Raw genomic sequence first — 72,089 nt, 5'->3', positions numbered from 1 at the left:
AAGGAAATACACATAATCTGAATGCAGCTGCCTTTTGCTGAGGACATTCAAAATAGGTGTTTGCTTATTTTTACAGGTTTATAAACACACGGAAAACAAAATTCCTTCTAACAGATTCAGAAGTGCAAATAGGTATGTGGTAAGGGTTTGAGTGACTAAGACATAGATCTCCATGTAGGGGAGATGGTCTGATGTCTGATTTCACTATTTGTTTATTAAAAAGCAGTTGGGAGTTATAGACCTTATCTCTCTACCCCTTCATACCTTGTATTAGATCAGTCAATGTCCCATATGGTTCCAATCCTCTCTTCTCATGCAACGGCAGCTCTATATGTATCCCACCAAGCATGTTATTTTCTAGATGTGACTATACCACTGGATACCACCCAAATTCCTTCCATTTCCAAAGTATCATATGATATTTTCCTGAAGTTCTGGGCATCAGGTGATTTACATCACAGAACACAAATGATTGAAAGAAATATTAAATGCCTGGAGTCCCTCCACTCTCCCTCTCACTGAATACTTCATCCGGGCTGCTACTCCAAGGAGAGCTGTGGCCCATTACCATGTTGTTTGGCTTCTTCTCCCTCTACCTGTTCTTTTCTCCCCACACTATCTTCTCGTACACTCAGCCTTTCCAGGGAAGATTAAAATTCTTCATACTTCATTATGCATAGCAATTTAATTCTCTCTTTCTCACTGTTTGCCCTTCCTGATTATGCCATGAAGGCACATTCTCATTCATATATGGGAGCTAAAAAAGTGGATCTCCTGGAGGTAGAGTATAGAATGCTAGATATCTGTGGTTGAGAAGAGCAGGGGGAAGAGAAGAAAAAGAAAAGTTTCTTAATGGGTACAAAAACATTGTTAGATAGAAGAAATATATTTTATTATTTGACAGTACAGTATGGAGACTACAGTTAAAAATAATTCATTGCATATTTCAAACTGGTTAGAATAAAAGAATTGGAATGTGCTCAACATAAAGAAATAATAAATTCTTAAGTTGATGGATATCCCAATTACCCTCATTGGATTATTACACATTGTACACATGTATCAAAATATCACATGTATCCCATAAATATGTATATTACATGCCAAATTTTTAAAAAGTTTTCATTCTAGAACGAAATATTTGCTTTGCTAAACAAAGAAAGTTGTCTGCACTCAGGAATTCTGCAGTAAGAATTGACTGCATACTTAGATGATTCATTGTTCCCTTTGAACCTCACATTTCTGATAGAACTTTCAACTCATATTTCTATAAGTTAGGCAGGACATATACACTGTTGGTGGGAATGTGAATTACTTCAGCCACTATAGAAGTAGTTTGCTATTGTGAATAGTGCCGCAATAAACATACATGTGCATGTGTCTTTATAGCAGCATGATTTATAATCCTTTGGGTATATACCCAGTAATGGGATGGCTGGGTCATATGGTACTTCTAGTTCTAGATCCTTGAGGAATTGCCATACTGTTTTCCACAATGGTTGAACTAGTTTACAATCCTTATTGCAGCACTATTCACAATAGCAAAGACTTGGAATCAACCCAAATGTCCATCAGTGACAGACTGGATTAAGGAAATGTGGCACATATACACCACGGAATACTATGCAGCCATAAAAAAGGAATGAGTTTGTGTCCTTTGTAAGGACATGGATGCAGCTGGAAACCATCATTCTCAGCAAACTATCGCAAGAACAGAAAACCAAACACCGCATGTTCTCACTCATAGGTGGGAACTGAACAATGAGCTCACTTGGACTCGGGAAGGGGAACATCACACACCGGGGCCTACTATGGGGAGGGGGGAGGGGGGAGGGATGGCATTGGGAGTTATACTTGATGTAAATGATGAGTTGATGGGTACAGCACACCAACATGGCACAAGTATACATATGTAACAAACCTGCATGTTGTGCACATGTACTCCAGAACTTAAAGTATAATAATAATAATAAAATAAAATATATTTAAAAAAAGAAAGTAGTTTGAAGATTTCTCAGGGAACTTAAAACAGAACTACCATTTGACCCAACATACCCATTACTGAGTATGTACCCAAAGGAAAATAAATCATTCTACCAAAAAGACACATGCACCCATATGTTCATCTCAGCACTATTCACAATAGCAAAGACATGGAATCAACTTAGGTGCCCATCAGCGATGGACTGGATAAAGTATGTGGCACATATATACCATGGAATACTAAAAGACCAAAAACATGTCCTTTGCAGTAACATGGATGAAGCTAGAGGCCATTATACTAAGCCAATTAATGTAAGAACTGAAAACCAAATACTGAATATTGTCACTTATAGGTGGAAGCTAAACACTGAGTACATGCAAACATAAAGATGGGAGCAATGAGCAATGAGGACTGCTGAAGGAGGAAGGGAGAAAGGGAAGGAGGGCTTAAGGACTGAGGGACTGCCAATTGGGTGCTGTGCTCACTGCCTTGAGTGACAGGATCATCCATACCACAAACCTCAGCATCATGCAGTGTTCCCATGTGACAGACCTGTACATGTACCCTCTGAATCTAAAATAAAAGTTGAAATTATTTTTGAAAAAGTTAGGCAGGGCTTAGCAACGTTATCCCCATTGTATGGATTCTGAGTCTCAGAGTCTCAGTGACTTACAGCTGGAAAATGATAGGTCTAGAACCAGAATGTGAGCTCTCAGAAGCCAAGTCTATTGCTTGTGTCGTACACCAGGCATGGCTCTACAGATGGTCAAAGTATTAGCAGACATGTGGAAGGGGTGTGACTGTTTGGCTGCTATTGGAGGAACATATTGTGATGAGCATGACATAATCATTGCTGAACTCCTAAGGAAGGCAATATACTGTCTAAGAAAGGGTGGCATTAAACTATTTGCATAATGGCACAAAATGCGGTTACTCAGTACAGAAAAAAAAAAAAAGGAAAAGGAAAAAAAAGTTGTGTCTTATGAATAAGCTCACAGGTTGGAATATCAGTCTATCTCTGCCACTAACCACTTTCCATTGAGACCCTGGATTGGTCTACCAGTCATGTCCTAACAGGAGACAGATGGAGAATGGGGAGTTTCAGGAAGATATTATTTTTAAAGTTACAGGAGGGTTAAGGAAAATCAACATGGGATATAAAACTCCTGAGATTAGCAACCTAGGTAAACTGCTACTACCTTTAGTGCAGTAGGAGAGAACAAGAACCCCATTAGATCTGACAAGGATGAGTGAGAGGAAAAAATATCCAACTTCTCTTTCTTCCTACCCTATGATCTCATTCCAATGACTCCTTTTGGCCAAACTTAACTGGAAGTCAGATGGTATAGAAGTTCACTGATGCAGTCTATAGATACCAGCTTCCCGTGATATGGGATGGGAAGGAGAAGGGTGGAATGTAGATCTGGAGAGAAAAACAGAAACAACGTATAATTATTAATAATAATTTTATAAGATAGAGAGAATTAAAATGTCCATCTTTTTAAAAAATGTAATTGTATGGGAGATAATGACTGCAAAGGGCTTACATAACCTTTCAATACATATAATTTGCAAAGCAGTTCTCTGACAAAGGAGGACACGGGCATTAATATGAAAATTTTCTGTGTCCATATGGCATCATTATTTTGGGGGTGTTTTAAGACAATTTATCTATAATTGCACAACCTCTGTGGACTAGGGTTAGGGAGTAGTAGGCTCAGTTACCCAGACATTGAGGGTGGTAGAGGGCAGAAGCATTTCTTCATTACATTGGTAGTTCTTAGCTCTAGAGAATGAAGAAATGCTGTCTCAGTAGCAATAACTATGGCTTACAGAAACATGTGTGAGGCTTGATTTTCTTATCAGAGCTTCTAAAATCAATGAAACAGTTTAGTAATCACATTCAAGCAAAAATGAGGCACTCGAGTCATATAATAGTGTCTGGGAAGCCATATTCTTGTCCCCCGCTTTGCCAGGCTGTGAGGACCAATAGTAAAGGGACGATCTCTATTTTTACAGCTGGAGGCACTGATTGCTTTTCAGTTTCACACAGATGGGAACATATTTTTAGCTTAAAAGAAGGAATTCTCTGAGGTTTTGAATTTTGTTTTTCTGGATTTGTAAAGATAAAGGATTTGTGACATAGAGTTTTAATTATAGGTCTAAAGAACATTTAAAATAGCTCTCATCTAACTCCACCAGCTGCCTATTAATGTCCCAAGCTCACTAGATTGATATGATCACTGTTTGTATTTAAGAATGATGGGAAAATTGAAGGGACAGAGAAGAGAAGAGAGAGTGCTAGAGAGTACAGAAATAATACATTAACAATTTTGATAAAATTTAGAATTGATTCTTTTAGATTTAAGGGTTTATATGGGGAGAAAGAGCAGAGGGATTGATGCCATTCAAAGGAAACACAGCAAAATATTCACTTCTAGGAGACACTATTCCTTCACTAACACACTCAACAAATATTTACTGAGCAACTGCTATGTGTCAAGCACTGTTCCAGATGCCAGAAATACAGAAAACAACAGACAAGATAAGTGTGCTCATCATGGGCAAGTGACATTTGAAGGATAGGCAGGAGCCAGCTCATAGAGGGTATGGTATGTAGATATGAGTAAGAAGTTTGAATTTTATTCTATGGCTGTAGTAATGTAGCATAGAGAATCTATTCTTCTATAAATTACAGATTGCCCTAACTTAACTGGTTTTTAAAAAAGAGAAGATTTATTATCTCACATAATCAATTCCAAAGTAGGGTAACTCTAGAAATAGTTAACTTAGTATCTCAATAATGTCCTCAAATACCCAGGTATTTTATACCTGTCTGTCTTCTAATCCTTAGCATTCTGCTTTTATCTGCATGATTGCAAGATACATATTTAAGTTTTACCCTGCAAATTGTAGATATGAAATTTTTTAGATAGATAAGAATGTATTAATTAAGAGTGGATTTAATGGCAATAACTGAAATAACTTAAATATAAACAGCTTAAAGAGAGAAATGTAATCCTTTTTGTATAAAAAGAAGTATAGGTTAAGCAGTCTATGGTTATTATGGTGTTTCCTTGGTGTCGTCGGGAAGGTTCCTTCCAGCTCACTGCCCCATCATCCCGATGGCAAGAAACCCATTTTTAGAGACAAATATGGCTGCTGATGTTCTAGGTATTTTCTTCACTCCTTAAGAATAAAAATGTAATGAGGAAGGAAGAAAAGAGTTGTATCCCCTATCTTTTAAGAGGACTTCCCAGAAGTAACTCATAACATCTATTTAAATCTTTTTAGATAGAACTTAATTGTAATGCCACATTTATCACCAATGAAATCTGTGCAATATGGTTTTATGACAGGACATCAATATGTCCAGCTAAAAATTAGAAATTTACTACCAGAGAATAAGAGAGAAATGTGTATTACCGAGAAACAGGAAGTCTCTGACACCAAGAAGTATCTTCTTTTCCACATGTCTTAATTTGAATATAAAGAAACTTCCAGAAGCATCATAAAAGATAGCTTAGTTGTGTAGACTCTGAAGTTAAGAGAAAAAGTTTTGAAATAAGAAAGCATTGGTTTTAAATTCCAGCTCTGCTATGTAGAAGCTTTGTAAGCTTCTGTAAGATACGTTATCTCTCTGAGACTCAATTTGCTAATATATAAAATAGGCATTCTAAGTTCATCAAGTTTTTAGGCATATTAAATGAAATCATATATTGCAACAAACGATGATAGTAATAATAATTAGGAATGATTTCAAAGGACAGCTGAATTTCACTATTAGGATCATCCTAGTGACCAATATAGTTCAGTAATTGACTTGATCCTTTATACAAAGTGTCAATGATTCTGGATGAACTCTGTTACTAGACAGTGCACAGGGGCCTTTACTCATCGGACTCTCTATAGGCCATGTATGTGAGTATCAGAACTTGGTCTTTCGTGTCGTAGAAGATATAAATCCTTTCTTTGGTTTTATTATTTGCCATTTTCCATCAAGGAGGACTCTGGGAACTTTTAGAATTGTCTTAAGTTGGGAACTCAACTGCAAAATATAAACTATCTTAACATATGGTATGGAGTACAACTAATGCTAAAGCTCCAAAAGGAAGATGAAAATCCAAAGGAACTAAAAATACTCTTTAAAAACCTTTTTTAGTGTAGCTTCTTCTTTGTTCAACCAGCTGTTACTAACCCCACAGGGCATTTTTCACATAGGGCTATGATTTTTTTTTTCTTATGATTTAATTCTTATACCTCAAATGGAATTGTGGTGCAATATTTTTATAATTCTACTACTGAAAGAGAGAGGGATATGAAATAATTAAAAGACTGAAGAAAGATTTATGAAGAGTTGTGAATACCCAAATCAAAGTATGGTAGTAAGTCAGGGAAAGCTAGAAAGAGCCAAGAAAATCATGATATAAACATATTCTTGATGGAGAATAGCTGCAGAACTAGCAAATTAAGATGTGCACAGCCTGAAGAATATTAAATAATCTCAGCTCCCCATCTCATTAGCTTGGGATCTTGGCCTCAGCATAGTTACTTAATATCTTTGAACATCAATACCCTCATTTCTAAAACAGAAATGATAATAGCAATGACTACTGCATTGTACGATTGTGAGGGTTAACTGAGACAATGGGTTTCCTTGCACACACAGCCTACGATGTATTTAATGATTATTATTATAATTTACTTGTTAATAAAAAGTTCATATTTGTAAAAAATGCAATATAGAAAAAGATAAAGTGGAGAAAAAAATTATCTTCAGCATGTACTGTGTAAGAAAGAAATCTTGTAGTCATAGGCCCATCCTCAAATGAGTTAACTTTCTTTCGATTCCCAAAACAAACTGCCTAATATTATTCAGTTTCAAAAAAGAAGAAAATCCTGTCATATGTTGCTACATGAATGAAACTTTAAAACATTATGCAAAGTGAAACAAGCCAATCACACAAAACAAATAGTGCATTATTCCACTTATATGAAATATCTAAAGCAATTAAACTCATAGAGGCAGAAAGTAGAATGTGGTTGCCAGGGGTTAACAGGATAATAGGAAGTGGTTCAATGGGTAGAGAGTTTCAGCCATGCAAGTTATAAAAGTTCTAAAAATCTATTGCATAATAAACAGTATACATATAGTTAACAATATTGTAATGTACACTTAAAATTATTAAGAGGATAAATTTTTATATGTGCCTTTTTCCATAATAAAAATCAAGACAATTCTGACACACACTGTAACATAAATGAACCTGGAAGACATATGCTAAGTGAAATAAGTTAGTCACAGAAGGGCACATATTGTGTCATTCCACTTATATGATGTTCCTAGTGGTCAAATTCATAGAGATAGGAAGTAGAATGGTGGCTGCCAGGGGTGGAGGGAGGGAGGAATGTGGAGTTATTGTTTAATGGGTATAGAGTTTCAGTTTGGGAAGATGAAAGTTCTGGAGACAGGTGGTTGTGATGGTTGTGCAAGAATGTGAATGTACTTAATATCATTGAACTCCACATTTAAAAATGGTTAAAATGGTATATTTTATGTTACACATAGTTTACCACAGTAACAAAAGACACTGCCTTTCCTGTGTTGTAATTGACTAGTGTGTCTTCACGATTGAGTTGAACTCTTGGTGGCATGGCCAACTAAGTGCTTAAACAGCTACTGTATTCAAGGGTCCATGGAAGAATGGACCCCATTTCCCTGTGCAATGTGTGATACTCTGTGCACTATGAGAGAAATAACCTTTGCTTAGATAAAATTTGCTAAAAAAGGACTCTGCCTGATTTGACCTCTATAAGCACAAGAACCAAGGATGTTTTTCCTTCTAGAAAAATAACTAATGAGGATTCTTAAACTCAGAACTATAAGAAGGTGGCAAAAAGATTTGTTGAGCATGTGGTATGGTTAGGGTATGTTTTGAATGTCTCCACCAAAACTTACGTTGAAATTAGATCCCCAATGTGGCAGTATTGGGAGGTAGAGCCTAGTGGGAGATGTTTGGGTCGTGGGGGAGGATCCCTCATGAATGGCTTGGTGATGTTCTCTGGCTAGGTAGTGAGTTGGTTCTTGCTCTCACAAGACTGGATTAGTTCTTTCAGGAATGGATTAGTTCCTGCCAGAGTGGGTTGTTATAAAGTCAGAATGCCCCTTGGTTTTCTTCTTTTCAGACATATCTGCTTCCTTTTTGATTTTGTTCACCATGTTGTGACAAAGCACAAAAGCCCTTGCCAGAAGCCAGGGCTACACCTTGAGTTTTTCTCAGCCTGGAGAACTGTGAGCTAAATAAATCTCTTTTCTTTATAAACTACCCAGTTTCAGATACTCTTTTATAGCAACATAAAGCAGACTAAGACAGCATGTTTCAAAATATTCTTTTAGACCATAATAAGTTTGTAACATACATTTAGATATGGCATATTTTAAAGGTTATTTTGGGAGTCCTTAGACTAATTTACAATTCTTCCCCAGTAAAGAATTATTGTCAGTTTTTCAATAGAGGGGCAAAGTGGATTGTTCGTACTCAGATTTTATTCTTTTCCAGACTCTGTGCCACATTGTTCTATCCCATGAAATTTGCATAGTGTGTCACTTATTGCTTCCAGGCCATTATTTATGAGTTCTTAAACTTAGCTATCTTGAAATTAGGTACACAGTTGACTAAAGTAGAGTTAGATTGTTACTGAGACTCCTGAATAAAGTTACAAAGGACTAAATTATTAGTGAAAATGAAAATTTAAAAACAGCTATGTGTTGTAAAGGCAGATGACATAACACTCTTCTATTTCAGCATAGGCTTTAGTAGATAAATTTTTCTTGCAATTATAGACCTGTCCTCAATGGATGTAGGGTTCAAATTGATCCTTTCTCTGGGGTCAAGAAACTAAGAAATTAAAGTGTTCAAGGATAATAGGAACCCAAGAAACTTGGAATAATGAAATGCAAACCATATTTGGGGATCAAACACTCAACACAGGCCACCCACAATTTTATACAATAATTCTGATTGAAGAAGCATCCCCCTTGAAAACCAGCACAAGACAAGGATGCCATCTCTTGCCACTCCTATTTAACATAATATTGGAAGTTCTGGCCAGGGCAATCAGGCAAGAGAAAGAAATAAAGTGTATTCAAATAGGAAGGGAGGAAGACAAAATGTCTTCATTTGTAGATGATGTATGCTATATCTAGAAAACGCAATTGTCTCAGCTCAAAAGCTTCTTAAGCTGGTAAAGAACTTCGGCAAAGTCTCAGGATACAAAATCAATGTGCAGAAGTCACAGGCATTCTTTTATAACAACAGGCAAGCAGAGAGCCAAATTACGAATGAAGTCCCATTCACAATTCCTACAAAGAGAATAAAATATCTAGAAATACAGTTAACAAGGGAAGTGAAGGATCTCTTCAAGAACTACAAACCTCTGTTCAAGGAAACCAGAGAGGACACAAACAAATAGAAAAGTACTGCATGCTCATGGATAGGAAAAATCAATATCATGAAAATGGCCATACTGACCAAAGTAATTTATAGATTCAATGCTATTCTTATTAAACTACCACTGACATTCTTCATAGAATTAAAAAAAAATCATTTTAAAATTTATATGGGACCAAAAAGGAGCCTGTATAGCCAAGACAATCCTAAGCAAAAAGAACAAAGCTGGAGGCATCACCTAATAGGTGTCAAACTAACAGACTTCAAACTATTCTATAAGTCTACAGTAACCAAAACAGCATGGTGCTGGTACAAAAACAGACACATAGAACACTGGAACAGAATAGAGAACTCAGAAGTAAGATTGCACATCTGCAACCATCTGAACTTTGACAAACCTGACAAAAACAAGCAATGAGGAAAGGATTTCCTATTTAATAGATGGTGCTGACAGAACTGACTATCCATTTACAGAAAATTGAAACTGGATCCCTTCCTCACACCTTATACAAAAATTAACTCAAGATGGATTAAATACTTAAATGTAAACCCCAAAACTATAAAAACCTTAGAAGAAAATCTAGGCAATGCCATTCAGGACATAGGCGCAGGCAAAGATTTCATGATTAATAACAGCAAAAAACAAAACAAAATAAACAAAAAAAAACTATCATCACAGTGAACAGGCAACCTATAGAGTGGGACAAAATCTTTGCAATCTATCCATCTGACAAAGGTCTAATATCCAGAATCTACAAGGAACTCAAACAAATTTACAAAAAAAAGAATAAACAGCCCCATTAAAAAGTGGGCAATGGACACAAACAGATACCTCTCAAAAGAAGACATTCATGCAGCCAACAAACATGAAAAAAGCTCAACATCATTGATCATTAGAGAAATACAAATCAAAACCACAATGAGATACCATCTCAGGCCATTAGAATGAGCGTTATTAAAAGTCAAGCAACAACAGATTCTGGCAAGACTAGGGAGAAATAGGAATGCTTTTACACTGTTGGTGTGAAAGTAAATTAGTTCAGCCATTGTGGAAGATGGTGTGGCAATTCCTCAAAGGTCTAGAACCAGAAATACCATTTGACCCAACAATCCCATTACTGGGTATATACCCAAAGGAATATAAATCATTCTATTTCAAAGATACATGTGTGTATATATTCATTGCAGCACTATTCACAATAGCAAAGACATGCAATCGACTCAAATGCCCATCAATGATAGACTGGATAAAGAAAATGTGGTACATATACACCATGAAATACTATTTAGCCATAGAAAGGAATGAGATCATGTCCTTTGCAGGGATATTGATGAAGCTGGAAACCATCATCATCAGCAAACTAATGCAAGAACAGAAAACCAAACCCTGCATGTTCTCACTTATAAGTGGGAGCTGAATGATGAGATCACTTGGACCCAGGGAGGGGAATAACACACACTGGGGCCTGTTGGGGGGTAATGTGGGGGGAAGGAGAGTATTAGGAAAAATAGTTAATCCATGCTGGGCTTAATACCTACGTGACGTGTTGATAAGCGCAGCAAACCACCATGGCACACGTCTACCTATGTAATAAACCAGCACATTCTGCACATGTACTGCAGAACTAAAAATAAACATTAAAATGAACAAACAACAACAAAAAAAATTCTAATGGAGTATAAGGATATAATTGAAAATTATAAAATAAATGGTACAGTATAAAATAAGCCATCATGAGTAACTGACAATAAAAACAACAAAGAGCACAATTAAACTTAGAAATATTCCAAATAAACTAAGTTCTGCTTAAAACAGAAAAGTAGTAAAATAAAAATAAAAGATGGGGGTTTTATGCTCAGTAATGGTACAGTACTTATGACAAGATAAATTCTCCCCCAGACAATAACTGTAAACTGGAGATATGTCTTAAATATAAAGACACAGAAAATTGAGAATAAAAGGACGAAAAAAGACATATCATGCAAATAATAAGCATGAGAAGGCTAATGAATCAAAATAATGTAGACACTACAGAGTTCTACCAGAGACAAAGAGTGATATTTGGATATTTCATAGGTAAAATGTTGAATTAATAAGAAAGACATAACAATCATAAATCTTCACGCATCTAAAAGGTTTCAAAACATATGAAGCAAAAATTGACAGAATAAAAGAGAGAAATATATAAATCCATTATCATAGTTGGAGATTTTAAAAATTCTCTCAGAAATTGATAAAACAACTAGGCAGAAATAAGTAAAGACATAATATCTGAAAAATAATGTTGAATATTGACCAGAATGATCTAATTGACATTTACAGTACATTACACACAATAAATGCAAACTAGACATTCTTTTCAAGTGAACATTGTGATTTCAACAATATAGACCATTTGCTGGGCTAGTACAGTCTGCAGTGTATTCGCTCATCATAATGGAATTAAATTAGTACCAATAAGAACAAGTTATCTAGAAACCTCAATAGTTTTTCTGGCTTAAACCTGGCTACTAATTAGGATCACATGAGTGTATTAGTTATCTATGCTTGTATAAGAAAAATTACTCTAGGCTGGGTGCAGTAGCTCACGCCTGTAATCCCAGCACTGTGGGAGGCCGAGGTGGGTGGATCACTTGAGGTCAGGAGTTCGAGACCAGCCTGGTCAAGATGGTGAAACCCTGCCTCTATTAAAAATACAAAAAACTAGCTGGGCGTGGTGGCTCACACCTGTAATCCCAGCTACTGGAGAGGCTGAGAAAGGAGAATTGCTTGAACCCAGGAGGCGGAGGTTTCAGTGAACCGAGATTGTGCCATTGTACTCCAGCCTGGGTGACAGAGTGAGACTTTGTCTCAAAAAAACAAAAAACAAACAAAACAAAACAAAACCCCTAAAACTTAGCACCTCGAAACAACAGGCATTTGTTTTGCCACAGAATTTCTGAGGGCCAGGAATCTGGGAGAAGTTTAGCTAGATGATTCTGGCTCAGATCTCTCATGAAGTTGCAACCAAGATGTAGAATAGGGCTGCAATTATCCAGAATCCACTTGCAAGCTCACTGACAAGGCTGGTGATAAGATGCCTTCTAGTTCCTTATCACACGGACCTCTCATAGAGCTGCTCATGACACGGCAATTGGCTTCCTCAAAGCAAATTATCTGAGAAAGAGAACAATTAAAATGAGCACTGAAGTGTCTTTTACAACTTAAACATATTATCACTTCTGTACTACTTCATTGATTACACAGAGAGCCCTGGTACAACACGGAAGTGGAGGAGCCAAAAACGGTGCAGTACCAATAGCTGGGGTTCATTTGGGTATCAGCCTGGAGGCCAGCTACTACAACAAACTTTAAAAACATACTGAGACCCTGGTTCAATTCCAGAACAATTAGCTCAAAATTTTTGTGAACTGGGGACCAGGTATATTTTTTCCTCCTCATCTCCCAAAATAATTCTCATGTGCAGGGTTGAGAAATATTATGGCAGAGGAAATCCATGCTGAATAATCAAGGACTATCTATGCATCAAGATTTAGGTAAATGAAATGAAATGCTATTCCACAAGATCAGAAAGGAGTCATACAAGGAACATAGATTAACACATTAACTAATCAAACAGAATTTAATAAACATAGGGATTTTAAAAACATATTCATAAAAATGTCCATAACATCACTGAATATTTGCACTCCGTGAGCAGCTAGTACTTTTAAAGCTCCCTAAGTCATTTCAATGAACAGCCAAGTTTGACAACCAATTCTTTACATAATGCTTGTTACCAGGCCCACTTTCTTTCTACCCGATTTGTTGGTAGGGTACCTCTCATTCTGAAAAGATGGTATTACTTAACTGGCCATGCTGAGAAATAATAAAGCTGAGGTTAGAAGCCTCCTTTCAACCCTAGTGAGAAGAGACAGTACAGCACAGGTTCCAGGGAAGCTTTTCAAACATTTGTGACACTCAAACTGAAGGTAGATGATGATAGGAGACTGTTTTTCCTTTCAGTCTCATGCTTATCTTTGAAAAATTTCCCTTAGATCCAGATCTCAGAAGCACAAAGCAGATTGAAGTCATTTGGTTGGAGAATATTTTCAACTGCAAGATCTTCATTATATTTAAAAGTTCAGCCAATCTTCATTTTAGGCATCTCTATGTTTAGAAAGTACATAGAATGTGAATATCCTTTGCAAGAATGAATTCTCAATTGTATGAACAGGAACAAAAAGTTTTTAAAGATGTTGTTAAAAATTTTATCTCCAATGAGCCTAGAAAACACACTCAAACAAAAGAAATGAATTGACATTTGACTCTGACACTTTAAATTGTATTTGTGATCTACTGATGTAGACATGGCTATGGATATAGATGACAGAGATTTAAATGCTGCAGAGGAGATAGCATTTTATACTAGAAATATAATACTTTTTAGTATCAGAAATGTAGATTTGATTGGAGCTCTTCTGATAATTTCTTGTGCAAATATGAACACTTTATTTTAACCACCCTGGAACTCAGTTGCCAATTTCATACAACCATGGGTGAAACTTCCTCATTTCTAAGTTCTCTTTCAGGTTCTACTATTTATAGATGATGATTTAAAGGTGCTGCTCCTTGAAGGCTATGGGTGATTTCATAGTGTCAGGTTCAGTTTAAGGAGAGAAAGCTTCACAAATGAAAATGAAAACTTATGGAGCAGTAGGAATGGGATAAACCTCGTGACCCAGATGCTCCTATCACTAGCCTTTCTGTCTGTATTTTCAAAAGCAGAATTTTCAGTAAAATTTATGGAAATACAACTCCCTCTAGAAGCTAGCTAAAATATGACTGATAATGAAAGTCCAGTGTCTCTAAACAAAACCAGTATATACAAATATGAATTTATTTTTAAAAAATAAATTAAAAGAACAGAAATGATTATTTACATCACAGAAGAATCAGTTGTTCTTATAAAGTGATTCTTTTGGGAATGTTAATGACAACTGATAAGTGATTTGCCTTTTGCTAATTTTATATAGAATTTTGTATAATTTTCAAATTATGACTAAATTTTAAGACCATATCTGTCATAAGAAGTAAGATGTAGTTCTATATTTGAGACACTTATGGGCCCCACTGTGGATCTGTACATTTCCTTAGGGCATTGGAGCTTCAGGGAAGCCAATGTATAATACTTGCACAAGGGTCTGCAAGGTCAAAGGACTTGGTTTGTTATGGAGGATTTGCTAACTGTCCAAAGAAATGTGTTTCAATGCTGCAGTTCAGACGTATGAACTGACTTTAATAAGTTAATATTTACCAAGGATTAATAGCCTGATTCTTCAAACTGACATTCCAGAGACTGGCTGTTAAAAAAAAGTATTTTGGGGCCCAGGCCATTGGATGTAAATTTCTATCAGTTTCCAGGTGGCATTTCAAGGTAGAAAATTATATTTTCTCTGGTGCATGAATTAGAAAGAAATGGTCTAGCTGTCTGTTTAAATCAATTAAAAATTTCTAGAAACTAGTTAAATCATAAGTTTCCACCATCACTACTTCCTTCAAGATTGGTTGCTGTTTTTCCAAGCTGCTTTTGTGTTTACTTTTAAAGGCCTGTCCCAGTGTGGACTATACATAGGTGATGTGGCAAGAGATAAAAGATACCTTCTCCAAAATAAGGACCCTGTTCAAGGCCATTGGAAAAATTGTCACTTTTGTTAGAGGATAAAGAGGACAATGAAGAAGAATGCTGCAGATTACCTAAAGCTGATACCTTTAAGTAATTATTTTCCCCTAAATCTCAGCTGTTCTATAAAGTCCTTGAAATGTATCTTTTCTCAAAAAGAATACAATTTTTTGTATCCTCTGCTTGATGACTCTGGAACATCGATACGTATGAGAATGGCATTTCTGTGCAATGATAAAATTGTAAATTGTTTCTGCCTTTTATCCTTTCTTTTTATCCTTCTTTGATTTTACGATGATAGATATCATTTATTCTGCTATCAATGTGTCCATCATTAATTATTTTCTTTGTTATTTTCCTGGCAGATTATTCTTTCTACTTTGATACTGAAAAATGAACCAACTCAAGGAACTACTCTTATGTAGGGGAAAGATTAGAAGCAGCATTTTTATTGAAACATGCACTAGGTATAATCATGTTTATATCTAGAAGGAAACGTATCTAAATCTAAATGTTAATAGTAATTATCTATAAATTGTGAGAGAAATTTAAATTCTACTTTCTTCTTTTTAGTATTTCCCCAAATTTATATATTGACACTGTGTTTATAATAAAAAACAGATATTTTTATTTAATATCACATTCTACTGGTTTTGAATCTAAGCTTGACAGTACAAGGTAGATGTCATCTTGCTTACATTACCTATAAATGATCTTGATTAAAACACCTCCCTGAGTATCAGTTTCTTCACTTGTAAAATATCTCCTTCATAGAACTGGGAGAATTAAATACAATAAGTTGAGTGCCTGGAATATAGAGAGTGATTTAAAAAATCAGTCTCCTTTTTAGAAATTTACCGTTAGTTGAGAAAAAGAGTTAAAATATGAAAATGCCCAGGTTTAAAATAGTGACTTTGGAAAAATTACATTTGTTATTTGTTTGTTTCTTTGAGTTGATTTCTCCCAACGTTTATGTTTTGTACTGTGTTCCAGAAAGCTTGGCTTATGAATAAGTGGGATATACTGTACCCCACTGAGCTGTGATCTTTCAGGGCTAGGAGGGAACTTCAGAAATCTTTAAGCCTACAACATTTTATTTCATAGTTGAAATACTGACAGGACAATTTATATCTAACAGCAACTTTGTTTCCAGTGTGCTCTCCAAGAGTAGATCATCTCTTAACTTTTACCAGTAAATTTGGGATTATTTGCTATCATCTTCATAGGATTCCTGAACCCCTAGGCTTTAGGCTAGTGGCTAAAATGGAGAAGAAAAATCTGGGGAGAGAAAAGTCAGGAGAGATGAAAGAAGTGCTAGAAAAAGGCAATGTTAAGGCTTCAACCCAACAGCAAGTCCACGGTGACATCATTTTATCTTCTAAAATAAGTTTTAACCACGGTTGAAGAAAATATTTACCCTTGCAGATGGAAAAGCTCTTCATGCAATTTCATAAACTGTGGGACTATGTAAAACAGTTATTTCCTCACTGATACATTGGAGGTTCCTTATTTCAGGAGAATTTGCATGCCTTTTGTCTGGTCAGTGCTGAATACAATGCTGCAGAACTCCCTGGGTTACATTTTGGGAGGAGGCAGTGCTGTAAGAAAAGCAACTGTTTATCAGGAGCCTTGGTTGGGATTGTGTCCCTTAAGTTATTAGTGCTAAAGGCAGAGAGAAGCGTGATAGTTAGAAGAATAAGGCATTTCTATGCAGTCTTTTGTTTTTCAACTCAACCCCGCTCTTGCTCTTAATTTAAGTAATAAAGCCCATGGAAATATTTGTATTTCTTAGACAAACATAAGATTTTTTTTCCCCTCTTTGGCCAACCTTTCTTACAAATACACTAATTTGGGGGAAAGAGGAGTGAGAGAATTCCTTTCAGCTTATGAAGAAGTGTTCATTATTCCTTTGACAAGATTTCTAACTCTTAGGAAACAGCTCTCCTTTTAGAAAGCTGTTTCCGTCTGTTGCTGTTATCTAGAAGCAGCCACCTGGTTGGAGGGGAGAGTTTAATTGTTTCCTTAATACTGATTTAATTTTGAAAGATTCAAAATATGCAAACACAATAGTTGAGCCTATGATCTACCTGTCTCACCTTGTATATCCCATTTGGCCCTTCCTTTTAGAATTTTTCGTTCAGTTTCCATGTTATGGATTTCAGCTTGACATTTTTCTCCACCTAAAATTGTCTTATAACAGATGTATAAAAATTATAAAAGGAGATACTGTTAGAAAGACCAGGGCATAAGAACCTCAATGTGCACAGATAAACCAATTGAAGAAAATTACAAATTAAAGTAATCAATCAATATGAAGACAAGTAGTTAATAGGAGTAGTGGTTCAGTCATTCACTTGGACATTTATTTATGCCACCATTCAATATTTGAGTATGTACTACAGACAAGAATCATGCTAACACGTCTTGATAGCATGACAAGAAGCATTAGACTTTGTCTTCCCAGAGGTTATTGTCAAACACAAAAACTATTAGAGAGAATTCTTATTTTAGTTTGGAGTTTGGACATTAGTAATGGCTGTTCCTCTCCATTGCTTTGTGTACTTGGACTGGTCACTTTGTCATTCTGTGCCACAGTTTCCTCACCTGTCAAACAGAGGGCCTGAGTGTGATCTAGAATAGTTTTCCTCAAAGTGTGGTTCAGTGCCTATGTGCAGACAGTTCAATTCTGTTCATGGTAAGTTTAATGCAGAACTTAAGAGCAGGCATTGAGAAATGTTCAACTCAATTTTACAAGGTGATCCTCCATCTGTAGAGTCTCATAAACATTGTGGATTTGAGCTTTGGAGTATTTGTTTTATTATTTCATTTTTCTACTACTTTTTATTGTGCTTTACAAAAGTGTCCATTCATAATGAATTTAAAGATAAAAACTGGGCTTTTATCACAGATAAATGGTCCAAGGATAATATTTATAACGAAAGGGTGTTATGGCCAAGACTGTTCTTCTTGGAGAGTCAAAATATAAGTTAGTATATTAAAGGCGCTGAACAGTTGTACAGCAAACAAACCTGTAGAATCTAGCATTTCCCAGACATAGTGTACTATCCATAGTCTACGACATTATTTTCACCATGCCATGACATATCTACACTTCAAACCATTGAAACATTGAAGTCTATGTGATTTCATGATCAAGAATCTCTTTAAGAATCGATAAACTCTTTAGACACACACTATAACACCTGTACCTCAGGAAACATAGTTACCTGAACTTTGGGGTTTATCTGTGAAAATTAGATCGATCATTATTATGTCTTGGAGTTATATAGTTTTTATATAGTTTGTATTGCTATAACCCAAGAGATTTTCTATAACCATGCCTTAAAAAATACAGGCAGAGCATTCATAAGTTCAGGCAGAAATGCATGAATATAGCCTATTCCTAAGATAAGGAGAAGGATATTTTTCCTTGATGTTACTTGAAGCCATTTCTTCTCACGGTTTTTTCTCAAATGTTATTAAAAATCCACTCACATCTTGTCTCGCTGATTTTTTTAGAGGGGAGGCAGTGAAGCACATTTCTTTATTTCAGTTGGTACAGCTGCAATGACTAGATATTAAAGGATGCCCTTTTAGAGAAGAAAGGTCATTTTTGACACAGGAAGGAAATGAGTGTCTACAGATCGGGTACTGGCCTGATCCTACGCCTGCCCAGTCAATGCTAGCAATTAGCAGAAAGCATTTTGGCCTCCTAGTGGAGAAAAAAATAGAAAGAAAATATAAATTAAAATGTTTAATGTATTTCTTGAGACTTGATTATTTTTAACTTTTTAATCCTTCGAAGTGTTAGTCCCCTCCTCCTCCAAAATGTTATGAACTTTTGGGAATTCTTATTTGATTGTTATTCCAGTGGAAGTGAAGCAGAAAGTCACACTATCACATGGTTTCTTTATACAAATTGACTTTTGTTTGTTTGTTTTTCAAAACTATCTAAGTCTGCAACTCCAAAATGTGATTCTCTCTGCGGGGTAGAATTATGGATAACTTTAGTTTTCTTCTTTATACTTTTTCTGTATTTTTATTTTGCATAAGGGTCATAAAATATATGTAAAAAGAATCTCAGATTCTATAGATGTTTAAAAGTCAAGGAAAATGTCTTCCTAAAGGCTCAGGTGGACAGATTTTGGATATTGAAAACTTTTATTAAATTGGACCTGAAGTTTGGATTCCTTCTTAAAATTCCTTCTTCAAAGTGTGAGTCATGGTAGCATTTGTAGTAACATGACCTTGCTGACATGCCACATTTAATTAGTCTCAAATTGCGATGTTTTATTTCAGGCTAACTATGGAGACATTTCCACAGCTGAGGAAGGTGCCACTTCCTTCTGGCTCCTGATCCCAGTCTATTGGGGGCAGTTACTTTTCCTTGGTTTGAGATTTGTCTCAAATAGAGACTTCGCTCAAAATGAAATACAGCTGGGCCAACAATTAGTGACTGATCAATGTGAAAAGCCAGAGCAGATGATTCAGTGCAAATGATCCACTCAAGGGCCAGGATTGGCTTATTTATCAGGCCCCTCCAACTCCAGTCTAGATCAGGGCTGCCCGGAGTAATAAAGCGCACGTGTGAAGCACTGCCGCAACTTGCCACGCAGCGTCTTCCAGTACAAACCTGGAGGACAGACACTCCCTAACTGCCAGTAGTCACATGCCCTCCAGGTTGAAGAGGGTGGTTTCTCTTCTCTAAGGCTGGTTTTTACCACTTTAGAGTGGCCATGGACTTTTCTATCAACGTCAGGCCTTGGCTGTGAGGAGTCATATCCCATGCTTGCCCCTGCCTCTATATGACACTGAATTGGGGAATAAAACTATCCTGCTTTTGCTACTAGATTCTCAAGAACTGTGTCTGGGAAATATGAGATTTGTACCTAATAATACCCTGACATTCTGCTCTCTACAAATAAGCAGTAAAATAAAGAGCAAAAATGTGTCTAAATGCTACCTGATAATAGGGAAAGGACTTTGAGGGATTTTAATAGAAGCAGTGACTTCATCTATATGTGAACCATTCCAAGAAAATGCATTTGAAGCAGGCAACAGCACATATGCCCTGAAAGGGCTGCTTTATTTAGATTCCACATGTCACTTTTCAGAATGGAAAGGCACTCATCTCTGGAAAGTCTTTTTGGGTAAATATGAAAACTAATACAACTAATTATGTTTTGAGTCTTTTTCACATATATACACACTTTTTATTATACTCCTTCTAATAATTTATTTATAATTTTTCTCCACTAGGTAATCAACTCCTTGGGAACTGGAAGACTTTGTCATCTTTGTTTGGTTAAGATCATTGTCCTGAAGAAAGTAGGTGCTCAAATATGTGACATAACAGCCAATGCTTTTTGCTTTGTCAATAGTGACATGACAGCCTATACTTTGTGTGATTTTATGGTGCCATTTAGTATGTCACATGGATAATTTCTTCTAATCTATTTAAGTTAGGTGATATTGCTACACAGATTATACTGATAGAGATACTGAGGTGTGAAATGGTTACGTGAGCTAAGTCACATGCTGCCATATAACAGGACAGCTAGCCCACACATAAGTGGGCACATCTTATCACTAGCCTACAATTTTTTTTGTACTTATTCAAAAGAAAAAGAAAGCTTCTCTACAAACTTTTTTTTGGCAGGGGAGGAGGGTCACTTGCAATAGTAAGATTTCAGAGGTCACATGAGCAGGCTAGGGAATCAAACAATCCTGAGGTTGAATTCTAGCTTGTTGATTTGCAAACTATAAAACTTAGCTTCTCTGAGCATCAGCTCATTGAGCTTTCAAGGGATAATGAATCCTATATGCTTTTGTCTTTCTATATAGATTCTGATATAGATAATATGTATATTTTAGATAGAATAGACATAGAATCAATATTTCTGGAAGCTTTAATTTTATCTATTAATAACTCTATTTTATTTATTTACTAATAAATACATAATTAGTAATAAAAATGTTTTATTGACACTGATTAATATTTATTAATAAATAAAATGCATTTTATTTATCGATAAAATAACTCATATTTTTAGTGTGTCAACTCATTCTTTTTTCAGGACACTTGCTGAAGGAAGGCTAATCTATTCAAATTTTTAATATGATTTTATACAGGGTAACAATGAGTTTTAGATTTGTATATCAAACATGAGATTATATCCCTAAAGCTCTCCTATGAGCAGAATAAATGTTTAAATAAGTGAAATTCTTAAGTGTGCATTCGGACTTCTAAAAGAGGCTTCCTTCCCCCACTGCCTCTTTCCTAAGATCTGGCTGTATTCTCAACCCTTGCCTTTGTCAGATATGTGGCAGGTGACCTCCTTCCTCTAGAAGTCCAGGCACAGTCCATCAGTCATTTGGATGTCCTGTGCAGTCCTTCCACTCACTGCATTCCCCATTTCGGACTGTTGCCTCCCCTATTTCTGTATTTCAAAATCTAAATCTGGTAGCCCAAGTTATCTCTCAACCATTTTTTATTTCTTCTTTAAAATCAGCTGTTGAAATAGCTGAATGCTAAAAAGTTGGTCAGTTGCCAAAAACAGCATTAGGAATAGGATTTGGAGAGGTCATTAGACCACCTCTGTTAGTTATTCATTCAGACATGGTCTTGGAACCAGAAAACCACTGCATTCAGAACAGCACTTATAAAAGCAATCCATTGATCTCCATTTCTACTTTTCTCCCCTATTAATGTTGAAGCTTTTTCTGTGTGATTATGTGATGAAACTTGGTTCTTATCTCCCTGATAAATGCAATGGCGTGTTAACAGGGAAAGCTTCAACAGTCTGTTTAAGAAATAGGCCAGAATTTAATGTCATCTAAAGCTCAGATTTGTGCTTTTAGAAGCTTTTTCATAGAAGCAGGCACCGAGCAGTATCACAGAATCAACATTTGTACAGAGTTATGTCTCAGGTCTCCAGTCTAACCTTGAAATTGGTGAACAAATTATGCTCCATTGGCCTTTTCCAGCTTTAAGATGTTACTGAGGCCACTAACCGATTAGCCAGACTTACTCTTTTTTTCTGTGTCCGGGAGACCCTAGTATGGTAAATTGTCTTAAATCAAGCTCTCAATATTTTGTATCCATGAAGTCCGGTAAATTTTTATTCATTCTTTTACCTTTTGGTTTTAAACATTAAATAGTGAGGTGAGAAGTATTATCCATTTTTCTATTTTCTGAAATAGTTCAGGCAAGATTGTGCTTGTTTTGTATGTATTTAGTAGAATCCATCCACAAAGTCATCTGGGCTATTTGTTTTCACAAAGAAGATTTTCTTTCATAAGAGACTCAATTCTTTTAATGGATATATGACTACTAACATATTCTGTTTCCTCCAGTCTCTATTTTATCTACAGTTTCAAATTCAAGTTTTCTACAGCTGCCTAAGTGTTCCTCTTAGTATCTTTGCAATGTTTTTATGAACTATTGTGCTGTTCTTTTTATGATTCCTAAATTGAGCATTTATGTCTTATCTTTTTTGTTCTTGGTCAGGCTTGCCAGGAGTTTATCAATTTTTTCAGTCTAAGTTTTAAAGATACAACTTTCAGCTTTGTTTTTCCTATCGTATATCTGTTTCGTATTTCTTTAAACAGGATTTACAACTATTCCTACACTTAATTAATAAATTTCTATTATTATTATTATTTACTTACTTTAGTCTCTCTGAGCTTAATTTACTAGTTTTTCTAAATTCTCAAGATGGTGCATAGATAACTGGTTTTCAGTGTTTCTTAGTTTTGAATATATGCATCTAAGGATAAAACTGTTCCTTTGTACATGGTCTCAGTCGCATTCCACACATTTTGATATTTGGTATTTTCATTACTATCAGTTCGAACATTTTTGACCATCAGTTTTCTTCTTTGACCAAAGGGCTATTTAAATGTGTGTTGAATAATTTTCTAAAATTTTGAAGTTCTTCAATTATCTTTTGTTACCTATTTTTAGCTGAATTTTACTGTGGTCACAGAATATCTGACCAAAACCTGTGTAATTTCAATCTGAGTGGATCTACATCATATGAATTCTTTGAAATGTGTTGAGACTTACTTTATGGCCTAACATACGGTCAACCTTGGTAATACTCTATAAACTTGAAAAGTATGAACATTCTTTGTGTGGTATAAAGTTTACATGTTAATTTGATAAATTTGTTAATAAGTTGATAAATTTCTATCTTTACTGTTTTTTTCCCACTTGTGCTACCAGTTACTGAGAACAATTTTTCAAAATTACATAGTGATTGTTCTTTCATCTATTTTTTCTATCAATTTTTGTTTCATAGATATTGAGCCCAACTTATTAAGTGCAAAAATTTTTAATTTTTTAATTCCTAGTATTAGACCTTTCATTGTCAAATATCACTGTTATTTCTAATACTAGTTTATGCTTTAAAGTAAATTTATCATATCAATATAGCAACTGATAATCATTATTTTTTGAGTGGAGTATTTATTCCTCATTTATTGTGTTTGGGCTTAGTAAGCCTATTATCTTAATATTCACTTTTTATTTATCTCTTGTGCTTTAAGTTTTATTTTCTTTTCCCTATTGCTTTATTTTTGATAATTTTTTTGTTTCTATTATGCTCACTTTCTTAGCTTATATTTTTTACCATTTTTAGGTGGTTGCTATGGAGATTTTGACATATGTTCTTGATTTATTAAGGTTTCATAAAATCAGGAATTTTATCATCTTCCAGAAAATACAAGGATCATAGAACTATTTAATTCCTTTGACTCAGCTACCTACCAGCTTGTGTGCTATTATTGCATGCAATCTAATTCTAAATATTAAACCCCGCAAGATATTTTATTATTATATTTATAGTCAATATTCTTTTTGTCTTCACTACATATTTATCCATTTCTTTGGTCTTTATTTCTTCTGGCATAACCTTGCTCAAATTGGGGATAAATAGTGTTATGCTTGAATAATATGTTTAATGTTTTTAGTATGGTATTGATTATAAAAACTCCATGGTCCTGCCTGTCTAAAAATTTCTTCAAATATCTTGTATTTTAAAAGATATACTTGCTGATATAGAATTCTAGAGTGGCAGATATTTTTGTTCTCTATTTTGAAGATATTCCACTATCTTTTGACTTTCATTGTTTCTGTTCACATCACTCTTCTTCTTATTGCTTCTTTGTAGGCAATAAGTTCTATTGTTTTCCTGGCTGCTTTAAAGAGAATTTGTATGTCTTTAATTTTCTGCACTTTTCCTATACTGCAACTAGGTAAACATCTTTTGGTTATTTCTCATTTGAAAGCCTATTGAGGTTCATAGCACCTACTGAACCTGTTAACCAATAGCTTTTGTGAGTTTTGAGGTTATTCATCAATATCTCTTTAAATATTTATTCTGCCTTCCTCTATTATCTTTCTGAAGCCCCAGTTGACTCGTTGCGACAACTTCTCTCTGTGCATCATATGCCCTTTAAACTCACTTCTATATTTCCTAAACTTTTGTCTTGTTATACTTCAGGCTAGGTAATTTTTCAGTCATATTTTCCAATTTACTAACTCTTTTTTCTGAGTCCAATATTAAACACATCCTATGAGCTCTAAATTTGTTTCTGTATTTTTTTTTAGTTATATGCTATTTATTTATTATTTTAATGTTCAGTTTTCTTTTGAAATTCTCCACTTACTATTTAATTCCTTGAACATATTAAGTATAGTTCTGTGATTTTATGAAGTATACGCTTTATGATTTTAATATGTGTATTTTGGGTGGGTCTGGTTCTAACATTTATTGTCCTTTAGTTTCTGGTCAATTTTGTGTACATGTAAAACTCACTATTTTTGACTAGGTGCTGAACATTGCATGTCAAAAATTGTGGCAATAACTTGAAGTTACATATGATATTATTTTCCTTAAGAAATAATTTATTTTTCTTCTTGTAGACAACTAAGCTAGAGAAAAATTGGAGCCAAATCTGGGATTTAAATCTTTTAAAAAGGGCTTTTAGTCTATGTGAGAGTTTGTCTATCTGCTGTACATTATAAATTACAGTGGATCCCCCTTACCCACAGAGGATATGTCTCAGGACCCCCAGTGAATGCCTGAAACCATGGATAGTACTGGGCCCTATATATACTCGAATGTTTTCCTGCATATACATTCCTATGATAACGTTTAATTTATAAATTAGGTACAGTAAGATATTATCAATAACTAATCATAACATAGAGCAATTATAACAATACTCAGAATGGCGCACAATTTGAAGGTTATAAATGTTTATTTGTTTATGAATGTCTTTATTTCTGGAATTTTCCATTTACTATTTTCAGACCATGGTTAACTGTGAGTAACTAAAACTGTAGAAAGTGAAAACACAGATAAAGGGAACGTAGCCCATCAGAATCTCATTTTGAAATATGGAATATTAGCCAGGGATCTTTCTCCTTCATGAATCCTGAACTTTTTCTTTTCTCCTCTAGCTTCATAAGACTAATGAAAACTCTGCTCAGATTTTCAGGTTTTTTATTCACTACTTTTGCTTTCAGAATCAGTAATTACCCAGGAGGTAAGTGATATTGTAAGTGCCTAAATACTTTTCTTGGTTTCCCTATTTTTACAGTTCATGGCCTGAAAATTCTTACTTCCTTGGTAATTCTCCAATAACTTAAATTAGAGGTTTTGTACATTTTGGACAGAGTCTATAGTCCTAATCATCCTGCTCATCCACTGCTGGCAACAGAAATGAACAAATATACATTTTGAAGTAAAATAACAAAATGAAAATCTACAAATTCACCACCTTGCTTAAATTTTTACTAGTGCAATTGAGTCCACCTGTGTCCTCCCTACCTCTTCCAATCATCCAGAATTAACTGCAGTCCTGAATCCCTTTGCTTAAAAATTATCTTACTATTTATGTTTAAGTCCCTAAGCAATACACTGTTTGGTTTGCTTGTCTTGAACTTTATAAAAATACATACTTTTTCTAGTCTTCTGAGACTTGCCTTTTTTCCTCAATATTGTGGTTTTGAGATTTATCCATGTTATTGTGAATAGCTGTAATTCATTTATTCTTTCTTCTACACATATATTCTATTATCTATTTTGTTTTCAGTAGGCATTTGTGAGTTTTATCATCTTTTCAATTACAAACAAGTTGCTGTGGATATTCTTGTGCATGACTCATAGTGACAATAGTCAACAGATTCTCTAAGGTATACAAATACGAATGAAATGTTTGTGTAAGAGACTGTGTACATTTTCTACTTTTCTAGATAATGCCTGGTTGTTTTATATAGCTGGTATATCAATGTGCACACTCACAAACAATTGCTTATGGGTTTCCTTTGATTCATATATTCACTAATATTGATAGTGCCAAACTACTAAATATTTGCCAATATATTGCAAAATTATAGTCATTGTGGTCTTAATTTACATTTCTTAATTACTAATGAGATTCAACAACTATTTATATATTGGTTCATCATTCATGTTTATTTCTCTGTGAAATGCCTGTTCTTAATTGACCTTTTTGCCTGTTTTACTTTAAATAATTGATTTCCAGGAATTACTTATATATTTGGAATGCTACTGCTTTATCAAGTATGTGTATTGTAAATATCTTCTAGTTTGTTACTTCTTTTCACGTTGTTTTCTGATGTATTTTAATAAAAGGAAATTGTTAATATTTGGAATCAATCACCCACCAAAAATTAAAAGTCAGGCAAATTGTAACTTGAAAAAGAAAATTTCAAATGGTAACATTTAAAACAAATCTCTATTAATATTAATTAAGATGTATAGTTTTGTTATAAAAGATTTTGAAATTTTTTTGTTGCGTCTATTTGATTCTTCTCTCTTCTTTATTAGTCTTGCTAGTGGTTTATCAATTTTGTTGATCTTTTCAAAAAAACAGCTCCTGGATTCATGGATTTTGAACAGACACTTCTCAAAAGAAGACATTCATATAGCCAACAGACACATGAAAAAATCCCCATCATCACTCGCCATCAGAGAAATGTAAATCAAAACCACAACGAGATAACCATCTCACACCAGTTAGAATGGTAATCATTAAAAAATCAGGAAGCAACAGGTGCTGGAGAGGATGTGGAGAAATAGGAACACTTTTACACTGTTGGTGGGACTGTAAACTAGTTCAACCATTGTGGAAAACAGTGTGGCGATTCCTCAAGGATCTAGAATCAGAAATACCATTTGACCCAGCCATCCCATTACTGGGGATATACCCAAAGGATTATAAGTCATGCTGCTATAAAGACACGTGCACACATATTTTTACTGCGGCACTATTCACAATAGCAAAGACTTGGAATCAACCCAAATGTCCATCAGTGACAGACTAGGTTAAGAAAATGTGGCACATATACACCATGGAATACTATGCAGCCATAAAAAGGATGAGTTCGTGTCCTTTGCAGGGACGTGGATGCAGCTGGAAACCATCATTCTCAGCAAACTATCACAAGAACAGAAAACCGAATACCACATGTTCTCCCTCATAGATGGAAATTGAACAATGAGATCACTTGGTCACAGGAAGGGGAACATCACACACCGGGTCCTATTGTCGGGGGGGAGGGGAGGGATAGCATTAGGAGATATACCTAATGTAAATGACGAGTTACTGGGTGCAGCACACCAACATGGCACATGTATACATATGTAACAAACCTGCACGTTGTGCACATGTACCCTAGAACTTAAAGTATAATAATAATAATAATAAAAAGATTTTAAAATAAATTTTGTTGATTTTTAATTTTTCTATTCATGTTTCTCTTACACCAAGAAGTCACTGGTAATGTATGTGTACATCTCAAAGGTCCTTTTCTCTGGGGAGATTCAGCCTTAAATTGAGTGGCCCTTCATGCATTCAAGCAGCCATTTACTCAATAAATATGTAGTGAATGCCTACTCTGTGTTAGGCTCCAAAGATTCAGTGGTGGACAAGGCAGACATGACCCTTGCTTTCAATAAGACTTAAAGTATAGAGGAGGGAGAAAGATAAAAATAAGAAGGAATAAATTACTGAGAAAATGTCAACCAGTCTACACCAAGAATAAAACAGATGGGTGACCTGATGGAAAATAACTCAGTGTCATAGGATTGAGACCTACATAACAAGAAGTACAGATGCTTTATGGCATAGCTGATAGAGGGAAAGTCCCTAAATGACAGGTATCTAAGAAACAAAATGGTGTCTGTGTTAAGGGGAAGAATTGTACAAAGTATAGTCAGAGAGACAGGCAGGACCATGATACATACCCCTTTTTAGAATGAGGAATTTGAGAGTTGTTTTAATTGTAATGGGGAAGCACTGGAGAGTGTTAAATGACATACAGACATGATGGGATTGGAGTTTTTCAAAGATCACACTGACTGCAGTGTAATGAATATATTTGTAAGGTTAAAATTTGTAATGGGGAGGACAGTTTAAAGAAGATTTTATGGGCTGACACATATGAAACATACAAATTAATAATAATAATGAAATTAAACAACAATTAAAACATTTTGCTATTGTTGGAATTTTCCAATGCACTGGTTTATTATTGTAAAAATTGGTGAATGGCAAAGATTAAATGTTCATCATTATTTTTCTGTATAAAGTGGCTTTCAAGATAACTAAATAGTTTTTTATAGAGGAATTTCAGCCAATATATGCAAGCAGAATGACAGAACTTTTTAAATCATTTTTTAAAATTTTATACAGAAATAACAGATAGGTAGTGGTTATCAATGGCTCCTAGGACATTTTAGCAAAAAGTTGTTTTGGAATTGTATAATGAATGGAGCAACTGACATCACTGGAACCCACACATTATTCTCACTATCACTTAAAAGTGGGACAACCAGACACTAGATATGCCTGATATGACACAACAGGAAGTACACAGCACATCACCTATAAAGTGAAGCTATTTTTGTCAAAATAAAATTGGACATGAACAAAACCAAGCTTCTAAATCTAACTAACAATCTAAAGAGAAATTGTGGAGAGAGAAATACATTCAAAGAACTATAAAAATGCAACCAACCAATTGAGAATGTGGGTCACACTACAGAACAAATAAACTGGGTTCTTTAACAAATGAACAGCATGAAATAAAGGAGAATATTATAGATTAAAAGTAACCCAAGAGGCATACACAAGCTGTGGACCTTGTTTGGATTCTTATTCAAACAAAATTACTATAAAAAGACATATTTGACACAATCTGGGAAATTTGAAAGTGGTTTGAACATTAAATGATGTAAGAGAATTGTTATTTTTGTTAGGTGTATAGTGGTACTATCGTTATATTAAAAACATGAGTCACTATCCACTACTGATGTACACTGAATATTTATAGTGAAATTAAATGATCTGTGTTATTTTTTTTAAAAAAATACTTCATTGATTGGGGGAGAGAAAAGAGGGAGGTATGATGAAACAAGATTGGAAAAACGGTATGAATTATTGAAACTAGATGTGGTTTTCATGGGGATTCATTGTAATATTCTCATTAGTTTAGAGTATGTTTAAAAAGTTCTCTTGTAATGAATTAAAACACAAATAACAAAAATTACAATCATGGAGTAAGGTGAGAAGGTTAATTTAGTAGTTCAGGCAAGGGATGAGAACTGATTGCACTAGGGGAGAAATAGTTGAGGTAGAAAGCATGGATGGATTCTGAATATATGTTGGAGATAAAGTAAGGAGGGTTTGCTATCGGCTTAACTTAACTTTAATTTTTTTTTTTTTTTTAAAAGGAACCTTTATTTTTGGTTTGAGTAAACTGGGAAGGTGGTGATACTGTCTTGAATTGGAAAAAGTAGAGAGAGGTGTAGGTTGGAGTCAAAGTTCATAGTTCTGCTTTTATCATGGTAACTTTGAGATGCCTATTAGACTTTAAGTGAAAATTGCAAGTAGAGAGTTGGCTGTTCCAAAATAATTGTGGCATCATGTCAAGGCCAAAGGTAAACACTGAAAAGTAAAGCCGTATCTGATGCTTAACATCATGGGAATGAATAAGACTGAGTAGCAAAACAGCATAGATAGACAAGACAGAAATTCCAGGCGTGAGCTTAGAGAATATCAGCATTGAGAGTTCAAGCAGGTGTACTGAATTAGCAAAGGAGTCTGAGAGGAAAAGTCCTGTAAAGATTGCATCACAGAAACCAAGAGAAGAAATTCTAGAAAGGAGAGAGTGACAGGTGATATCAACTGCTCCTTCGATAGGGTAATATAGAAGTCTTTATTGCTACTGAGAAACAGGACAGGCACTGGAGATTCCAGGGAAAATCAAGCATATTTGGGATAGAAACAGCAGGAGATTAAGGGTGAAAGATTCTTGAAGACTAGATGATAGTCATACATTTTGCTTTATGGGAATAAGAGCTGCCACATCTCTAACCAGAGCTTTTATCTCAGAGACTGAATTTTGGAAAGCACAAAAGTGGATGGAAATGAAAATGAGGTCAACACCAATGTGTAAGGTTCCACTTTTCTGTCCAAGGGCTTCTTCCTTCTATTTTCATATCACATTCCCTATACCCCAGATATCTACCACCTCTGTTGTCTGCAAGGTGAGATTTGGAATAGCTATTTGCCATGTTACAAAATTGTTGGTTTCGCTAGAGTGCCACAGTGGTTTAGATCCAGTTTCTGATCATCTGATTTTACAGATATAGCAAGTGTTTGTGACTTGCAGAGATTTATCTCAGGACACCCAGATTAACGTTTCAGCACATAATTCTATTCTATTCTTTCATGAACCAGAAACAAGCTTTCTGCAAGAAATCAATGCCTCTTATAAAAGTTCTCATTACAAACAGTAATAAAACGGTCCCCTAAATACTTTTCTTTTTAGCCTAAGAAATTGAAATAAAATGTTCCACAAGAAAAAAATTGCCTTTAAGGCTTTATGGGAGATTTATGTAAGAAACATAAATCTATATCCCAAGGGGCAAGCTAAACACATCACTTAAAGAAGCCAATATTTGGGAAATGTATGAAGCAAACGTCTTAGCACATCTGCTTAAACAATTTAAAATAAAAATTTTAGGAGGCAATGAACGTTCTAATGATTATAGTTCCTCCAAAGAGTGTCACTAGAGACCGTTTATTGGAAAAAACAGATTACATGTTATTCTTGAAATGTTAGAAAAACTATGAAGTCTAGCTATGTTCATTTTACCTAAAATAGAGTAATGAACAACCTAACATCTCAGTTCTCCTAAGCCTAGTTTATAATTGGAACATGAGCTCTCCCCATGTGACTCTTCTACAAATAAAAAGAGGATCTCATTGCACTAAGGCAGTGGGAAAGCAAAAAAGAACACTCCAAATAGAAAATTATTGAAAACCTTTTGAGCTACTCCTGTCTTCACTGGCTTTTTGCAGCAGTTCCCATCAAGAGGTGGAGCTATTTCCCTATCACTTGATTCTGACTTTTGCTTTGTTACTTGTTTTAACCAATAGAATGTAATAAAGTTTAACTTCTTTTAATTTGGTCTCAAGGTCTCTCTTTTGAGAGTAGCCATAAGCCACACTCCAGGAAAACCCTGACCAGGGGGAAGTTAGGTTTGGATGTGTGTGTCAAGTGAGACACAATAAGGAAGTAAAACAAAATGCAGGAAGCAGAAGAAATTTGTTACTTATATACAGGTCCCACAGAGGTTAGGAGGGCCAACAGGAGGCTGATAGGACATCTGGAGGCAGCAGGGATCTCAACCAGTAGGTAGTGGAAAAGAGGGAGAGAGGTGAAAGAGAGGACCTGTGAGACTATGCCTTTATTAGGACCCATGGGCATTATCCCTTAAGCTTTCCCAAGAGCAGACTGTGGATTGGCTAAAGAAAACACATGCAAATAGGGGGAACTTATTTGCATGACAAGTGTTGACCGTAGGTTTTATTGTGGTTAGCAGCTGTGGACTGTGTTGGGTTTTAGGTTAGTGGGATGGGGAACAAGCAGGCCATACCACAAATAACCACACAGAAAGGGAAAGCTCTAACTAGGCCAAAAGTGACAGGATATGACTGGGTTTCAAAGAACTTACATCAGGCTAAAAATGGATGTTGAGACAGCAACACTATTAAACAAACTTATGAAGAAGTGAGAAGGTGACACTGTGCATTCTGAGCCTTGGCTACACAGGAAGCCTTACAGCTTCCATTTTTGCCCTCTTGGGATACTGCTGTCATGTGAACAAGTCCAAGCTAGCCTGATGGAGCAGGGCAGTGGAGGAAAATGGAAGTGTTCAGTCCGAAGCCCAAATACTGCAAAATACGTTGAGTAAGGCCATCTTAAACCATCCAACCCTCATTCAATTGCTGCCCCGTGGGTAAGTCCAGGTAAAATTAGTATAAGAACCTTGCAGCTGAGCCCATCCCAAATTATCGATCTACAGAATCATGAAAGTATACTAGATTATTGATTTAAGTAATAATGTTTTGAGATATTTTGTTGCTCAGCAAAGATTAACAAATACAATTGCCTAAGTGTTGCCTTGTGCCATGAATCACTTACTGACTGATGCCATAATTAGCCAATCAGAAGAAAATGTTTACTTCACATTTAAGACTTTTCATGTAAACGCTAGAATAGTTTTTATTTTTAACCACAAGGCATCAATGATGGGCAAACCTCCATCTAAAAGTAACCCATTTCTGTTGTTCATACCATCAAACCTGCTTCCCTTACACACACATAGACACACACACACACACACACACACACAAACTGTTCACTTTCATTTGGATTGCTGCATGACAGCCATTGTTACCAACCTTTATATGTTGAGGAATATTGTGAGACCAGAGTAATACCATATTTGGGAATCTGGTAGCCAGACAAAATTGAGTTTGGTTTCTCAGCTCTTCTCTAAATCTCTTTTCCTGTCAAAGCTTAATTTTTTTTCTCTTCTCTTTGATAAGTTGCCTAAAAATTTCACTGATGATAGATTTATTTAACAAGCTTCCTCTTCCAAAAATGCAAATATATGGGGGTGTGTAAAAGATCAGTCATTCAAATCATTCTGTGAATTGATTTAATCAGCTGCTTTTCTTGATACTCCTGGCTGAGTCCAACTCGAAAGGAAACCTTGGGATTTGGTGTGGAGGTGGGAGGTAGGGAGTTAGGAATTTGTGCACCTTTGGAAAGTAGCGGAGGCTGGAATGGAATGTCATACTGTTACAGTATTTTAGGACATCATGATGACACAGGCTGCCTGAGGACCTCAGGTGAAAGGCTCTGTGAGCTGGAAAAAATATGAGAAAGGCAGGAGGGTATATAAAGCAAATTCTTTATTAAATTGCTTCCTAGTACCAGCCCTTGCTCTGGGACTGAGAAAAGATTCATCGTTTAATTATTTCTCTTTTTGTCTTAAGACACTATGATTCCAGCGTCCTGGATTTGAATTAATACCACATGTGTCATTCTTTTCAGCCATGTGAAGGGAAGATAGGCTTTTGTGGGAAAACAAAACAAAACAAAAACCAATGGATATGAGTGGTTACTGTGAAACTCTCACTGCTGTAAGCTCATGAGAAAGATGTACCCGAGGCCTCCTGATGGCACACCTGTCATTAATGCAGGGTCCCATCCTCAGACTCTTATTTGGAACCCCTAAATCTAGGGGCTTTGACTGCAAACTCTCAAATAGAAGCCCTTGACCTGGTAACTTCCTTTCTCCTTTCTATTGAAGTCTACGTCCACAAGCAGGTCTAGAGCCTTTTCCTTCTCTACCCTCGGTCCTTACCCTAATCTTGCTTCCCAACATCTAACCATGATTCTCTAAGAAGGAAAGGTCTATTTCTCCCTAAATACTAGAGCAGAGCTCACGCAGACCTACCATCCTTTAGAGTTGTCCAGTAGGACACTTCTCTGATGTGTCAACTCAATGAAGGCATAAGAGGAAATTATCCAGTATAAAAGACCAAAAATAAAAGACCATGGATCATAGAGAAGAAGCAAAAAATGAAAAAACAAACAAGCAATAATCCAAAATCCAAACCAAAACCAAAAACAAAACTCCCCAAACAGGATGCTTTGGAAAAGCAGGCACATTTAGCTACTCATAGCAGACCCAGTCTTGTTTGCCCACAGCAGTCCTTGTTTATGCCTGATGTTTTGGCATCTCACCCAATTAAGCACTCACCTGAGGTTTTCCTTCTTTTTTGATTTTCTTTGCCTCTGCTTAAAAATTTTAACGACCTTTGTGCACCACATAAATCATAATTCCTAACAGTGACACTGGCTCTATGATTATTATTATCATCTTACTGATGTGGGAAACAAGGTGGGGTAAGTTGCCTACATGGCACTGCCACACAGCCCTGCTGCCCTGTTGTCCTTCTGCACTATACCATGCAGCATATTGCCGGCTTATAATCACCATTGCTTCTCATTTTAGGGTATTGACCAGACCATTTTCAAGTTTTTTACCACCTTTCCCAAATATATTACTCAAAACAAAACAAAAACTTCAGAAAATAATAATAATAAAAAAAGATATCTTTTCTGTGACGCAGTTTTCCTTGATATGGCACTATTCATCTCAGACTTACCAAACCACGTCTTAAGATATAAATCACTTGTGATTTAAGTTTTGAGGGTCTTTGGAAAGATTCAAATTGTGAATTAACTAGATTATTCTGTCCATTTGTCCCATAAAAATTCTACAAAAATCCTGATTTAAATTTACTTACTTAAAAATATTGATCTGTTTATACTTTCGAAAACTTGACAATCTTTCTTAATAAGATATTTAAATGTGCTTAACTGAAAAGGAGTAAAATGTGTTTGTTAATAGCCATGTGTCTTGGGAAACCTATGCACCAAGCATCTAAATGTAAGTCACATCACAACAGTTTAATTTTCTTTTTGTTCTTGTCAAAGAATAAGAACCAAGAGAATCTTCATTTTGAGACGTTGATTACATCCTCTATGTATAATGGTCTGAGGGTTTAAGCAATAGTGATCAAAGTTTATGCATATAATTTGGAAAGAAAATGTATGTCTCACAGTGGTTTTGACGAGGATTAGAGAAATGTATCACTTAAGGTTATATGTCATCTTATATGTTAAATTTTAAAATACAAAGTTGGATAGGATTGTCAATTTGGACTAATACCACAGGTGAGCATATCTGATCCTAAATTATCCATCAAACATAGAATCAAGTTCCATGAAAATAAAGGTAAACATTAAATCAAATTTAACTGGCACTGGAAGAAAACGCTAAATCTTCTACATTTAAATAAACCAAAAAAAGAGAATTAAGCATAGAGCATGTTTTAAAACTAGTAAGAGATCACTGGGATGTATTCTCAATAATGATTTGGTTTTTGATTTCTGGCTTTACCTTTTACATTTAAGAGAAATGTGAGCATATTTGGAGAGGTGAAAATGAAACAACTGAAAAGTTGGACTGAGGAAGGACGTAAAAGTGGTGAGAGCTTAGGGGAGACTAATAGGCAATGGTAATTTATTCAAAATAGATGTAGAATCACTATGAGTAAGACAGCCTGTTAGCAAAATGTTCCTAAACTGAGAGATTAGGTCAAAAAATTTAGTGGTGAAAAAGTGGCTAATCACTTGGCAAAAGCAAGGAGAATGTAAATACTTCTAGAAATTATAATGTTAAAGATTAGTCAATGACCAGAGTTCAGAAATTTCATTGAACTACTGTTGTTAGTTATATAGGGCAGAAAAGAGCTTCTAACAATAGATTGACAAGGTAGGAGTCAGCATCTTAATGCATCTGCAAGAAATCATCAATTTTTTAAATTTTATATTTGAATCCTATTGTAAAAGTTATTTTTACTCTTACTAAATATATTAAACAGTTTAAACTGAAGGGAGAGTATTGTAGCTACACTTACATTTTAAAAGATATACCTAGTGAGTATCCAGAAGTTCCAACTGGGTATGCTGGACTCAGTACCAGCTATTTTCTCTCACCTTTCCAGATATAGTGTGTGTAGGCCCTTCATCGGTAAAAGAAAGTACTCTCAGATACTTACTAGCAGCTGGGGTAGTTAACTCCTTCTAGTTGTGGTGACAGAAATAAGGGATGCAGACACCCCTGTCAGGCAGTTGTGGTCGTATCATGTGTCAAGGTCAAGAAGTGTGAAGAAGCCGGGCACCGGTGGCTCAGCCTGTAATCCCAGCACTTTGGGAGGCCGAGACGGGCGGATCACGAGGTCAGGAGTCTGAGACCAGCCTGGCTAACATAATGAAACCCCATTTCTACTAAAAATACAAAAAAAAATTAGCCGGGCATGGTGGCAGGCGCCTGTAATCCCAGCCACTCAGGAGGCTGAGGCAAGGAGAATCACTTGAACCTGGCAGGCGGAGGTTGCAGTGAGCCAAGATAACGCCATTGCACTCCAACCTAGGCAACAGAGTGAGACTCCGTCTCAAAAAAAAAAAAAAAAAAAAAAAAAAAACGAGTGTGAAGAGACCAGGCCACCAGTTGTCAAGGTTAACAGAAAACAAAGGGAGCTGTAAGTTAGAACCCCAGTCATGCCTTGCTTAATGACAGGGCTAAGTTCTGAGATATGTGTTGTTAGGTGATTCTATCATTATGCAAACATGGTAAAGCATACTTACACAAACCTAGATGGTATAGCCTTCTATACACCTAGGTTATATGGTATAGGCTATATCTCCGGGGCTACAAACCTGTACAACATGTTACTGTACTGATTACTGTCAGCAATTATAACACAGGGCAACTATTTGTGTATATAAACATAGAAAAGCTATAGTAAAAATATGGTAACAAAATTTTATGGGAATGCCATCATATACAAGGCTCATCACTAATGGAAATGTCATCCTTGAGTGCATGACTGTACGTGAAACTTCAGTGAATAGAAGCTGAGCAGCTCTGCCATAGAGTGTATAAAGAGTAGCCTGGCATTGTTGTAGCATTTTGTCACTTAGTATATGGTATAAATCTACACTTAATTATTTTTTGTCTACTCCTATTTATTTTACAATAAACTCTTTTGGCAACATGAGCCAAATGGAAAAGAAAGTATATGTTTCACAAAAAATTAAGAACTGAGTTTTGTTTTTGTCTCTCAAGAGAGGTGATAATTATCATGTGTAAAATGCTTGTTGACATTTATTAATTACCACAGTGACATAGCAAAATCACCAAGTGAATGATAAACAGAAGCGACATATCTGCTGAAGAAGCACTGGCATCAACCTTAACTCTTAGCAGGAATGTTTAGGAGGCTATCCCTGAACATGGTGATTTATCATGAGTGGCTGTCCACTGTGAAACATGACTGTTCAGTGAAATATGACTGTTCAGTTAGACCAAATAACATCGTTTAACTTAATTTTGCACATTTTCAAATTCAAGTCTTCTTAAATATTTAAGAAAATCACAGTAATTTTTTTACTATATTGGCTCTTTGAGGAGAAGAATAATTTTTTAAACAGTTAAATGATGTGAGGATTAAATCAGTATATCCCATACTTCAAATATAAAACTCAGTTAATTTAAATAATGATTCAATTTTTAATAGAATTCTTGGAATCAAAGTAAACTTTAAAAAATGTCTTCTGCCAAAAGTTAAACATCTGACATTATCATACAATTATAAATTCAACTAAAAATTAAACTATTAAATATAAAACTGTTTTGTAACAATTATCCAAAAAATATCTTTTGGTGGGTTAGTGTCATGATAAAAATAATGTCAATAAATTTGTCAGATTAATATTAATTGATTACTTATTGAATAATATAAAGGTCTTAATTCAGTGTACTTGGAATTTGTTGTGGTGCAGGTATAATTTACATTTCTATTTGAACAAGCTGATTACCTATCAATAGAAATAGAAGTTGTGAATATTTTATTAGTAATTTGTAATTTATATAATTATATAATGTATAGGTATATAATACAATTAGAGCAATATCTATTATTTTTATAATTTGCGTATTGCTCTAATTCACCCACACACACAGAGTTAGAGTAATCAAGCTAAATAATTTTGTGATGAAGCCAATGATAAATACAATATACATTTCCTCAAAATAACACACAATTTCACCCTCTATTCCCAATCACCAAAAGGATTTTTTAAATATTGCACATTAGAAGACCTACTTTAAAAGTCTATCTAAATGCCTTACGACAGGAAAAAACTTCTTTCATAATTTTTTGATAAATTTTGCAAATTTAATAATGTTATAGTATTTGATTGTAAATTTGGTACATTTTGGTATACCTTACTCAAAATTATTTGGGAATCTTCAGTTAAACTACTTAACAAATGAACTGCCACAAAATGTCAGACTTTGAAGCTTTCAGCAAATGGGAATTACTGAAAACAAAACTTGCAAAGGGAAAGATATTGAAGTTTATCCCACAAAAGGAAGAGAGAAGCTGAACTTGTTTTTAATGAGAATTCAAATAATATACAAGATTTACCTTTAATTTCCAATCATTTTACTTTTGATATTTTACTTTGTAAGAAAGTTATTTTAATAGAGCTTCTATGAAAATAGATAAATTTGTGTATAAATTGTATTTCGAACTGGAATGTAATGTAATTGAGAAGGCATATTGTTTTTAGCATATAAATTCGGAAATATTCTCAAGAATTATAATTAAAGGTGACTTATTTTATGAACATTTTCTCTTAAAAAGTACCCTGAAAAGTGGCAAAAACTATTGCAGCTATGAAAATATTAGGGTGAAAATATTTACATATTTTAGTAATTTAAAAAATAGAAAAGATAAATTCCTCATTTAGGAGAATGTGGTCTAAACTTACCAGGTACCACAACCTGCAGGAGGAACATCTTGTTAATTAGAAATTGTATGGTACAGTGAGACAAGTGCATTGGCTGTTTAAAAATTTTACATTAATCAATGTAAAATGTAACTTTGAAGAAGTGGGCCTGTTTAAAGGACACATTATGCAATTGTAACTTCTTACGGGAAAATTCATCCTATGTGGCTTGGTTCAACCAGAATCTGAGTGAGAACCCAAAGCAGCGAGCTCCACTGAGAAACACGTGTTAACAATACTAGCCTCCTGTTTCTGTGTAGAAACAGCGCTGGGGACTACTAGTACTTGTCTTGAGAGTAAGAGTTGAGGACAACTCTATAGAGAAGTGTGAAAGTTGTCAGAATTAAAATGAAGTCATTTGTGTTAGGTGAAAACAAACAAAAAAAAAACTGACAAATAGAGCTGGAGAAGGCCATGTAGAGAACATTCTCATGCACAAATGCCTGGAAACATGAACTATCACAAAAGAGTCTGCAAAAAGCACAACCTTGTACAAAGGCCATATCACAACCTTACACACACATTAAAAAATATTTCTGCAAGGACACCAGCTCAGTAACTGCCTGTCCAACCTTGGACTGGCACCACCCTTGTTAGTGATCCTCCTAGCCCAGGATAACTATCTCAAAACAATTATGTAATCCTCCTTATTTTTCCTTTAAAAGTCTTTGCTTTTCTATCTCTCTGAATATGCACATAGCTTACTATGGCATGTGTATTTCCATTGCAATGCCCTATTCCCAAATAAACATCATTTTCTCTTAGAGAGCCTCTCTCTGTTATTTAGGTTGACAGAATACATTAGATTATTTTATAATTTAATAATATAGCTATCTCCTATTTGTTCTTATTTGCACTAGGCATCAGTATGGTGACTTGCACAATTTATTTCAATCCTGACAGTTAAATAGTCTCATTTTTGTAATTAAGACTGAGAATCAAAGAGGTTATGCAATCAATTGCCTAAGATTATAAGTTGGAAAGTGAAAAAACTTGGTAAGTAGGTCTGTCCCATTTCTTTCTTCTCTCATAGACTGCCTCTCTACTGAAGAGGTATTTGAGTGTGGTTAGAAATGACTCTACAAGGTATAGGTTTTATTTTTCATTTTTAAATTATGTTGATACTTTAAAAATATTTTTTATTTGTACATCTTTATAGCATACAAGTGCAATTTTACTACACTGATATACCACATTGCAGTGAAGTCAGATCTTAGTGCATCCACCACTGGAGCAATGCACATTGTGTCCACCAAGCAACCTCCTATCATTCACTCCCCTCTCACCCCTCACTCCTCTGACCCCCAATTGCTCCATCATTCCACAATCTCCTTCCATGCGTACACATTATTTACAAGTCGAGCTAAACATGTGGTATTTTCTCTTTCTATAATGCTGGCACTTCTTTATGTATCACATAATCTGGTTAACATTGGTGGACATGTAAACAGAAATATCTTACTATTACATCAGGTTTTAGTGACCAGAGGTCTTCGACCAAGTATAATTGCAAACTATGGGCAAACTGTGTGCCTCACAGAACACAGAAGGCAAGGAATAAAGAGTCATACCTATTTAAAAGAATAAGTTAAAATTTTAAAATAAAAATAAAAATGGTTAAATAAAAATATAAAATTTTACATTGAAACATAAAATATTTTAAATGTTATAAAAATATAAAGTATTTGAAATTAAAAATATAAAAATATAAATCCTAATATTTTCTCCAACCCCACTTTTGGAGAGTAGTATCTCATGCAGTGTAGTTATGAATTCATAGTCTCTATGGGAATTAGGTTCTAAAGCCAAAACATAAGTTGAACATCACAGATAGTCAAATTACCCTTAGAAATCACTTTAAAAACAATGTCTTGGAGATTAGTAAAGAACATCTCCAGTTGATGAATAAACACACAAGTTCAACATAGCTAGTTTATTCTTTAGACTGAAACAAGTATTGCTTCAATTGGGCAAGTTATAAAGTAGTTGGCTTAGGCTTCAGGATCAGATTGTGGAAAAAATATGTGTTAAACATTATATCATGCCAAATTTTTTGTGATACTCATACAATGTGCGTTGAGAGATAGGAGGTGACTGAGAATAAAGAGTGGAAGAACAGATTCGAGTATCTCATGTCACATTCTCACCAGGATGTATGGCTCATTTAGTGTGACAGGAATGCGCCCATCTGCTTAACTTATCTCTCTCACAGTCTCTCTCTCTCTTTCTCTCCATACTTTCGTATTTTTCTCTCATACCCCTAGGTTTCTTATAATTGAATTCACATAAATTAAATGCAATTCTGCAGTTACTTCTTTGCATAACAATTTTCTTCTCCTTTCTCCTTATCAGCATCACCTGAAATATAATTTATCACCAGCCCTTCTCCAGCTCTACCTCTCCAAATCTACCAGCAGTTCAAGATTAATTTCAAATTCAACCCCCACCCAAGAATTTGCAATTCACATATGTTCCTGTCATATTTGAATTATTATTGCACCAATTTCCCTCCTGTTTCACTAAATTAAATACTCATATCAAGGATATTTGCCTCATCACTCCAACAGTTTAGGCAGGAGTGGGATTTTGGTTTATAGCATCAGGCAGAATGGTGAGAACAGCATAGGTAGCAACAATTCTCGCTTTACTCCTGGTATCTCTGTAACAGGTTAGGTAAGGTGAGTGCTGTTCATGTGGTAGTTCTGATTTTCCTCCTTCTGGACACACAGTAGGATTGTCCTCCCTAACTTGCTTGGAATAAGACAGGTTCTGTAATTTGCTTTGGCTGATGAAATGTGAGCCTTTCACTTTGAATTGTATAATTTGCTTTTCCCTGACCTCTGCCACGCTCCAGAAAGTGAAGCCTCTAGCAATCTGCTTCTCTTTGTGAAGACAACCTGGAGCAGAGGCCCTGACGACTCAAGATAGACATTTAACATAAACTAGAAATAGATCATTTTTATTAAACAGTGGCAATTTTAGGATTGCTTGATACTACAGCATAACCAAACCTATCCTGAGTAATACGCAGGGAAATTCTATTAACTGCAAACTAGAGAGAAACTAGATAATTTGCTTTAAATATATCATCAAATTTTTACAGGAATCAAAGATATAAAGATGCACGTATGTAAATTTGTAAATAGTAAATGCTATGAAAATTCAGAAAATTAATAATAATAAAATATCAAAACTGTCTTAACTTATGTTTATTATTATAATTATTTCTACTGATGATATTCAGTATGATGATCTGAGCTATTTTTTTTAAAATACTGAGCTGTTTCTTTTTATATTTCTTATACATAACCTCTTTACTTTAATGACTATTTAGAAATTGCTAACTATCGTTTAAGTAACAGTATTTCAGAGATTTGGTTGATATGTTTCAGAGATTATCTCTCAACATGAACAACTATGTGAGATCAATTTAAATTGCTCTAGAGCAAGGTATGTATGCAAATATTAAGGAAAAAATAAGTGTCTGTGTAGTAAACATTCTGTGTAAGGAAAAGAGAGTGATATAAAACATCTGGCCACACATCAGGGACATAACTCCCAGTGAGACCAAATCTGTTATATAAATATATGTTTTATTACTCATGCTTTTAAAACAACACACAACTTTATGACCTGCATTTGTCAGGATTTCCATTTAGTGGAACAGTCACCATGGTGACAATGTGAACTGGCTGATTTGTATATGCTTTCTCATCTAGAGCTGAATGATCAGAGTAGACCACTTGACAGCTGATGTTTTCAGTTATAACAACATATGTGCACCACAGAGTTCATGGAATTGTATCTCAGCTAATCTGAATCAATTGATATGGCAGCCAAAATGACTGGTTGACCTAGCTGAGGACCCAGGTGTTTCACGTATCTTACAAACCAGAGTGGACTAACCATATGGTTAAATGGCACAAAAAAAGTGGCAGTACACTGTCTATGCCCAAGGGTCTTACATGGTAATTGGCAGCAAGACAGACAATTGGATAAAATTTTGTAGACAATGAAACAGGTATCTACCTTAAAAACTAGATAAAACTGGATAATCACTAATTTTTATGTTTTTTATTCAGCTATTTAATCTGATGTAGACACAAAATAAATTTTTCATTTGTGGCAATTTTGAAGTAGAAAAATTATTATTGCCTTTCTTCTCTTCACCTATAACTTGGCTCTAAAATTTATCTTAGTAAGAGAGTAGAGATTTTTATGCATGAAATTGGCAGATAGAAATTGATCAATAAATATTTGTTTATGAAAGAAAAACATACTTACTGTTAAGTATTTTAATAGAAAAATTGACTAAAATATTAATTAAAATGTTTTTAATTGTACAGTTTATAAAGCATAATGGCAAGAACTTAATTTTCATGACAATCTAGTGAGAAAGTTTATCACTATCTTAGTTTTATAGATAAATAAATGTGAGGTTTACCGAGATTATAGAACTCAGTCAAAGACACAGAATGGGTAAGTGGCAGATTAGAATTTAGTCTGAATTTTTTAATCCTAAACCCCATGTCACCTAAGATTCAATATGATGCCCATTATAGTAGGTAATTTCAAGATAGTACTATGAAAAACAACAAGGTGAGGTTTGATCCATTTTCTTCATTGCTGCTTCTGCAGACTTGAAGGGTTTGTTGAATAAAGAAATGTTTAAAGTTCCAAATGTCAAAAACAAAAATGTAATAATTTGAGAAGAAAATATATGAAACTATTTTTACACATGAATAGAAAGGAAGAATTTAAGTAAAACACATGAAAAAGGACAAACCATAAGGAAAAGATTGGTAATTTTTTTTTTTTTAAGTTCTAGGGTACATGTACATAACGTGCAGGTTTGTTACATATGTACACCTGTGCCATGTTGGTGTGCTGCACCCATCAACTCGTCAGCACCCATCAATTCATCATTTATATCAGGTATAACTCCCCAGTGCAATCCCTCCCCCCTCCCCCCTCCCCATGATAGGCCCCAGTGTGTGATGTTCCCCTTCCCGAGTCCAAGTGAACTCATTGTTCAGTTCCCACCTATGAGTGAGAACATGCGGTGTTTGGTTTTCTCTTCTCTTCTTGTGATAGTTTGCTAAGAATGATGGTTTCCAGCTGCATCCATGTCCCTACAAAGGGCGCAAACTCATCCTTTTTTATGGCTGCATAGTATTCCATGGTGTATATGTGCCACATTTTCTTAATCCAGTCTGGGAATCAACCCAAATGTCCATCAGTGACAGACTGGATTAGGAAAAGATTGGTAATTTTTGACATTAAAATTAAATTTTTGTCAGGCTGTAGTTGCTGCACAAAACATATAGAACATACATAAAATAAAATTTTATTTATGACAAAGGACCAAAAAATGAGCTTAAAAGGCAAGTTAGAGACTGAAATATGCTATTTGCAATGCATACAACCAAAAAGGATTGTTATTCTAAATATTTAGGGAAATTACACAACTGAATAATCCAATGGAAAAGTGAGCAAAGGGGCAGAAATATGAAACTATGGCTAACTCCAGTGAGCATTAAAATAAAATTATAATAGGATATACAGATTTAACCAATAAAATATAATACCACTTCAGCTATCTTGATAGTCAGCAGCCTTGAGAGAAGCACTGACCAAGAATTGATTGAAGGCAGCCAACTCAAGACAATCTTTCAAGGAGACAGTTGAAAGAGGTGGCCGTGAGCGGTGGCTCACGCCTGTAATCCCAGCACTTTGGGAGGCTGAGGCGGGCGGATCACGAAGTCAGCAGTTCGAGACCAACCTGGCCAACATGGTGAAACCCCGTATCTACTAAAAAAAAAAAAAAAAAAAAAAATACAAAAATCAGTCAGGCATGGTGGTGGGCGCCTGTAATCCCAGTTCCTCCAGAGGCTGAGGCAGGAGAATCGCTTGAAACCAGGAGGCGGAGGTTGCAGTAAGTCAAGACGGTGCCATTGCACTCCAGGCTGGGTGACAAAGCGAGACTCCGTCTCAAAAAAAAAAAAAAAAAAGAAAGGAAAAAAGAGTCATCTCACTCCCCTACCTCATTTGATCTCCTGCCAAGACTCCTCCCTTGCAGAACCTAAACAGAACTCGAGGAATTTACACCCGTTAATACATTCCATATGGCAAGACGGCCAGCACAGATAACAGGTGGGGAAGGATAGAGATTATGTCTGGAGGAATGAATTAAAGATATTTGGCACGGAGGTTCTAATGTTTGGTGGCCAAAAAATTTGACAAATATCGGCTATAGGTCTTCATTTAAAAATGTAAAATGTGCTTGTGTGGGAAAAGTATTTACAATTTTTAAATGGGAAATGAGATACTACTTTTACATTCTTATAATAAAAGTACAGTTTTAAACACTGTAATAAATTCCTTTTTTGATTCAAGTGCATAAATTATCTTTTTACTGGGAGCACACTTTACAAAACAGCATATCCTTAAAACTAGGTTATAAAAACGAAGAACTTTTAGCAATACCAATTTTAAAAAATCTTTTTCACTCTTCTGCAAAAAGCATCCTTTAGGGAGCAGTGTTTTAAAGAACATTTTCTGAAAACAATATGAAATAGAGAAGTATGTTTGCACAACAGAAGAAACAATTAAAATAGCAAACAGGCAACCTACATAATGGGAGAGAATATTTGCAAATTATGCCTCTGACAAAAGACTGATACCCAGAATCTACCAAAAACTCAAACAACTCGACCAGAAGAAAACAAACAACCCCATTAAAAAGTGGGCAAAAGACAAGAACAGACATTCCTCAAAAGAAGATATATAAGCAGCCAACAAAATAAGAAAAAATGTTCAACATCTCTAATCATTAGAGAAATACAAATTAAAACCACAATGATATATCATCTTATACCAGTCAGAATGACTATTATTAAAATGTCAAAAACAACAGATGTTGATATGGATGCAAAGAAAAGGGAACACTTACACACTGTCAGTAGGAATGTAAATTATTTCAGGCTCTTTCAAAAACAGTACAGAGATTTCTCAAAGAACTAAAAATAGAACCACTATTCCACCCAGGTTTTCCACTACTCAGTAACTATGCAAAGGAAAATAAATCATGATATAAAAAAGACACCTACAGTCATATGTTTGTTGCACACCAAATAGAAAAGTCATGGAATCAACGTTAGTGTCCATCAACAGTTGATTGGGTAAAGAAAATACGATATATATATACACCATGGAATACTATGCAGTCATAAAAAATAAAATCATGTTCTTTGCAGCAACATGGATGGAACTGAAGGCCATTATCCCAAGTGAAATAACTCAGAAACATAAAATCAAATACTTCATGTTCTCACAAATAGGAGCTAAACAATGGGTACATATGGACACAGAGAGAGAAATAATAAACACTGGGAACCCCAAAATAGCTGGGGGAGAAGAGTGAGGATTGAAAAATTACTCGTTAAGTACAATGTTCACTATTTGAGTAACAGGTACATTAAAAGTCCAAACCTCACCATTACACAATATACCCATACAACGAACCTGCATATGTACCCCAAATCTAAAATAAAATAAAAAATTTTAATAAAGAAAGAGACTAGAGAAATATTAACATATTTATTTTCACTGTTCTATAAGAGTATTTATAATTGATTTACACTATGTGTTTTTGACCTCCAAAAATAATAATCTAAAATTTAAGAGTTAACTTACTTGAACATGCTTTTAATTATACTCTAATGACACTGAAGAAGCATCTACACAGCCTGGTTCCCTTTGGACTTAGAAGAAAGTGCAAACAATTAAGTCCAGTGAAAGTATTTTCAACACCTTTCAAATGAGATTGGAAATATATTTCTTTACTGTATGAGCAGGTAGTGTTTATGTTAAGATATCCCAAACTGTTTAAATAGATAATGTTGTCATTATTAAAGGTTAATGCAATTCAACTATTTATCCATCAGTCACATTTTGAGTGAAGTCTATGTGTTCTAGATGTTTGGGCTACATCACTGTGTTATAAAGATTCTTGTGCTCCCGAATCTCACATTCTAGTTGTTGAACCAAACAATAAATAATAGACATAATAAATACATAATATACATGAGTGTTAGAAATTGATACATGCTACCGAAAAAATAAAAGAAAAAGTAGAGCAAGATAAAAGGGATTGGAATATAGAAGCGTTTTTCACTCTTCTCATTTTCCTCCATTTTTTTTGTGTTGTATATTACTTGCATTGTAAGAAGATATAGCCAATATATACTACAATCTATTTTTTATCTACATTTAGTATTTATTCTGTAAGTATATAATTGATGCTCACCATCAGTTCATTTCATTCACATTGATTGTCTGAAATTTGTTTAATTCCTCAGATAGGCAATATAGCAACAATATACCCTAATTCTTGCATGTTGACAACAGGTATGCCATGTATACCCAAAAGTGAGTTTTGCAAGGTATAAAATTTTTCCTTGAACTTTAAAATAAATTAATAGATTGTGCTCTGGTAAAAATCATTGTTTTCTAAAAGCCTAATAATAATCTTATTTTTGTCTTTAAAGCCTATATTAAAATTTGTTTTGCTGTTGGTTGCTGTAGTTTGATGTTTTTAAGTACACAGCATGCTCTTTCTGATTGTGGTTACAACTCTTTTATATCTAATTCAGGAAAGTTTTTTTTGAATTTTAACTTTTAGTATTTATTCTTTTCTGTTGCTTTGATGTTTACTTTAAGGTTGTCTTTTATTTGTATGTTGGATTCCCTTGTCTGTCTTTAATATCGATTACTTTCTCTTGATTTTTAAAAAATTTTTTCTTTCTTTATAAATATTCTTCCTTTTATACTCTATTTCCATTCTTATTTGGTGTGCTTATTAATTATTGTATATTTTCAGTCCAGTATTAATTTTTAAAATGATTTTTTTCTTTTCTTTTCTTCCTTGTTCTTAATTATGAATTTTTGGGTATTTTAAAATTCAGGTGTATATTGCTCTACAAGTCATATCATTTTACTAATATCTTTTAGTTTGCTTTGAAGTACTAGGTAACAGTTTAAATGTATTTTATGTTATGCCTATTTGGTTTGCTTTCATTATCTATGGGAATATTATTTTGCTTTTTATTCCCTTTTTTCTTATAGTAGTTTTTTATGGGACTTGGTTTAAATACTTTCTATTAAACGATTATATTCTTAGTTAGGTTTTCTGGATTTTTAGGAGATGTAATATCTTTTATAATTTAACAGAATTCCCTTTTTTGTTGTAATGTAGCATGCAAAAATATGGTGGTTTGCTTTCTGAAGTTTTCTAGCTGTGTTTCTCTCTAGATTCTTATCTTTCTTTTCTCTTTCCATTCTCTCCACCTTGTTAAAGTGTGATTCAACCCACAGCAACTTCTCTTCAATGTTTCAACGTTGAGCCCTTTCTTTGAATGGAGCTCTGCTCAGTGTCAAGAGTTCACAGAGGTGAGACTACTCAAATTTCTTTAGACTTTACCATGAGCCCCTCATGTTTCTCTATTCTCAGAGTGGTCAAAATCCTTGTTAGCTTTAGACATTATTCTCAAATTGGCATCCCATGCTTTTTGATGAGTACCTGAGTTTGAGATTCTTTGTTCTCAGGTCACTCCATTTCTCAGTTACTCCAGTTTTTTTCTCTCTGCTTCTTCCTTCAGAGATGCTAACACTGAATTTCTAGAAGTTCTTTATAAATTTTGGTCACAAACTTGCACATTGGGTTTAGACGGAAGGCCATTTTCTAAAAAAATTCACATATTCTTAGCTTTGTTATCTAGTTGCTTTGTCAACGGGGATTGGGAAGTTCTTAAAACTATGCTTCCTCCACTGCCCCAACTTCCTAGAATCCCTTTATCTTGACTTTTGAGATTGGAATATGTCTGCTTAAATTTTTATCTCATGAATGATTAGAAACCATTATCTCATTATTTCCAGGAAACCTTGGAGTCCATAAATTACCATAAGAATTCTCAAGACAGATAAGTATCTACAACTATAAAATGACAAGCTTTTCTGTTTAGGGTATCATGCTCAGTAATTTTTCTTAGCTAAATTCTTGCCAAGACTTAGACCTTCTGTAAACTGTTTGGAATCTGAGAGATCAATGCTAGGTATTCCTTTGGTAGGTAACTTTTTGTATCAACTTTTCTATCATATACCCCAAGTCATCATTTTTCTCAAACCTTCTGTCTTTTAATATAACAGCAGGATTATTATTTTTAGAATGCTCTTCCTTTAAGCAGTTATCACTAATCCCATCTGGACATTAAAAAGCTAAAGATATTCAGGGAATTGGCATGCTTCCATATCTTCAAATGAGCCACTTACCAGGATTTCACTTTCTAGTGCCTCACAGCCATATGAGATATGAGATTTAGAAATTATTGAGATAGCATTTTAAAGGCAATCAATGAATCATCATATTCAACCAATTACTCACTTTTATATTACCCTACAATTTCAGGCCAAAAAAATACCTATGACTGACTTCTCTAACATATAGACAATCTTTTTAATGAGTCATTGCCTAATACCCTGCATGATTCAAGAATATTTTGAAACAACAATTACCTAGATATCCAAATCCGGCAAGATTAAGGGACATTTTAAAAATAGATACAATTAGTGTTAAGGCACCTAATTAAACAGATTTCTATTTGGGAGTAAAAATGTCATTGAATTGGCTGTGATGCTACCGTAATTAGTCATTTAAGTAAACCTGCCAAAGCAAAGTGAAAGTCCAAGAACTAATAAGCTTTCTAATAATGCATCTACTCTATATTTTTCCCCAGAGATCAACATCAATTTCACTGAGCAGGAGTTTTCAGAATCCATTAGATTCTTCTTTTTTGAAAACTCAGACAACATCAGCATTACTCTACTATTCTATCACATGTCTGGTTCGTCAGAATTTGCCAGAGAACCAGAGGTGGTTCCTTCAGACATAGCGCAGTTCAAATTTTCAATCCCTTATGGATGTGGAAAATACTGGGGCAAAACTAAAACAAAAGGAAACAGTGAAATGGCTGTAAAGGTGCTGGTTTCCATGCAAAAGTAGGAACAGAGGCTTTTATTCCAACCTACTATGCTTATGCTTGCTTTCATTTTGGTGACTTTAGCTAGCATTCCATTCAAAACATGTTTTTTCAGTTTGTGAGCTCACGCCTAACTATTCCTTTCCCCATCACTTCTCTGTCACCCACTCTCATGGTCACATACTAGAGTTCATCATTAAAAAAGTGGCACTACTCCATGAGAGTCATCTGCCACTTCATTGTTAGCTAGTATTGATTCAGTTCCTCTGTCTGGAGAGGTAAGAATGCTTCCCTGCCCCAAGTAAGTTCTAAGTTTAAAATTCTGTATTTATCTCTACTTAAAAGGCTTCTCTTTCATTATCAAACCAAGGAAGACCATGAATCAAATACAGTTTTTCTTTTTAGAATAACACTAGGCATCAATAATATCTGTTATAAATGCTCATAATAAATATGAAATGCTAAAACATTTCTGAGTTATAAATGGAAATTACAATCTTTAAGTAACTGGGCTTCCTTGGATGTATGTTTTTCATTATTAACATAAAAGATGAAAATAAATATATCTTAAATTGGAATGAATTTAAGGTAAGGAAATTATTAATTCTTGGGGTAGGAGGATATTTTTTGAAGTGGTTAAACCAACCCTTCATCTAAAAGCATAAAAGGATTCGATGATAACTCTTTGGGGGAATAAGACAATGGATAAGGTCACCCCAATTTGCAATGACACAATCTCGGCTCACTGCAACCTCTGCCTCCTGGGTTCAAGCAATTCTCCTGCGTCAGCCTCCTGAGTAGCTGCGACTACAGGCATGTGCAACCATGCCTGGCTAATTTTTGTATTTTTTCTAGAGACGGGGTTTTGCCATGTTGAGCAGGCTGGTCTTGAACTCCTGACCTCAAGTGATCCACCCACCTCTGCCTCCCAAAGTGCTGGGATTACAGGTGTGAGCCACTATGCCCAGTGTACACAAGACCTCTAACTTTTATCAGTCTTTATAGAATTTAATGTCTGATGACACAGTGCATAAATTATTTTATTGTTCTATTTTTAAGCATCTTCTAATATGTAATTTTCACCTAGATAAATTCTTGAGGATAGACACAACTTCTTATCGTTTTAAAAATTTTTTCTTTGGCACTTAGCACTCTCCCTGGAAGATGGTAGGTGCCAGATAAATATAATAATAGCTACGCTTCCTAATACAGTTGGTAGTATATTAGGTTAGTGGTTTCCTGACCTGTATGTATTAGAATTACCTGGGCAACCTAAAACAAAATCAGGTCTATTGAATCTCTGAGTAATCCATAGATACTGACATAGCTTATCCACTGCATTAAACATGGCTTAGTGCTCTATTAGATGTTTTATTTAAAAGGTATTTAATATTCTTAACAATCGTATAAGGTAAATGTTGACAGCTCTGTTATGCAAATAACAATAACAGCTAACATTTTCTATATGCTTATTGTATACCAAAGTTCTCAGTACTTTTCACGCATTAACTGATAAGAGGGAAAAAAAGGAGCGTCTTGCCTGAAACCTGGAAGGAAACACGTGAAAAAGCCTGAATTTGGACTCATTTTTTTTCAACTCCAAAACTTTTTTCACTGAGTCATGTTATCTTCCAGGAAATAAAATTATTTGCCAACTCATGGCAAACTGTGACATTTTCACATTAGTTAAAAGCATCCTACTCAAACTCTTTCCATTCTGTCTTCTGGAATTTCTACTCAGGGGATGCTCATCTGCCCAAAGCCTTCTCAACCCATCTTTGAGGTAACGTCAAGGCAAATGCACAAGCAGGAGCTGGCTCAGACTTCTTTATTTATCAAAACCATTGAGGCCAGTCACCTGGATTACTGGTCTACGCAGGCCAAATGGAAGAGAAGACATGAATAGTCCCTCAGTGAGACAAATAACTAGTAATAAATCCCTGTCAGGGAATAATAACAATACTATCTTCTATTATAGAAGTCATTTTACCCTATTCTTAATAATTGCCTTGTTTTCTATACTTACCAGAGCTAAACTTGGAGAAAGTTCTGTTCTTTAGGTTTTTTTTTTAAATTTTCCTATCAGTCTCATTTCAGCTATGCTGTGTGAACAAATGTAGACTCTCATATCTAATGAAACTTTCATTTTTCATTTTAGAAACATTAAGTGGAATCATAATTACTATTTGACCTTCTCTGCATGCTCCTGAAATCCCCTGACACAAAACAAAATCCAGAGGTTCTTGTTGAATGAAGCCTGATTTATTTATATGCTAAAAAAAAAAAAAAAAAAAAAAAAAAAAAAAAAAAAAAAAAAAAAAAAGGTGTTTAAATGCTATGGCCACAATGGGCACTTAGCTTTGAACTGTCCAGGACACCAGATATAAAAGGAAAGGTCCAGATAAAGCACACGATGGAAAAAAACTTAGAAATTTGGAGTAGGCCTTGGGTTGAGGAACCATTTCTGGCTCTTACCAACTTATGCAAGAACCCCCACCATGCAAAGCCTCAATTTTCTCATTTGCAGAATGGGAATCATGGCACAAGCATGGTAAGGTTGAGGTGAAGATTAATAAAATGACATACACGCCTCCCTAACAGACACCAGCTCACTGATCTCAGCATGCAGCACTTCCTCTCAGCCCACTGGCATGCCCTTCCTCTGCAGGGAAGTGGGGGCAGAATAACATTTCACTTAATCTTGTGCGTAGTAACTCTGCAATGGGCAGCCTCTGCCACCCACACCCACTGGCATAAGCTCTTTGGGATACCTCTCAGGTAACTCAGAGTTCTAAAACTTCAAATACAACCTTGAAGTTCAGTAAACGCAACACAATGCAATAGTGTAGGAAAAGAGAAAAGAGATGTAAGATGTATTTAATAAATGTGTGTGGGCAGAGAGGTAGGCAGGCATTATCTTGGAGGAATGAAGTCTTAAGGGTACAGTTTTTCTATGTCTCATTAATATTCTTGATATTCTAAACATCAGCCTTACTTTTTTAGTAAGTAAGAAAGAATAAATCATGATTTGTCCACTTTAGCATACCTCATATGCTGTATTTCCATTGAAAGGCTTGTGTGCAGGGATAAAGAAGCATGAATAACTTTAGATCTTGAAATTCCATATATTTCCAGTTCCAGTAATAATGCTAATAGCATAGTAGAATTTTGTAAAACATTTTTCATATGTATTTCTCACTTGATCCCATCAACAACTTTCTGACATAGATAAGAAAGATACATCCTTACTGTCCTCACTGCATAAATTAGGAAACTATGACATGTCCAAATCTGTTAGATTATGCTGTGTAACGAACCCCAAACTCAGTGGGTTACAATGACAAGTGTTTATTTCCTACTCACATAAGTGCAGTTGTAAACTACCTTTGACTCTGTCCCATATCTTCTTGATTCCAAGATCCAGATTGAAGAAGCAGCCCTTTCTCCGTTGTATGGCAGAGAAAAAAAGAGCAGTACTGGAACTACATATGGTTCTTAGAGCTTTTGCTAAGACTTAGCATAAAACACTCTGTTCAAATTTCTTTTACTAAACCAACTCACATATCCAAGCCTGTTGTTAGAAGCAGGGGGAATATAATCCTCTTATAGGGAACAGAGAGAAATTGGGATCAGCAACGTGCACATAAAGGTAAGTATCAGAGTTGAAAATAAAGCTGAGATTTCCTGATCTTTAAATACAGTGCTGTTGGGCCTAGCACACTCTTGCAGTGAATGAGCATAGCAGGTGCATGTAGGCAAATTATGAATTAGTTCATAATTTTTGAGTTCAGAGAAGATATGCAGCTGAAGACAAAATTCGAGGATCATCAGAGTACAAATGCTTCATAACCATGAAACTGGATATTTGTAGTTTACGGTAATAATAAAGCCAAAAGTATGACCTTGGATGTAAATGGGTAAACTAGAGTTGAGATATAGATTCTTGAAAGATAGAGTGTCAAGGAACTTAGAGATTAATATATTGAAAGGGTCATCGACATGAATATTAAAAACCACCAAAAATGATGGTAATAATAGAATTAGAAAGAGTTCATTGAGTCAGGAGTTAAAAGCTTTAGGCAGTGAGAGAGTAATTTGGGGATCTGAAGAGGAGCACAACTAGAAGGAGCAGTCGGTGTTCTAGTTTGATGACCCGTGGAAACGGGAAAGAAAAATGGTCTGAAGTGGTGATGAGGAGCAAGGAGTGTAACAACCTCCTTTAGGGACCAGCAGCAAGAGGGTTTGAGAGAGAAAATACCCACCACTTAGGGGTTCTACAAAGAAAGCAGTGAGTTTAGGGTGACCCAGTTTTTAGCAAGATGGCAAAAGAAGCATTCAGACAATAGTCTGAAGATACGGGAGATTTTGCTCCTGATTGATCTCGATTTTCAGAATTTACAGTGGAAGGGTTTCAGAGCTTGAAGTATATTGGGCAATGGATTAGGAGTTATTTGTAGGGAGTGACAGGAGGATAAAAATCTGAGGGATAAAGGATGACTTGGGAGTCTGGGCTGCTCTGGTGAGTCGAAGCAGAAATCAATGGCACCATGAACTGAGCCTTGATGGTGTTGAGGCAGGTGGTAATGACAAGTGAGTATTCAGGAAGGAGAACACGTGGGTGTCTGGGTCTCTGCTGGTGTGGAGTCAAAGAAAAGACCAGGTTTTATCTGGACTGGCCAAGGGTCTGGGGATTCTTTCTCATTACTGTAGAAGTCACTGCATACCCTATTTGTATTTTATCTCCAGTGCCATCCAGTGCATAGAGATGGAGCTCAGTAAATGTTTGTTGACTGAGAGCAGTCCCTGTTTACGATAAACTAGTAATAAACATTTGTTGAATTTGAAGACTGGAAATAATGTAAATGAAACAATTGTGAATAACTTGTCATGTCTGTGGAGTTTTTCATAACAGCTGCTGTTAAGCTTCGCATGGCAGAATGATCTGAGAATGAGTCATCACTGACTCATGGATCCAGCTTGTTTCACCTGCAGCGCTCACTTTAAGTCACAATGACCTTTCCTGACTACTTGTAATGGCAGCACTGTGGGGACTGCTGTTCCTGGAGAGTGTACCATTAATAAAGTAGTTAGCCAGTACTGTTTTTTGTCCCTTGGAGTAAAAGGGAAATTGAAGCAAAAGAACAGAGATTTAATACCACATATTTTTTCACTCAATTGAGAAATACATCTGAAAAAAAAATACATCCTTATAAAACTTACTGTTTTAAAAAGGCAGTCCTTGCAAGGTGATTTGAGTGTTTTCATATAGTGAAAAACTTTTAAAATATATTAAACTATTACTTTTACTTATGAAGAATAAAAGGTAACATAAAGACATAGAAATTAAGAAATCCTCAAGTATTTTCTTTAGAAGCACCCTGGTTAGAGAAGGAGTTTCCGTTTTTAAGAGAAAATTAAACCAGATGACCTTAAGTCCTTTTTAATGCAAATTTGTATTAATACCAGTTAATAAGATTTGAAAGACTTTTGGACAAATGCCTTTATAATGTTCTTAACTGCTATGGACTGAATTGTATGCCCGCCCCGCCCCCCGTCCTCCTGCAATTCATATCCTAAAGCCGTAACTCCCAGCGTGACTTTATCTGGAAATAGGGTCTTTAGAAGGTACTTAAGGTTAAATGAAGTCATAGGGTAGGATCCTAATCCCATAGGACTGTGGCCTTAAAAGAGAAGGAGACGTATGAGTTCCTTATATATTTTGGATATTAAACCTTCATCACATATATGGTTCACAAATATTTTCTCTCACTCTGTAGGTTGGCCTTTCATTTTGTTGATTGTTTCCTTTGCTGTGAAGAAGCATTTTACTTTTATGTAGTCCCATCTGTTTATTCTTATTTTTTGCTTTTTTGCCTGTGTTTTTGGAGGGATATCTGAAAAACCCTTGCCAAGGCCAATGTCAAGGAGCATCCGCCTGCCCCCTCCTGTTGTCTTCCTGCCTCAGCCTCCCAAGTAGCTGGAACTACAGGCATGAGCCAGCATGCCTGACCCCTCCTAGGAGTTTTACAGTTTCAGGTCTTACATATTCTGGGCTGTGGGGGAAATGAGGAGATGTTGGTCTGGTCGAAGAGTACAAACTTTCAGTTCTAAGATGAATACGTTCCAATATACAACATGGTGACTATAGTTAATACTTTATTTGAAATTTGCTAAGAGAGTAGATCTTAAGTGTCCTCACTTCCCTTGGACAAACCAAAAGTGTAACTATGTGTGGTAATGGACATGTTGATTAATTTGATTGTGGTAATCGTTATGCAAAAATATACACATGTCAAATTATAATGTTGTATACTTTGAATATACAAAATTTTTATTTGTCAATTATACTTTAATAAAGCTAGGAGGGACAAGAAGGTGAAGAAAGAGAGATTTATCTGTCTTCACCATGTGAGGACACGCAAAAAGATGGCTGTCTGCAAGGCCCTCACCAGACACCAACCATGCTGCCACCTTAATCTTGGAATTCCAGTCTCTACAACTGCGAGTCATCCAGTTTAGGGCATTTTGTTATGGCAGAAACCTACCAGCCTTTCTAGAAATGATGTTTGTTTGTTTCTGAAGGAATAATAGAATCATAACTTATTATTGGTTAGGAGCTGAATTCTGAAACATTGTACAACAGTAAAAAAAAAATGCCATGGAAGTATTTAATTATTTTAAGAGATATTAAGATCCTCCCTCAGACTGCTAATGTCTCATTGGTATGGACTGTGCTTACTGGTGCATCACCAGCATACTGAGCGAATGAACAAAGGCATCCAAAGAATCAGCTGAATGGTAAGGGATTATGAAATAAGAAAAATTCCGAATAATATGTTGCCTTAAGAACTCACATGAAATTAAACTTTTAGCTTTCTTCAGCACCCACGTTCATGTTGTGTATGGATCAGGGTATCAAAAAACTGAAAACTCATTTGTGCTTTTTATTTTTCTAATTTACTACCGAGGAATAATTTTCTAATTTACTACTAAGTCAGTATCAAGACTATTTCCCTTGGATCAATAAAGATAATCACATTTTAATGCCGTTGTAGATTTAGGTACCTGAGACTTAGTATTACCTGCAAATAGATGTCACCACATAAAAAGGTTGATTGCACACAAGAAAATATAAGCATACTGAAACGTACCAAAACTTATCCCTAGTCATCCCCATGTTACTTTGACATTATTCATATAAGTTTATCATCTAAACTTATAATTTTCCCTACAGTTAGCAGAGCTTGTAAGAAAAGTCATAAAATGTTATAATTATTATTAAAAATAAAAGAGAAAATTATTTTTTAAAAAACTCAGCCTGTTTTCTGGTCAGCTGGTGAGAAATCTGGCCAAAAGGATGCAAAGTCGGGCTCTCTGATAACAGGGGTTCATCACTTTTCCAAAAGGTCATCTGAGGAAATGTGGGTTTTTTTAAATCCCCTTCCATAACTCTTGGTACATTTTTGCACTGTATTAAGCTAGAAAAGAAGACCTGGGCTAACTGGATCTTGTGAATGTGTGAACTTTGTATTTAAAAAAGACTAGCACTAAAAGCATCCATCTTAGTGTCCTGGACCATACAACTAGAAATAATCTATGACCCTCAAGTGACGAATGGATAAATATCTGCCAAGCTTTTGGGTAACTCCTCTTCACTACTCCTTTCTTCTCGAATCTGAAGCTCTTCAATCTACCATTGTCTTCATACAATTTCCTGCTTTCTTGGGAAGGCAATGTAGAAAGCCAGTAAAGTATTATTTACCAAGCTCTGGAGTCACAAGTTTAAGTCCCAGCCCATCTACTTAATATATAAATGATCTTGAACAGTTATATTTCCCCTCTCTATGGCTCAGTTTCTCGTTTGTAGTAGGGAAGCAATCATGACGCCTAATTGGGTTAGGTACCAGGTTGCTAGATGGATTAAATAAAATAATATAGATAGTTCTCCTTGCCTACAGTAAATGGTCAAAATGTTAGCCACTACCATTTTATATTGCATTTTAAGATTCTTGTAAAGTGGACCTACTGACCTACTTTTCTCAGTCTTTTAGCTTTTCCCTTCTATTTCTAAGAATCTTAGAGGAGAAAAATTGACCTGCTTCCCCTCTAGAAATTGTATAATATCAGAAAACTATTTCTTTTTACTCCTCAGCTATCTGTGCTTCTCCTCGTTTTTCTTGCAGTATTTCAGTTTTGTCTTATTTTGTTTTTTCTATAATCTCCTCCCACAAAGGCAAAATGTTTTTCATCTCTCTTTCTAGGGAAAGCTTCAGCTCCCTATATTCTGTTTCCTTATAATCTGAGGATCTTCTCTGCACTCATCTGGACAGATGTTCTTTGCATGGATTTTTCTCTCTGTCCCTGTCTCATGTGGCCATGCAGCAGGGCAGACTGAGTTCCCTTTGCTTTAGTTTAAGGGTCCTGGGAAATTTTCATACCTTTGTCCCTTTGCTCCTAAAAGTTACAAACAACATTTTTATTTATCTATTGAATTTACAGCAGCCATTGCTAGGACCTTACCCCTTCACCCTTCCACACATTTCTCCTGCCTGCTTTTTCAGCTTTATTTGAAACGATTCTCCCGCATGCTCATGCTCCTCTGAATCTACTCTCTGATCAGCTTTCAGTTTCCCATAGACACCAGTCTCTCTCTGGGATCAGGGTCTTCCCACATGTGTGTCTCTTTGTCCGGAATTTTCTTTTCTTCCTTATTCACTTGATCAATTTTTATTCATCTTTTTTATCTCAAGTTAGATTTTGGGAAACTTTTTGTAAACTCTCAGGGTTTTGATTTTATGTATTCAGTGTATAGTGTGCTTCTCAGAGACACGTTTATTAAAATTAAATTCTATATGCACTTATTTGTCAAATGACTGGCTCCTCTACCCGACCATAGGTTGGTATTTTGTTCATTGATATAACGCCAGCACTTAACACAGATAGTAGATACTCAGTAAATGCTCAATGTATGAATGAATGAATGAGTGAATGGATGAATGAATACGTGATTTGCAGGCCCCTTCCTATGACTTCTGATGGTATGATACATACCTTCCTCTGACTCGCTCCTCTACCAAAGCTAAGCATTCTATACTCCTAAATGAAATGTGCCAGACTGAGGGTTCATCTTATCCCTATGCCAGAACGTTATACTTCTCAGTACAAACTCTTCTTACTTGAACTCTCAGAGGGTTGAAGTATCTTTTTAATACAAGAAAAAGCTATCGATTATTTTATTTTTACTTTGCTCAGAACTACATAGTCTCTGTCCATTAGGAGCCTCCCCAGAGATCTCCCTGGCTGAAGAGCTGTTCTCAGTGCCTGTGAAGTACCTATCCCAATAAAGCACCACGATTGCTTCCCTGCTACAAATGAGGTAACTGAACCATAGAGTGAAAAAAAACTTGTCCAAGATCATTTATCTATTAAGTAGGTGAGCCGGTTCTTAAACTCATGGCCAATCTCCTTTTCACAATGTTCTCTAAATAGCCTCTTCCTCTCACTGCAACTCCGCAGTGTTTTTTCTTTTCTTTTTTAAAAATAATCTTTTGGCCGGGCGCGGTGGCTCAAGCCTGTAATCCCAGCACTTTGGGAGGCCGAGATGGGCGGATCACGAGGTCAGGAGATCGAGACCATCCTGGCTAACACGGCGAAACCCTGTCTCTACTAAAAATACAAAAAACTAGCCAGGCGAAGTGGCGGGTGCCTGTAGTCCCAGCTACTCGGGAGGCTGAGGCAGGAGAATGGCGTAAACCCGGGAGGCGGAGCTTGCAGTGAGCTGAGATCCGGCCACTGCACTCCAGCCTGGGCGACAGAGCGAGACTCCATCTCAAATAAATAAATAAATAAATAAATAAATAAATAAATAAATAAAAATAATCTTTTTCTTTATGAATCTTGCTGAAGATAGGAGAGGCATGTACAGGTGTCCTTCAAATCTGCTTCTGCTGCCTTTCTCCTGTCCCTCTCTAGCAGGTATTTTGAGATTGAAGCCCAGAGTGCTTTCATTACCTTCCTGCCTACCTGCTCCACTTCCTGGGCAGGTTTCCTGCTTGGCAGCAGTTCCTCCCATTGTAGCTCTTCATTGTATTTTTAAACATTTCTCCATGCAATCTTGATTATTCTTATGGACTATGGAGGAAACACTTTTGACCCTCATGGTAACCTGTGAAGTCAGTGAGCATCAGGATAAAATTAACAGACTCCTGCACTCCAGCCGAATCTCCAGTTTGGGTTTACAATTTCTTCTCCCAATATGTTGGTGATACATGTTTTGGTAGAGAATATTATTCTCAAAAATTGCTCCATGTGGCTAGGCACAGTAGCTCATACCTGTAATCCCAGCACTTCAGGAGGCCAAGGTGGGAAGTTGGCTTCAACTCAAGAGTTCAATACCAGACTGGCCAACATGTGACCTCATCTATACTGATAATTGAAAAATTAGTCAGTCATGGTGGCTTGCATCTGTGGTACCAGCTACTCAAGAGGCTGAGGTGGGAGGATCGCTTGAGCCTAGGTATTTGAGGCTGCAGTGAGCCATGATCACACCACTGCAGTCCACCCTGGATGACAGAGTGAGACCCTGTCCCCCGCCTCCCCCAAAAAAAGGCCCCAGTATGATTTTTCAACAAGAAAACCATTTAAAGTGAGTAAAGGCCCAATTTCTCAAGGGATTCTGACTATTTACATTCATGGAGAGAGAATACTAGACGTCAGTCTTAGTCTACTCATGCTGATATAGCAAAATACCTTAGACACAGAAATTTTTGAATTTTCGTAGAGATGGGGGTCTCTCTATGTTGCCCATACTAGCCTCAAACTCTTAGCCTGAAGCAATCCTCCCACCTCAGCCTCCTAAAGTGCTGAAATTATAGGTGTGAGCCACTGCACCCAGGCTTGGCTAATCTTTAAAGAACAGAAATGTATTTTCTCACAATTTAGGAGACTGGGAAGTTCATGATCAAGACACTGGAATCTTGGGAGGGCCTTCTTGCTGCATCATCTCATGGCAGAAGGCAGGAAAGACAAAAGAGACAAATGTTATGTCCTTACATATTAGAAGAGCAGAAGAGCAAGTTAGCTGAAAGCTGCATGAAGTCTCCTTTATAAAACTCTTTATTGGCCAGGCTCAGCATCTCGTGCCTATAATCCCAGCACTTTGGGAGGCCGAGGCGGGTGGATCACCTGAGGTCAGGAGTTCGAGACCAGCCTGGCCAACATGGTCAAACCCTCATCTCTACTAAAAATACAAAAATGAGCCAGGAGTGGTGGCATGCACTTGTAATCCCAGTTACTTGGGAGGCTGAGGGAGGAGAACTGCTTGAGCCCGGGAGACGGAGGTTGCAGCGAGCCGAGAACAAGCTAATTCACTCCAGCCCAGGTGACAGAGCAAGACTCCCTCTTGAAAACAAACAAACAAATAAAAAACACTCTTTATTCTACTCATGAGGGACAAGTCCTTATGGCCTAGTTACCTCCTCTTAATACCATCACACTGGCCATTATGTTTCAGCATCTGAGTTTTGGAGGAAACACATTAAAACCAAACAGGGCCTGACCCCACAAATTCCCCTAAGTCCTGTCTTATTGTGGCCTGGTGTGATCTTTAGTGGAACCAGAAGTCCCGGTGGTCAGCCACTTGAGCCAGTCACTGGTGCAGTATTGTGGCCAAAAGAGGGAAGATGGAGGGAAGGTTGAAGAGAAGCTGATGAATAAGGGTGAAAGTGAGAATAAAGTAGGGGTATTCAGCAAAAAGCAGTGAGAGCAGCTGTGTAGAGATGAGGCTTGGAGAGTTGAGGAAAGGAAAAAAGGAAAAATATTTCTGTGGATTACAAGTTGCCATTTTGAGGTGTTAAACCAATACTGGAATTTCTCTTTAAATTATAGTCATTTGTTAGAGTGTGTTATTTTAGTGAAATGCTGTGCATAGGCTGGACCACAGTAAGATGCCAAAGGTTTTTGTTATTTTTTGTGGGTTTTTTTAGGATTTCTTTTCTTTCCTGTGATTTTGTACTTAATTGTAATACTCAGCAACGCTTCTGAATAACAAATCAACACAGCTCTGTGCCAAGGACTTATTTTCACCATGACTGCCTGACTACTGGACACAGGATGCAAGGGAGTAAGGCTAAATTAGATGTGAGTCATAATGGTTCTTGGAGTATAAGTACAAAGTCAGTGGGGAGAACATGCAAGTTAGAAACTGATGCTGGCACAGCATTATGCAAAATTGCAGACTTGAAAGGAGGATAGTTTTTAATTTGAATTATATAAATCCTCATTTTCCTAAGACTTCAGAGTCCTTTTAAAATGACAAGAGGAAATCAATGCCTCCTTGGAATGGCTTTAAAAAAAGTTATTGCTATGCTGTGCCAGTGGAGGTAGGTTCCCCTAAGGACTGGGCTGTTACTGTAGAACTTCAGTGAAACAGTCATATAATCCATGGGTACAAACTTTCTTCCACCAGAAACTGAGGAAGTTCTTAGGAAGAACTAAGCCAGAGGACAGAAAAATAACTTTGACTCATGGTTCAAACGTGCCATTAATAAGGTGCTGAGATTTAACTCCTCAGAGGCTGAGAAATGCTTATGTCAAGTGTTCCCAGCCACCTAGTCATGAAGATGACCATTCCTGTGGAGAAATGAAGCATTTCTTAGAACAAGGTGGTGGTGGCAGACAGTGCCTTGGACTCATAATACTAACTTATGACTAAGTATCAGTGGACAGGGAAGACTTGCTACAGCTACATTTTCAGAGAGGGAGAACTCCAACAGTGAATTCTCCATCAAGGCTGTAAAATGATGCTTAGAGTATCAAAACCAAAACAAACAAGCATATAAACCAAAAACAAAACAAAACAAAACAAAAACAACAACAAAAAAACCATGCGGGAGCAAAATTTTTAATTCATAGTAATCTAAAAAGATCCTGAAATTCTCCCTGTGATTGAAGGTAATCAGGACCTGGGATGACAGAAGGATTTTATGTCAGTACTTTCAGAATAAGGCAGAATAATGGTATTCTTCTTGGTGATGGCCAAGAAGACCCAGGCGGCCAGGATGATGCAGGAAATCAGACCTTTTGAAGTCAGGTTTTCCCTCTCAAGCAAGGTTCAGGAGCAGTAAGGAAGCTCCCTTATCCCAACAGAGGGACAGAATCTTGAAAACTTTTTAAACTGTAACTGAAGACTGAATTCTGGGACTTTCTTCCAAAATGGCTGTGTTGCTATAATCATTCCTCTTGTATTTCATCTCCCATTGCATGATGAAACAAGCTAAATAATCATGTGCAGGCTATCTGTAATTTTAGCGGTTGGAGAGAGCTCTGCCTTCGGTGAGAGCCATGATAAATCACTAGTAACCTTCTGTTCATGAGAGGTAGGGAAATTATTCTTCACCTCTCCAGGGTCACAAACCTTTGAGAAGAGAAAATTGAAAGCTTCAGCCACCATTTTTACCTGCAGGAAACTCTCCATTACCTAAATACACAGATCGTTAGAAAGAGCATGATAAAACATCAGAACTATGCTCTCATGGGTTTCCATATGCTTAGCCCTAGGAGGGGCGATGGAGGGCCAGGGAAGAGGGAGTGATTATGACCTCCTGCGATCATCCCAGGACAAACTTCAGCCCTCCAAAGGCAGCAGAAATAATGAAAGCCCGACAGAGATGAAAAGAGGGAAGGGAAAACTGTTTGTGAGAAGTTGGAGTCTCAGGGGAGGCCTGAGCTGTCCTAAAGGATGCATAAGAGTTTGTCAGAAAGAGGATACCATAGCCAAAAGCATGAAATAAATAATTTGAGATTGCTAGAAATTAAAGTGTATACACGGAAATCTGTCTTAAAGGATACGTTAGAGTTTGTCAGAAGGAGGATACCATAGCAAAAAGCATGAAATAAATAATTTGAGATTGCTAGAAATTAAAGTGTATACATGGAAATTGCAAGAGATGAATATAGCAAGGTAAGCAAGGCCAACATTGGAGAATGTGGGATATTGACCAATATTTGAGAGCTCCTGACCAGTACATTGGTTAAAACTGTATTACAAGATTGATGGACACATACGAAGCATAGAGATTTATTTTGTATTGTCAAATGCACTATTCTTAGTTAATTTCATATTTCCCACTGCAATAAAAAGGTATCAGCACTGTTACAACTCCACAGTGTCATGACTTTTCAGAACCTGTTTATATGAAACACTACAGGCTTTCTTGCCTCTGATGTTCCCTAATGCCACCTTTTAATACTGGCTACTCATTACTCATGATTCTGCATCATTCTCATGCTGCCTGTGGATATTGGCTTCCAATGACTCTCTTAAAAGCTTTTATTCTGCTTACTTGATGATAACTACAAATGTAACTCTTATGCAAAAAAATGTGAAAGATTTTTTTTAGCCACAATAAATATCATTTAGAATGTTATGGTAGAACAACCCACCTTCCTCCCATTATTCTCTTTGACTCTTTAGGCCATAACTATGGCATTCCTAGAATGCGACTTGTGTATGCAAATTGCACGCCTGTGTCCTGCACACTGCCACAAAAAGGAAATATAGGAAAGAGGGCAGGCAGGGGAAGAAGAGTAGTCTCATTTGCCTAAGTAATCTTTGTCCTTCATCCAGCTCAAAACGACCTAGGAGAACACAATGTCACCACATGGAGAGAGACATGAATCAGCAGGGCCTGTTGATGCTGCCATTGTAAAAGCCTTCTGATCAGACAAGGGCAGCCACTTGTGGAGAATGAACTGACATGTGGCATGGAGCCTGTGGAAGAGGTGGGATGCCAGCAGTGATGGACTGAGAGGGAAAAGAACATCCGCCTCCACCCCACCACCTTCAGATGTTATAGACGAGACGAAGCATCACAGTCAGGACACAGGTGGGTGAGAGGCAACACAGGGATCTACATATATAGCTCAAGCTCAAGTGTCATCCATGGACTGTCAGTAGCCCAGATCCCTGAACTCATCCTGCGTCTAGCATGAAGGCAGTAACTCACAATGAACACATCAGCATCCTTTTCGTGACTCATCTTCATACAATTATGCCCAAAGAAGTATCATGCTACTCCTTGAGCTCCTTAGGGTAACTGTTCAACCTCATAGGGGAAGTAGAGAGTTGGAGAGCACCTTGAAGGAACGAAATACCAGGGCCCACACAGGTCTCCATCTGACATCAAAGTGCCTCATCCAGATGGTATTTCCATCCCAGCTGGTCTCAGGATTTCCATGAGGAGGGTATAGAAAACTTCAAGGAAGGTGTTCCAAAACACAGTGGACCTCCCGAATCCTAAGTCTAGGTCAGGGCTCTTATTTCACCTGCACGCCACCTCTGAGATGGAGCAGCATGGACGGTATTGAAGGTAAGCTAGGGACAGCCCATGGAAGACCTTGTAATTCCATGCTCAGGAACTTAAATTCCATCTGCAAGTTAGTAATTCCAACATGCCTTTTCTTTAATGCAATGAATGTTATTGGAAAAATAAAGGCATTCTGGCCAAATATTAGTAAGTGGGAAACATGGGACATCTCATAGCCTTTAATACATTAATCTGAATTTTGAATCTTCTAAAAGTAAACTGTACATATTTGGTATAACTTTGCCTTTAAAAATAACACACGAAATCATTTAGCTGTTATGAAGTATGTTCCTTAATTAGTATTCCACAGAACACACTTTGGAAAAGCTGCAATAGACATGAGAGAGCAAGGGTTTCATGCATAATAGTTTTTCATTTTAGAAAAAGTGGTTTAGGAAAGCAAATGGTTAATGGATAAAGAAGAGAATAGGAACAACCCAGAGAAAGGCAGTTATTGAAAGAATTAGTCAAATGATGATGAGGTCTTAACTAAGCCAGTATTAGCAGTAGGTGGGAAAAAAGCATGGTTCCTGGATAAATTAAGCTATATCCATCTGACTAAAAATAACTAAATGAGGAAAAGAGACATTTAATTATTTCAGGCTATTGAGTCTGCCACTACAATCAATGATGGCAAGCCCTAGAATGTATGTGAGAATGTATTTTTGGAGTCTTAGTTATCAAGTACATTTTACTCATTGCCAGCTGGCCTCTCTGAGTACGATTCTTGTATTTAAGGATTTTTTACTTTTCATAAAACATGGCCTTTAAACAAAAGTCAATCACTTCAACTGCACTCAAAATGTTCTGTTGCTGCAGGGAAAGCTGGTCATGCTGAACTTACTGAGAGACAGTATGTCAGACCCTGATGTGATGTTTTCCTAAGGTATTCTCAAGGATGCTTTTGGCCATATGTAATTAGTCTCCTTTGAAGATGATTTCAGCATCCACTCTCTGTGTAGGTTATAACTGTAATCCCAGGTAGGACTGATGACCACATACTTCCCCCTTTCTCTCTAAATCTATTCACTTGGTTCTACAGTCCCAGCTACAAAAATATATTTGCATTTTATAAGAGAAAATTTTAATAATCTCTAGACAAAGGTAGAAGAACCGTGTGCATTAGAAGCTGAAGGTGCTGAGATTGTATGGGTTTTCTGGGAATATCAAACATCAATAAAACCAGCCCACTAAATTTTTGAATAATAAAACTGAAATTCAGAGAAAGAAGCTGACAAACTCTGATCCAATATGGCAGAACTGAAAGGTAAACCCAAATCTTACCTTTAAGAGGTTTTAATCTCTAGGGACTGTTTATCTCTTAGGATACTCCAGAAAAGGCTTTTCTTGAAAGAGCAAACATGTGTTATGTTATTTTCTCTTAATTTCAAAGGACATGCAAACTTTAGCTGTGTGGAATTACACAGTGCAAAGGTACAGAACCTTCATACATATTTCCTATATTTTTAAATGCCTCATTTTTGTCTTCTTCAATATAGAGTAATTCAATACAAATAGAACACAGTTGCATTTTGAGAAGTTTGTAAATAATTTGATTTTCCTAGAAGTTTAACAGAAAGATTCATTCTGCCTATCAATGTAAAGAAGGTTGTTCCTTACTCCATAAACACTGGCATATTCCACTTTATCACAAGATACCAGGGGCCAAGTCTTCAATATTGCAGTCCTTTGTAGCTAACTGCCTGTATGGACATTTAGTTACAGCCAAAGGTATTTGTTCTCCATTTGACTGGATGGGATCCTGAGCCTTTTTGACTATTGGCTGATGAAATTACAGAGCTCTCAACTTTCTACCACAGGAGCCCCAATGATGCCTAAGAAGAACTACAGCAAAACATAATGGGCTGTGAGCTGAAGAGGACGGTATCCTGGTGCCTCACTGGTGATGGCTTGGCTAGCCAGGTTGACATTCCACACCACTGTTAAAGACAGGCAGCCATCAGAAGCAGCAGGCCTTCTGGAAAACTGAGGAACAACAGCTACAGAGGCTGCAATAGGGCAGCAGCCACAATGACACAGTGTTGTTCAAAGAGCATGGTAATGTTGGGAGTGATAGAGGGAAGATAGGACCAAGTGGCTTACAGGAGGGAAGTCAAAAGAGGTAGAAAGCCAAATGCTGCTGACCAAAAGCTGATGGTGGCACTGTGGTAACGCAGCAATGTCAAGCACATCATCTGTAGCAACCTTGTAGTCCATAAAGGTGATCTGCAGAGGAATAAGATCCCAGAGCTATTGGGCAGCAGGAGCACAAAAAAGACAAAGCTAAGCAACCAAAATTCATCCTCGCCAGAAGCTTCAGACTGCAGCGGGGGCATGTTGGAGGAAATGGAAGTTAGAGAATAACACAGCATAATCCCACCTGCCCCCCTTTTTTTTCTTTAATGGACAGATAAAATTGCCTGAATTATTGGGTACAACATGATGTTTTGAAGTATATATATGTTACGGAATGACTAAATCTAGCTAATTAACATACGTTTTACCTCATACAGTTATCATTTTTATGGTGAGAACACTTTATATTCACTCTCTTAGAATTTTTCAAGAATGCAGTATATTATTTATTTTAGTCACCATGTTGTACAATAGACCTCTTGAACTTATTCCTTCTATTTAACTGAAATTTTGTGTCCTTTGGCCAAAATCTCCCCAACACCCACCAACCACCCCAGCCCTTGGCAACCACCATTCTACTCTCTACTTCTATGAGATCAACTTTTTGAAAATTCCACATATGAATGGGATCATGTAGTGTTTGTCATTCTATGACTGCCTTACTTCACTAAATATAATGTCCTGCAGGTTCATCCATGTTGTCACAAATAACAGAATATCCCTTTTATGGCTGAATTGTATTCAGTTGTGTATATGAACCCAATTTTCTTTATTCATTAATCCATTGATGGATGTATCTATTCACCCGTTGATTTCATATATTGACTATTGTGAATAGTGCTACAATAAACATGAGAGTGCCGATATCTCTTCTATATACTAATTAATTTCCTTGGGATATATACCCAGTAATGGGACTACTGGGTCGTATGGTAGTTCTACTTTTAATCTTCTGAGAAAATTTTATACTGCCTGTATTTTAAAAGAAATATATGTATATGTTTATGCACTTGCATATATATGCATGAGTGTAAGGGGGTATAGATTGATATGCCTGTATAAGCATACGAAAACATTTGGAAGCATATTAACCAAATTACTTACTGTGATTATCTCTAGTTGAAAATGAGGACAGGTGGAGGAGGGAACTCTCTTTTCTTAATTATACATAAAAGGGTTGAAATCAATGACAGTAGCAATGGATTTCACTTTTTTTAAGTATTTGTTTATTTCTAGATGTGTATTTCCCAAAGTCTAACTCTGTGTGTTGCAGTCCCATTTAGTAGGAAGTTAGAAAAAACTTCTTCGCATGCATTATCCTTATTTTAAAACTCTGCAAATGGATATACCCTTCTGACCCTGTGGAACTGTGAAGCTTAAAGGCTTCCAAGAGTGTCCTGTACTTGGAAAAGTAATATGATGAAAGTATGATATTGACTTTTTCCTTTTATTTCCATCAAAAAAGAAAAAATATACTTGAAACATTCTTGTAGGAGAATTGCCATTCCAGAAGATATAGGAAAGTCTTGTTATTTTCACATTCCACATCAATCCATGCTTTTGAGGTCCTATACCGGTGGCCATCTCTATGGATTTGGTCATACCAAATGACACTTCTCCAGTGTTTTTACTGAAGGCTGCCGACTGTCTTCCTTCCTATTCTGAACTGAGGAGACCTTAATAACATGAATAGCTTAGAGGCAGCCAGAGTAGCTTTATTTATCCCTTGACTTGATGTCTCTGTTATTTTGCCCCAGATTATGGCCCAGACAAGCAAAAGAAATGAGAATAAATGGTGCTGGGAAAACTGGCTATCCATATGTAGAAAACTGAAACTGGATCCCTTCCTTACACATTACACAAAGATTAATTCAAGATGGATTAAAGACTTAAATGTTAGACCTAAAACCATAAAAACCCTAGAAGAAAACCTAGGCAATACCATTCAGGAAATAGGCACGGTCAAGGACTTCATGATTAAACACCAAAAGCAACGACAACAAAAGTCAAAATACACAAATGAGATCTAATAAAACTAAAGAGCTTCTGCACGACAAAAGAAACTACCATCAGAGTGAACAGGCAACCTACAGAATGGGGGAAAATGTTTGCAATCTACCCATCTGACAAAGGGCTAATATCGAGAATCTACAAAGAACCCAAACAAATTTACCAGAAAAAAAACAAACAACCTCATCAAAAAGTGGGCGAGGGATATGAACAGACACTTCTTTTTGAGAAGTCTATGCAGTCAACAGACACATGAAAAAATGCTCATTACCACTGGCCATCAGAGAAATGCAAATCAAAACCACAATGAGATACCATCTCACACCAGTTAGAATGGCAATCATTAAAAAGTCAGGAAACAACAGATACTGGAGAAGATGTGGAGAAATAGGAACACTTTTACACTGTTGGTAGGAGTGTAAATTAGTTCAACTATTGTGGAAGGCAGTGTGGTGATTCCTCAAGGATCTAGAACTAGAATTACCATTTGACCCAGCAATCCCATTACTGGGTATATACCCAAAAGATTATAAATCATGCTACTACAAAGACACATGCACATGTATGTTTATTGCAGCACTATTCACAATAGCAAAGACTTGGAACCAACCCAAATATCCATTAATGATAGATTGAATTAAGAAAATGTGGCACATATATACCATGGAATACTATGCAGCCATAAAAAAGGATGAGTTCATGCCCTTTGCAGGGACACGGATGAAGCTGGAAATCATGATTTTCAGCAAACTATCACAATGACAGAAAACCAAACACTGCATGTTCTCACTCATAGGTGGGAATTGAACAATGAGATCCCTTGGACACAGGGTGAGAAACATCACACATTGGGGCCTGTCTAGGGGTGGCGGGTTGGGGAAGGGACAGCAGTAGGAAAAATACCTAATGTAATTGATAAGTTGATGGGTGCAGCAAACCAACATGGTAAATGTATACCTATGCATCAAAACTGCACATTGTGCCCATGTACCCTAGAACTTAAAGTATAATAAAACAAATAAATAAAATTATAAGGCAAAAAAGAAAAAGAAATGAGAGTAATATTCTATTTAAAAAGATAAAATAGTTTTTACTTCCTTTCTCAGTTATTAGCATCCCTCCACATAACAGTAAGTATACAGTAGGAAAAACTTGTCTTCAAGGAGTGACATATTCATTAAAATGAATACCAAAACTTTATTAATGAAGCTTTACAGAATTTTATTCCCAGCACCCTCACTGATTATTGCTAAAATTTTAAAACTCCAATCCGTAATAACAACTCCCACACAGAACATTAGCTTTGAAATTTGTTGTGCCTGAAGTTCACCTGGAGTGCTTGTTGAATATATAAGATTCCTGAGTGTCACCTGTAATTAGTCTGATTCAGTTCAGGTCAGGCATGAATCCCAGGAATCTCCATTTTAACCCATACTGCAGATACTCTAATGAAAGTAAGCTAAAAGCTGTGGTTCCATTGTAGTGGTTTGGGGGATACAGAATAGGCTACAAGTCTCAATACTCATTTTTAAAAGATAATAACCTTGGACATGACTAGCATTCATTCATCATTCAGTTTACTAAACATGTATTGATTGCCTGCATGTTCCAGACACTAGGTAGTAAGGATATCACCACAAGGCAACTTCTGCCCTTGAGGAGCTTATAATTTTAAAAAACAGGAGCTGGGTTTCTGCTGCCCTCTCCTCACGCCCTATGTGACCAAATGATATTCTGTTATCATCATTACTTTAAGTGTCATCTGGGAACATAAGGCAAAATGTTCCTTAAACATTTTCATATCTTGGACAGAAATGGTATCCAAAGGGCACTGGAGGAGCCATGAAGCCTGCAAATACTGTGTGAGGCAAGCCTTTATATTTGGTGAGAAACAGGAGGATGTAAGAGGTGTCTATACAACAGCAAAGTACTTTTTTGTTTGCCAGAATTCCTGATACGTAAGTCATGATGGAGGGCTTAACTATCTGGATAATCATGTCTATGACTTTGACCCTGAAGAAATGCAAATACAGAGGGCCTACCATGATAATATTTGGTACAGAGATTGGACAGAATGTCCAACAGCAGTCTGGAGGGTTCAAATGAACAGTGTTGGCAATGTTTTTGGCAGCATCATAGCCAGACTGCTTCTGGGTATGAGGTGATCCACTTCAGCTCCAACATACTCTTGAAGACTGGTTCTCCAGCCTTCTGATTAATTCTTTTCAATAAATTTGTTTTCTACTTTTGTTGTCAGGTCAGTTTCTGCTGTTTATAATCAAGAACCCCGACCGATACCAAAACCAATATCAGCCAGTAGGTAACAGAGAACACATTCTCAGAGAAGTGGCAGGATGAAAACCTGACATTAGATATGTGGACTATGTGGGCCCAAAATCATAGAGAATCCCATTAGCACTGGAGACTGAAAGACCCCAGAATGTAATGATAAATCAGCCAACTAAATTATCATCTCTGTTTACCTTGAATGAAGTGGCCATTGAGGACAGTTCTCTCTGGGATCAAGTTGGCACTTCCATTTAAAAGTGAAAAGAGCATAGAAGTCAAAGACTACAGAGTGAGATGCCCAGTCTATCACCTTACTGGACAGCTTACAGAAAAC

Source organism: Piliocolobus tephrosceles, chromosome 9 (genome assembly GCF_002776525.5).
Source record: "Piliocolobus tephrosceles isolate RC106 chromosome 9, ASM277652v3, whole genome shotgun sequence".
NCBI classification, from domain to species: Eukaryota; Metazoa; Chordata; class Mammalia; order Primates; family Cercopithecidae; genus Piliocolobus; species Piliocolobus tephrosceles.
The sequence above is the reverse complement of the archived record's forward strand: the minus strand, read 5'-3'. Positions refer to the sequence as shown.